The sequence below is a fragment of the Callithrix jacchus genome, chromosome 4, assembly GCF_049354715.1.
Source record: "Callithrix jacchus isolate 240 chromosome 4, calJac240_pri, whole genome shotgun sequence".
NCBI classification, from domain to species: domain Eukaryota; kingdom Metazoa; phylum Chordata; class Mammalia; order Primates; family Cebidae; genus Callithrix; species Callithrix jacchus.
The window spans coordinates 156,701,014-156,773,102 of record NC_133505.1 but is presented as its reverse complement, the minus strand read 5'-3'; the positions used below and the strand labels follow the sequence as shown (position 1 = coordinate 156,773,102).

Genomic DNA, 72,089 nt, shown 5'->3' with positions numbered 1-72,089 from the left:
TCCTTTCTCTCTCATCCTGCTGGAAGTTCAAGGGAATTTTTCTCCATTATTCACTGTGAGGACCTGGTAGAATTCTTAGAGGTAAATCTCATACAAAGTTATGCTGCTACCTCTGCCCATGACTGGATCCCCATGGAATTTTAATCTCTAAAACTTGTCCACTCTGAGACTCTAACAACTTGTCAATTCCAGTTCAGGTTTTTCTGCTTATCCTTTGATTCCCACAGTGATTGTTACTTGTGAGTTTCTCTTCCAGGAAGCTGTGATTTTCTGTATTCACCTGTCAGCCCTCTACTTCTAGGGCATTTGTTTGCTCAATGACCTCTCTTCCCTTGTGGATCTAAAAGTAGTTGTGGATTTTTGAGTTTGTTCAGCTTTTTACTTTTTTGTTAGGATGGGGTGGGAATTTCCAAACTTCTTATATACCTGACTGGAAACAGGAAGTCTCATTTAATCTTCACAAGAAAGCTAATAGATTGACACCATCGTGGTCAAGTAAGGAATTTGAGGCATAGAAGTTTTCTGTGATTTGCCTAAATTCACACAGTTAATGAGTGGAGAAGTCAGGGTATGTATTAAAACACATGACATAAAGCTTCACACATAGTAGGTCCTTAATATGCTAGTTGAATTGGATTCTGCATAAAGTAATGCTTCCCTATCACATGTTAAGTATGCAAAATGTTGAAATTTACCAATAAGGATATTCTTGGATTATTAAATTTAAAGAGTTGACTTTAAAGAATCTACTAATTTCGCAGAAGTTATATTGTTTTTGGTGTGTCACCTTCTGTCATGTGCTTTGGGTCTATGGCTTCGTTCTATATGGGCCATTGTTTTCCCCCCAAATCCATAGCTAACCTGATTAATTCATATTCAATCTGCTGACTCTTGTCATGTAAATCTTCTTGACCTGGACAGCAAATATGATTGCTGGGAAATGCAGCAATATAATTGCGGGCACCTCACTAATGTATGAGTGATTAATTAGTAAAAATAGTGATTTCATTTTTTCCTTGAGTAAATGCCATTTCTAATGTAGTGAATATTGAAATAGCTCTGACTTAAGGGTAGCAAAAGGATGTTTCCATATAATGCAAGAGGCAAAAGAGTAATTTTATTTTGGATATTACTTGTATTTGAATGATCAGTAATGTTAGCCTACTGGATATGGTAAAAATCAGAGGTGGGGCTTTGGAAGCCTGCTAGCCAGATTTGGAAGAAGCTTCTTCTTTTTCTCACTCTTTCTTTGCACAGTTTCCAATTTTGGGGTTACAAAATAAGAGAACCTCCATTTTACTGGGAGGATGAACAGAAAATGCATTTAATCTGGGCTTGAGGGTATCTGCCTTCCCGTCTGTTCAGGGAGTTGTCTAGTCAATGAGCTTTTTAAAAAAATCTCTTTTTATAATTGAAGCTACCTATGCCATTGCTCTTTGATAAACATCAGGTTTTTCTTTCCATGTACGTATTTCATTTTTTGAATTAGAAGTTTTGATAGAACTATCATTTTATCAAATGACACAATGATAGCAAAGCCTATACATTGACTGGCATCTGTTCATCTGGGATGACTAAGTCTAAGAGTAGGTGGCAAGAGGCATTTCCGGGTTTCAGTAATTTACCAGGTAATGGAAATGTCATGGTCATGCACTGGTGCCAGAAAGTGATGTGTGATCTGGTTTGTAAGTAGAAATTGAGCAGTATTTTCTGAAAGGCAGGCCTGCTCTGCTGTTCTTCTCAGATTAGCAGTAGGAAGGCAGAGTCTCTTTCTGCCTGCCTACTGCTTCGTAGTAACTGTGACTTTCTGACTAGCTTTGGTGATGGCCATCATCAACCATTAATTTAGCATTTCAACCTGTCTTTTAAAGTCATTGTTCAGTTTATGGATACATGGAAATACATTCCTTCTGCATTGAGCTGTTTACAGTGGAGAGAGACTATAAACAGTATTTACAACACAGAAAAACCATGTGGTGACTGAAAGAGACACAGCTTGGTGTTTTACAATCTTCTCTTTATTCATTTTCTCAACAAATGTTTATTGAATATCTGTGTGCCTGTAACTAATCTAGGAACTGAGACTTGGCAGGGAACGTCTACATCCATTTTTAAAACAACCTCTTGGAAAGCCACAGTGAACTATAGTGGGAATTTAAACGCTCAAAAAATATTTAAATAGGAATAAAAGGACAGAAGTGTCAGGCTGCCAGCTTATTCCATGGTTCTCTAAGTTAGGAACCAAATTGCTTGACAGAATGTGCTTTTTAGGGCATCTGCACTTGCTAGAGGAAGCAGTCATATTATTCATTTTAATGGGTCTGAGTGTGTATCCATAGATGGGGGAACTCCTTTCTTATGTCAGACCCTTTTCATCCGACCTCTCCTGGGGTTTCCTCAGAAAAGACTGTAATCTTGGGCAGGGACGAGGAACAGAACTTGAATGCTAGATTCATGAGTTGAAACACACCTTTAAAAAGTTGTCACATTTAGAACAATGTTTCTGAATAGAGAAAGAATTGAGAAAGACAGATCAGATTCAGATGAAAACTATGTTTTAGTTGTAGCCACTGGCCACAAAAGCCTTATAATGTTTTAGTGTCATTGGGTATGCAGGTATTAAAGGATTGGGGTTTATTAGTCAGAAATGTGTAGTTTTACTTAATAGCCCAAAGGATTTTGGTCCCAGTATTATAGTTGCTCATGTACTTTCAGTAGGACTCTATGCACCAGAACCTCATCTGCTCAAGGTAAAAGCACTGTACATGATGGAGCTGGAATGAGTCCCACATTTGAGTCCAAATCGTATGCTCTGACCTTTTCTGAATTTTTACTAATTGAGCACAAGCTCTACTTTAGAATATTCATAAAGCTGATTAAGATTATCTTCATTAAGTAAAATCAATCCAGAAATGTTAGGTAAGCTTGCTGAAGACATGCAGTCACGAAGTAAAACTCTGCATTTATTTCCTGGCCTTCATTCAGTACTCTTTGCAAAGTTAAGAAAGTGTCCAAAAGATTGCTGTCACTGTGACACCAATCACAGGTTCACATGTCCTCAAAACCAACTTCAGTTTTGATAATTTGCAAGAATAATTCAAATATTTTACACTCATGGCTCTGGTTTATTACAGGGAAAGGCTATAGTCCAGGGAAGAGACACATGGGACAGAGTCCAGGAAAGTGACAAATGTGAAGCTTCCACTTGTCTCCTCCCTGTGGAATGGACAGCATTCTCTTAGCAGTAACATGTAACAATACGCAGCATTTATGGGCATTGGAGAAGCTAACCTGAGCGTGGGTGTTCACAGTTTTTACTGGGGATTGGTCACATTGACATAGTTGACTACTCATGTGGCTGACTTTGTCTCCAGCTGATACCACATGACCCAAAGTATCTACTCTGAGTCACATCGTTAGACTATCTAACTTGGCACCATACCCCAAGTAAACAAAGACTCTTTTTTTTTTTCAGGCAGACATTCTAAGAGCTTAGAGATCACTTCTCAGGAGGCAAGGGCAGGATAAATTTTTTACTGTATACTCTTAGAAGCAGAATGACAATGAGATGGTGATGATAACAATAATAATAATAATAGTGAATAGATAACAATAACAATAATAATAATAATAGTGAATAGATAACAATAACAATAATAATAATAGTGAATTGATAACAATAACAATAATAATAATAGTGAATAGATAACAATAACAATAATAATAATAATAATAGTGAATAGATAACAATAACAATAACAATAATAATAATAGAGAAGAAACTAGATGGCATTATAGGAAAAGCCACATGGGACTTGTTTTGGGTGTCTTGTTTCTCTTGATAATTAATGCTTGTTATTTTTATGAGACAAAATAGAGGAGACACAACCTTTAAAGGGCAATGGATCTGGTTGGCGTTTCAAATGATTGATTGTGCCTTTACTTATTTATTAAATTCTGAATGTCCAATCCTATATTAAAAACAAGTCCAAATTCTCCTCCTGTACTTAGACTTACCTAGACAAAAGAAAGAATATAGAGACAATATGACACATGACTTTAATTTCTATGTCTATAACAAAGAGCGTTATAATCAAAAACAAGTCCCAAAAAGTCAGGAAATGGGTTTCTTTTATTTAGGCAAAATTTAGGTATTTATAGCAAATAATACTTTCCCTCATTGACAATGAGAATGTTGGTGAAGTTTTTTATACTTTATTTCCTCAGTGATTAGAGTGGGAGATTATAATTTTGCCGAATTTATTCTATTGATTGTTTACTGTGGCTGGATGATATATGTGAATTTTTTTACATTGCCCAAATTGAAAATGTAAAGATTCTGAGACACCAGTTAGTAAGTGAGGAGAGAATTAAATGCTGTCAGATTGAATCTAGGGGAGGGTTCATGAACTGTCTGCTGCATACAAATAGAGGTTGGAATTTGGGTAAAAAATAAATTAGTCCAAGAGCAATGGACTAAATCTCTAAAATAGATTAATGGGACTTACCTCACAGTGGAACAAATTACTATTTAAAGACAGACAGTCAAGAAAATAAATGGACAACATAGTGTCAGTGGTTTTAAGTTAAAGGAGGGGGGAAAAGCAGGTTGTAGTTAAGACCTTCAGGAATTTATGCTGGCAGAAGTCATTATAATGGCAGCAGCCACAAACCCCTACCCATAACAGATCCATAAGCCTCTTTTCAGATAATGAAAAGTAGGATCAGTTCTGGTGTGCCCTGCTAACAAATGCACCTCTTGAAAGATAAAAACACCCCCACACCCCCATAAATGAAGGGGGAAATTAAATGTGTCAGTGGGGAGTGATGATGGGTGACGGGGCTTGCTGTGGAGCTGATTCATGCCTGGGACTTCCAGGAGCAAATCCCAGTGTCACACTGAGCTGGGGAACACCCCAAAGCTGAGCTCATCAGTACTGATTCATCTGCCTGCCTGTCTGGCCTCATCCAGTTTTCAGTGTGATTTTTAAATGTTTACCTGGTTCTTTGGGTGAGGACATTTTGCCATTTGGAACAATTTGCAGGTGTTATCCTCACTTTTTCCAAGAGGCACACACCACCTGCCCATTTTCCTCACTCATCTAAACTTTGAAGATCTGGAAATTCTTCTCTTCCCACCAACCCCTTCACACCTTGCCTGATTTCCACCCATCTGCTAATGTCAGGCTTTTTAGAAGAAGTTTCTGGTAGCTGCTTCAAAGGAAACTTGCCATTGAGTTGACTCAATTTGCGGTAAGTTGGCAGCCAGACTCCAGGCAGGGTGCAGATGGCCCCTGTGAATATGCACCTTGAAGGAAGTAACTGGTCAGGGGCACAAAGAAGAGGCAACACATGGGGAGTTGCATGACCCACATGGATCCCAGCCTTTGGAATCCTCATCTGCTGTTTCTCTCCCGTCCCCCCATCCTCTGCATAAGGAGTGGATGGTTTTTGTTGTTGTTGTTGTTGTTGTTGTTATTGTTTAGGAAAATCAGGGTGAGCATCCAGAGTTCTTCTGGGCACCTTTTATTACAGCTTGCGTAATGTACACAAATCATGACCGGTGGTGAGACTGTCTCCTGAGCGGTAATTTTAAGCGTTTTGTTTTTGTTTTTGTTTTTTGAGACAGAGTCTTGCTCTGTCGCCAGGTGCCAGGCTGGAATATAGTGGTGCAATCTCAGCTCACTGCAACCTCTGCTTCCCGGGTCCAAGCAATTCTCCTGCCTCAGCCTCCCAAGTAGCTGGGACTACAGGCATGCACCACCACATGCCTAACTAGCACCACCAGCTAATTTTTGTATTTTAGTAGAGATGAGGTTTCACCATGTTGGTCATAATGGTCTTGATCTCTTGACCTCGTGATCCACCCATCTCTGTCTCCCAGAGTGCTGGGATTACAGGTGTAAGCGAATGCACCCGGCGCATTTCTTCTTTTTTCAGGAAATACTTCCAATTCAAGGGCTACTACATAATATTCATTTATCTCATTTAGCTTTTTAAATGACTCAAGATACTTAAAAGAATGACATAAGTACAGGTTATGCACAGAACAGGGATTTGCAGTGATACTGTGGTTTCCCTTTTTCCTACTTTCCAATGGGCCCATCTTTCTTAAGCAGCACATTATCATCAAAGAGAGGAACAGATGAATGACTAGGGAAGGTGACCAGATAGCTGGCTATGGTGACAATTACAAAACAGGTGTCCATCTGCCACCACTGGTGCCGGCTGGAGCAGGTGGGGTGCTGGGGATGGAATATGAAAGCCACAAGGCCCAGGATGGACTAGTGCAGCGGGCAGAGCTCAGAGTAGAGTGTGGCCACTGTGATGCCACACCCCTGTGACAGAATCATATGGCAGAAACTCCAGGGGGAGAAAGGACCTTCTGTTTTCATGGCAGCTGCCAGATTCCCTCAAAAACATGTTTTTACTTCTTTCTCTCTTAGAAGTCTCTCAGCAGCATGTTGTATAAAGTCAGTTTTCCAAGCTCCTTGGAAATATGGCTTGTCTTTCCATTGCTTCTTTGCTGTTTCCTCTGTATTAGTGTGTGTGAGTGTAAAGGAATATCCTAGACCCTCTCCTCCCCTAACACTCTGTGTCTTCCCTCACCACCACCACCCCCCCCCCCCACCGCCAAGTCTGGCTAGCTTCCAGTGCTCAAAGGAGCACCTCTAGAGCCTTAATAGTTGCTGGGTCAGTTGACACTTTGTCTAGTTTTTTTCCTCACTCAATTGACATTTCAAGATTTCAGTGTTCCCTCTCTCATTTTCTTCATGTTTATGCCAGAGTTACAGGAACTAATCAGTTCATTTGTATAATCTTTTACTCTGCAAACCTTTGAGCCCTTCTTTCTTCTCAAGCACTCACCATGCTAGAAAGACAAAGATGAGTAAGATTCTTGGAAACATGTGGGGGTGGCAAGTAGGCACATGGATTATTTTGTATGCATTGTAACTGTGTGAGGAATACTTTGCAACTTTTCTTTTTCAGCCTGTGTATTTTGCCCAACATATGATGTCTGATATTTATCCATGTTAATATAGAGGGCTTTCATTCATTCATTTTTATTACTGTACAGTATTTCTATTCATATACTGTAATGTGTTTATCCATTCTTCTGTTGGTACTCAGGCTGTATTCCGTTTTTCATTATTATGAATGATGGTGCAATAAAATAACTGTTACTGACCTGTTGCCTTCCTTGTGTACAAGACTTTCTCCAAGGAATATATGAGTAATGGAGATGCTCTTAAATGTTTGTAACAGCATGCATGCCCACCAGCGGAATATAAGAATTCCCTTTTGACCTCATAATTTCCACACCTGGTATTGCCAAGTGTTAAAAATTTTGCCAATCTGATGCTATTGCCTTGTTTTAACAAAATTTTTCCTGACTGCTAGTAAGGTTGAAACAGTTTTTTTCCCTTACCTGCTTATGGGTGTTCATGTTTCCTTCTCTGGGAATTTCCATTTTGAAATCTTTGCCCACTTTTCCTTCAAGTTGTTGGTGTTTTTCTTGTTGATTTTTAAGAGTTATTTATTATTCTAGATAACAATCTTTTGACGTTGATATAGATTGCGAAGTTATATTCTCAAACTGTGGAGCTTATTTTCACTTGTGTTATCTTTTGTGCACAGAAGATTTACACTTTAGTTGAAGCCAAATTTATTAATGACATCTTTGCATTGTGCTTTAAAAAAATAGGCTTGTTTAAGAAATCTTTCATTACTCTAATGTCTTAAATACAGTCTTCCTTATATTTTGCTTTGAAAGTTTTCACTTTCACTTTTTATACCTAGGTATTCACACCCTCTTAAATTTGTTCTTGTGTATGGTGTGAGGTAGAAATCTAATTTTATGTTTTGTCTTATTGTCCCAGCCCCATTTATTGAGCAGTCACTTCAGTGTATCCTCATTGCTCTGTAATCCACTCGGGCTGTATGTCATTTCCTTATAAGTAGGGATTACTTCTGGCTATTTGTGTACTCCTGCATTTTGTCTCAATTACTAGGGCTTTATAATAAGTTCTTAATAAGGGTCCAATAAGCCTACAATTTCTTATTCAAAGTGTCTTATTCTTAAATATTTGTATTTTGACTAGAATTGCATTAAATTTATAGGTTAATTTGTTGAGAGAAGAGGTCTTGATGATGATTTGTTCAGGATACACAAAAATGAACATTATAACTTCCTGAAGGGCAGGGACAGGTTGGAGGAAGGGATAGGTAACAGTGAGTTAGTCCACTCTTGGTCATCTGAGACTGACCTGCCCATGGGACATCTTGTGGAGATCTTTGGTAGCCACAGAAAATGTGGGTCTAGATCTCAGAGTGAAACCAGAGCTAGAGTTGAGATCTGAGTCATTAGTGTGGTTGATATGAGACAGTGCCCCAAGGCACTGGGAAACAGAGCTTTGGAGGCCAACATTTAATCAGCAGGTGGTGAGTGGGAGTGCAAAAAGAGGGTTGAGGAGGGGCAGTTAGAGACCTAGGTAGAGAATGCACAGCAAATCTTCACTTAGCATTGTCCGTAGGTTCCTGGAAACTGAGATTTTAAATGAAACTACATATAAACAAAACCAATTTGACCATAGGCTAATTGATATAAACAAGAGTTAAGTTCCTACACCGTTTTTCTGGTGTCAAAACATTTCCAAACTTCTAAATAAAGACCCACAAACACATCTACTATTAAACATTGAAATAAATGTAAGCTATATAGACATTTAAGAAAGACTAATAAAATCAAGTTTGATAATTATTCACCTAATTTTGTGGTGAATCTGTGAGTGATAGTGATCATACCAGCAGTGGGTTAAATCCAGGAACAAACGTGGGCAAAGTGAAAACTGTAAAAAGCATCTCCTCCCATCACGTGGTTCCAAAATAATTAGTAACCAGTATGGGAGGCTGGCCAGGCACCTGCATTATTTGTTGTCATGCCTTTGAGTGATCATCATATTTTTTATGATTTTTGTTTTACAACCATTCATATTTATTTATTTTCCAACCCTCTTTTTCCAGTTCCTTGTTGCTAGTGGCTGGAGCTCATGCTGGCAGCTCAGAGCATGCACCAGGCAATAACCAGCCCTTCACAGGAAGCCACCCCATTGCAGGACATGCTCTCACCCACATCCACATTCACTCATGCTGGGGCATTGTAGACATGGCAGTTCACATAACACATACAGCTATGGGATGTGGGAGGGAACAAGAGGACCAGGAAAAAAATCAGGCAGACACAGGGAGAATGTAAGAACTCTCACACAGACAGTGGCTCTGGGGGGAATCTATTTTTTCCCCAACCTTATAACAAAACAATGTTGAACAAACCAATGTTCTTGGAGGCCCTGCTGCACAGAGAAGTAGGCAAGCTCCTTGAAAAACTACCCCTAAAATCTTACTATTACACACCCACTAGAATGACTAATATGAAAAATATTGACAACACCAAGTGTTGGGGAAGATGTGGAAGAACTGGAATTCTCCTAACCTTATGGTGGGAGTGTAAAATGGTACAATCACTTTAGAAAACTGTGGGGGTGGGGGTGTCAGAAAATGTTAAGAATACACATAACACAACTCAGCCATTGCATTACTGAATATGTGCTCAAAAGAAACAAAAAAAAAACATAAAAATACTTGTACACATACATTCATAACAGCTTTATTTGCAATGGCCAGAACCCCAAACATTTATCAGCAAGATGAATGGATAAACAAATAGTGGTCTAGCCATACAATACAGTACTACTCAGCAATACAATGGATCAAACCGTCTGGGCCGGGTGGCTCACACTGTAATCCCAGCACTTTGAGAGGCCAAGGCAGGCAGATCACTTGAGGTCAGGAGTTTGAGACCAGCCTGGCCAACATGGTGAAACCACTAAAAATACAAAAATTAGCCGGCTGTGGTGGCACGAGCCTGTAGTCCCAGTTACTTAGGAGGCTGACACAAGAGAATCACTTGAACCTGAGAGGCAGAAGTTGCAGTGAGTTGAGACTGCGCCACTCCACTCCAACCTGGGCGACAGAGTGAGACTCTGTCTCAAAAAAAAGAATCAAACTACGATGCACACAATAGTATCTAGTATGGGTGAATCTCAGCAATACTGAGTGAAAAAAAGCCAAGTAAAAAAGAATACATAAGAGGAATGATTTCATTTACATAAAATGCAAACTAATTTATAGTGACAGAAAACTGGGTTTGAGATCAGATGAGCTCTAAAGGGAATGACCTCTTCAGTGGTGATGGAAATGTTTTTTCTTTGTTTTGTTTTGCTTTAATAGGCAAGATCTCATTTTGTTGTCCAGGCTGGAGTGCAGGGGCATGATCATAGCCCACTGCAGACTCGAAATTCTTGAGCTCAAATGATCCTCTCACTTCAGTCTCCTGAGTGGCTAGGAATGTATGTGAGCACCACCACACCTGGCCAATGTTTTAAGTTTTTTGTAGAGATGGGATCTCACTTTATTACCTGGGCTGATCTTGAATTCCTGGCCTCAGGTGATCCTCCTTCCTTAGCCTCCCAAAATGCTAGAATTATAGGTGTGAGGCAGCACACTCAGCTGATGGAAACGTGCTGCATCTTGACAGTGATGGTGGTTTCCTGGGTAAAACCCATTGTCACAACTCATCAGTGATACACTTTAAATAGATGCAGTTTATTGTTCATAAATTATTCCTCAATGAAGTTGATAACTTAAAGAGAAAAGGAAAGAAAGTGGTCCTTGGCATTGTCAAGGGACTCACTAGGGGCACTGGACGTGTCAATAAAGAGAGCCTTGATTCTGGGAGCTGCCTGGGCAGAACTCCATTGGGCACAAAAGTCAGCATTCCACTCCCTCTCTTCTTTCTTTCCTCCTTTCCCGTCTTCTTTCCTCTTTTTCCCCTGCTTTGCCTCCTTTTTTAATTCTTCTTTTCTAATTTATAAGGTAGCTAGAATAGGAGGGAGTTACTGAGGGCTCTTGAGATTTCTATTGTTCCTTGTGAAGACGCTGCAGGTATAACTGGAAGAAAAGTTTCATCATACCCAGAAGAGAATTTCCAATCTAGCTGTAGACAGTCTTTTGCACATCATCTGCCTTCAACGGCAAACCTTTCCCATGGTGAAAATGAGTGGGGCAGGGGGAGGAATAAGCTGCATTTTTTTCATTGTGTTCAGAGTAGCATATTCACGATTTGAATTTGTAGACTGGAAAGTTCAATGTAGTCTGATGATGATGATGATGATGATGACAGTATCAAGCACTTGTACAGCACTTACTACTGTCTAAGCACATTCCCAACATGTAGGCTACAGTAATTTGTAGGGCTGTTGGGCCCCACAGGGTCCTGGGGTGTCCCTTATGCTGTGCTGAGGTGCAGGATCTGAGAAGTAAAGCAACAGGACACTGAAAAACTGGTGAAGAGCAACTGGACTCGGGGCCCCATGCAACCCATGAGCAGAGATCAGCGAGGCCCCAAATGTGCAGAAGCACCTGTATTTATTAGATACAGGAAGGGGGAAGGGTTGTGAGGTCATCATCTATAGGCTTAGTGATAAGGCATACATAATCACATGAGTCACAAGCAAAGGGGCCACCCCATTATGTCACCTGGGCAGAGACGGCCATGCATGCTGTAGAGGGTCGTGTGCAGAAAAGGGGTCCACCCCCATTAGGTCACCAGGGCAAGGAGGTGGACTGTGTGCAACAGGTGTCATGAGCAACACTTCTAATCTGAGGGTTGGAGATGTCAAAGGATTTCTAATAGAAGGATACTGTAAGCCAATGCAATGGGAGCTGACAGACTTGTGCTCTTCTCTTACAATAGTTATGGGAGGAAGATTTGAGCCAACACAGAAGCGAGAAAAGAACGACAGGGTGTACAGGTACGGTGACTGGTCATATGAGGGCTTCTTCTCCCTCGGTCATTTCCAGGATCTCAGGCCTGAAGCCTACTTTCCACAGGAACTGGATGCAAGGTACTACAATTCCTTTATCAGGAGAGGCTCTTGCTCCAAGACTGTCATATAGCGTATGCCCTTTCAGGCAGGGACGCCACCGCCTGGGTCATTGGTTCTTGTCCTGGTCTGGCTGTTTTCCCATGTACTGCTTCTGCTCTGTGACTGCTCTAGGCATTCCTCCTACTATAAACTACTATATGGTTATATGGAAGGATTATACAAATCAGCATTAAATGTGTCAATACAGCTCCAACTACAATATCTATATAGTTATATAGAACTAAGTATGCTAGATATAAGTATTAAGTATGATTATATAAGCTAGATACATGTAAGCAGTAAGTTATACTTCAGGTACTAATTCTATAAACTAATATATGATTATATATAAAGGATTATATAAAGGAAATAGCTGAGTAATAACACTATAAACTAAGATATTCTTCAGGCACTATTTGTGCCTGGTGTCTGGACAGTTCTCCTTCCTCGGTGCCCCTGGGGGGTGTTACCCACAGTAAATCATCTCATCATTTAATCCTTAAAGCATCCTTGAGAGTAGGTCTTATTGTCATTGATCCTATTTATAGGTGAGGAAACTGTGGCATATAGAAAATGACTCATCTCTAAGTGGTGCAGAAGGATTTGATTCCAAGTCATCTGACTCCAGTCATCTCATAGGCATGTGGCTACACTGCTTCTTATTGTCTGTGTATTGGATGACTCATTCCTTACAGGAACAAACCCATTAAGTTTTTTAGTCATCTGTTTCAAAGGGTCCTCCTATATTTGTAATACAAACCTTTTTCTTCTGTTTCTCTGCTTCTTGCATCATTGTACAATCCATAGTCCTCAGGACACAGGGCCCCAGCCTCATCACAAGCAGTACATGCAACCATTTGTCCACCTGCAGTTCTGTCCCCACCCAGGGCTGGGCACAAAAGCCACAGAGAATGCTTCTGCTGGAGGTAGACTCTAAGGTGTGGACCTGGGATCTCTTAGGTAGGATTTTGAGATGCATCTGAACAAAAGCTACTGAGGCAGTGTAGAAAATAGACTGCTTGTCTTGAAAGCTGTGTCAAGGCAAATGTTTGTCTTTTAAGAATTATGATAGCTGAAATTGTATTTCAACTCCTAGGAAACTAGAAAGGTCACGTCTTAGAAACCGGTGAAAAGGCAGTCAGTTAATAAAAATTTCCCTGGAAGGAGTGATGGGGGAAGGAGAGGAGAGGGAGGGAGGAAGGAAGGAGAGGGAGCTGGCTCTTCCAGAGCAGTCATTCCAAATTCTGTAGCCTTTTAATGAACACAGAGGTCTTTAGAGGACTCTCGGAGCTTTGGCTGCCTTCAGCAGTCTTTGGCTGTCAGAGGCAGCGTGGGAGGAGTCTGAACTGGCCTGGCAGGGGCTGTCTTTTGCTGGCAGGGGCTGTCGTTTGCCCACACAGCACCCATGTACCCCCAGCTGCAGCTCATGCCTTACGTTGGCAGGGCCTGTGTTTCTGTGTCTTCTTTCCCAGCTGGCCTGGGAGCTCCTGGAAGGCAGGGCCTCTGCCACCTTCTGCTCTGCATCTTAGCACTTGGGTAGATTCTGGCATAGACTCTACTTAGATTAGAGCATGAGCTCAGTACATATTTATCAAATTCAGCTGGCATCAAGAGGCCTGGATTCAAATATTTGCTTTGTGACCTTAGGGAAAAGACTTGTAACGATCTAGAATATCAGTATTTTTGAAGTATAAAATCTCTACTACATTAGACTAAATATGGGAACATGTAAAGAAGCCACACAGAGGAGGCCTTCAATCAGGGTTTCCTTCTCTTTTTTGGCAGTTGAGCATAAGCAGTGTCAGATCCCCATACAGAAACCGCATCTTTCAGGGAGTTCCTCATTGATCCTCACCCATCCTTTTAGCCAGGGACTGAAAGTTCAAAAAAGAGTAGATTTCCTTTTTAGAATATTACAAAAGATCATGTCCTTTGTGGTTAGAGAATTGCTTTAAATAACTTATCATTGTCACTTAAATATCCTGCAACAGGGGAACCACTGGTATTCATCCTTTCTTTCAACATGTTCGATGCATGTATAAGTTACATGGGAGGAGGCTATATAAAAGTAGTGACGAAACATTGGCTTAGAGATAGCTGGTTTTTAACAAAATGCACATAGAACTTTGACAAAGACAGACACATTCTGGGTCAGAAAGCAAGTCTCAAATTTTAAAAGATTCAAGCCATACAAAGTGTGTTCTTTGACTACAGTGGAATTACATTAGAAATAAATAACAGAGCTGGAGTGGTCAAGATGGCCACATAGAAACAGCTCTGGAGTGCAGTTCCCAGCGAGAACGATGCAGAGGGTGAGTGATCTCTGCACTTCCAACTGAAGTACCAGGTGCATCTCAATGGGACTGGCTGGACAGTGGGTATAGCCCAAGGAGGGCGAGCCGAGGCAGGTTGGGGCACTGCCTCACTCGGGAAGTGCAACAAGCCAGAGGACCCCCATCCTACCCAACAGAGGCCATTGGGGGCTTTTCCAGCCACTCCAGCACTCCAGTTCAGATACTGCGCTTCTCCGGTGGTCTTTACAGCCCAAAGACCAGGAGAGTCCCAGGGCTGACAAGCACCACAGGTTCCAGCACAGCTGTTTCAGCCAGTGCCATGGGTTTCCAGCACAAAAACTCACACAAATATGACCAGCCATTTTAACCGGCACCTGGAACACCTGGGAGACAGAGCTGCCCATTCACCAGAAAAAGAGGTGGTTGAACACAGGGAGCAGGTGATCTGCTTCGGCAGGTCCCATCCCCACAAAGACCAGCAATCTGAAAAGCACTGGCATGAGAGTTTCACAGCCAGTGCAGCAGTTTGAGCTTAACCAAGGACGGTCAAGCCCCAATGTGGGGAAGGGCATCCACCATTACTGAGGCAGTCCACCATTACCAAGGCAGTCCGCCATTACCTAGGCAGTCTGCCATTACCAAGGCAGTCCACCATTACTGAGGCAATCTGCCATTACCGAGGCAATCTGCCATTTCCAAGGCAATTGCCATTACCAGGCAGTTCTAACTTTACCTGGCATGAGTATTTCATAGCCGGTGCAGCAGTTTGAGCTTGACCCAGGACCGTCAAGCTCAGTGAGGGGAAGGGCATCTGCCATTGCTAAGGCACTTCTAACCATACCTGTGTAAACAAAAGCTTACCTAGCAGCTGGACAGAGCCCATGGCAGCTCAACAGTGCCTCTACAGGCACTGTGACTAAACTCCCTCTTTGCTGGGCAGGGCATCTCTGAGAAAAGGCAGCAACATGTCAGGGGCTTATAAATAAAACCACACCTTCCTGGGACAGAGCACCTGGGAAAAGGGGCGGTTGTGAGTTCTGCTACAACAGACTGCCAAGAAACCCTAAAGGGAGCAATGGAGCTCCCAGCACAGTACTTGAGCTCTGATAAGGGACAGATTGCCTCCTTAAGGAGTTCCCTGACCCCCACATATCCAAAAAGACACCTCATACAGGAGAGCTCTGGCTGACATCTGACGGGTACCCTTCTGGGACGAAGCTACCAGAGGAAAGTTCAGACAGCAATCCTTGCTGTTCTGCAGCCCTGATGGGTGATTCCCATGCAAGCAGGGTTGGGGGTGGACCTCCAGCAGTCCTGTAGCAGAGGGTGCTGAAAAGGAAAACTAAAAAACAGAAAGAAATCGCATCAACATCAACAGAAAGAACGTCCACTCGGAGACCCCTTCTGAAAGTCACCAACTTCAAAGACCATAAGTAGATAAATCCACAAAGATGGGAAGAAACCAGCACAAAAAGGATGAAATCATCAAAAACCAGAACACCTCCCTCCTCCAAGGGATCACAACTCCTCACCAGCAAAGGCACAAAACTGGATGGATAATGAGTTTGACAAATTGACAGAAGCAGGCTTCAGAAAGTGGGTAATAACAAACTTCTCTGAGCTAAAGGAACACGTTCTAACCCAATGCAAACTCAGAACCTTGAAAAAATGTTAGACAAAATGCTAACTAGAATAACCAGTTTAGAGAAGAACAAAAAGGACTTGATGGAGTTGAAAAACACAGGGCAAAAACTTTGTGAAGCATACACAAGTTTCAATCACCAAATTGATCAAGCAGAAGAAAGGATATCAGAGATTGAAGACCCACTCAATGAAATAAAATGAGAAGGCAAGATTTGAGGAAAAAAAGTGAAAAGAAATGAACAAAGCCTTGAAGAAATACGGGATTATGTGAAAAGACCTAATCTACGTTTGATCAGTGTACCTCAATGTGACAGGGAGAATGAATCCAAGCTGGAAAACACTCTTCAGGATATTATCTAGGAGAACTTCCCCAACCTAGCAAGGCAGGCCAACATTCAAATACAGAGAACACCACAAAGATATTCCTCAAGAAGAGCAATCCCAAGGCACATAATCGTGAAATTCACCAGCGTTGAAATGAAGGAAAAAATGCTAAGGGCAGCCAGAGAGAATGGTCAGGTTACCCACAAAGGGAAGCCCCTCAGACTCACAATGGATCACTCAGCAGAAACCCTACAAGCCAGAAGAGAGTGAGGGCCAATATTCAACATCCTTAAAGAAAAAAACTTTGAACCCAGAATTTCATATCCAGCCAAACTTAGCTTCATATATGAAGTAGAAATAAAATCCTTTACAGACAAGCAATTGCTAAGAGATTTTGTCACCACCAGGCCTGCCTTGCAAGAGCTCCTGAAGGAAACACTAAACATGGAAAGGAACAAGGAGTACCAGCCACTGAAAAACATACCAAATGGTAAAGAGCATCAACACAATGAAGCAACTGCATCAATTAATGGGCAAAACAATGAGCTAATATCAAAATGGCAGGATCAAATTCACATGTAACAATATTAATCTTAAATGTAAATGGACTAAATGCCCCAATCAAAAGACACAGACTGGCAAATTGGATAAGAAGTCAGGACCCATCAGTGTGCTGTATTCAGGAGACCTATCTCACGTGCAAAGACACACATAGACTCAAAATAAAGGGATGGAGGAAGATTTACCAAGCAAATGGAGAGCAAAAAAAAATCAGGGGTTGCAATCCTAGTCTCTGATAAAATGGACTTTAAACGAACAAAGATCAAAAGAGACAAAGAAGGGCATTACATAATGGTAAAAGGATCAATGCAACAAGAAGAGCTAACTATCCTAAATATATACACATCCAATACAGGAGCACCCAGGTACATACAGCAAGTTCTTAATGACCTACAAAGAGACTTAGACTTCCACACAATAATAGTGGGAGACTTTAACTCCACTGTCAATACTAGACAGATCAATGAGACAGAAAATTAACAAGGATACCCAGGACTTGAAATCAGATCTGGACCAAGCAGACCTAATAGACATCTACAGAACTCTCCACCCCAAATCCACAGAATATACATTCTTCTCAGCACCACATCACATCTACTCTAAAATTGACCACATAATTGGAAGTAAATCACTCCTTAGCAAATGCAAAAGAACAGAAACCATAACAACCAGTCTCTCAGACCACAGGGCACTCAAATTAGAATTCAGAACTAAGAAACTCACTCAAAACCACACAACTATCTGGAAACTGAACAACCTGCTCCTGAATGATTGATTACTCAATAAACAAAGAAATGAAGACAGAAATAAGATGTTCTTCAAAACCAGTGAGAACAAAGACATAACGTACCAGATTTTCTGGGACACATTTAAAGCAATGTCCACAGGGAAATTTATGGCACTAAATGCCCATATGAAAAGCAAGGAAAGATCTAAAATCAACACCCTATTGTCAGAATTAAAAGAGCTGCAGGAGTAATATCAAATTCAAAAGCTAGCAGAAGACAAGAAATAACTAAGATCAGAGCAGAACTGGAGAAAAAGAGACACAAAAAGCCCTTCAAAAAAAATCAATAAATCCAGGAGCTGGTTTTTAGGCTGCTTCAACATATGCAAATCTATACGTGTAATCCATCACATAAACACAACCAAAAACAAAAACCACGATTATCTCCATAGATGCAGAGAAGGCCTTCCACACAATTCAACAGCCCTTTATGTTAAAAATTCTTTTTTTTTTTTTTTTTAATTTTTTATTGGATTATAGGTTTTGGGGTACATGAGCAGAGCATGCAAGACAGTTGCGTAGGTACACACATGGCAGTGTGCTTTGCTTTTCTTCTCCCCTTCACCCACATTTGGCATTTCTCCCCAGGCTATCCCTCCCCACCTCCCCCTCCCACTGGCCCTCCCCTTTTCCCCCCAATAGACCCCAGTGTTTAGTACTCCCCTCCCTGTGTCCATGTGTTCTCATTTTTCATCACCCACCTATGAGTGAGAATATGTGGTGTTTCATTTTCTGTTCTTGTGTCAGTTTGCTGAGGATGATGTTTTCCAGATTCATCCATGTCCCTACAAACGACACGAACTCATCATTTCTGATTGCTGCATAATATTCCATGGTGTATATGTGCCACATTTTTCCAATCCAGTCTATCATCAATGGGCATTTGGGTTGGTTCCAGGTCTTTGCTATTGTAAACAGTGCTGCAATGAACATTCGTGTACATGTGTCCTTATAGTAGAACGATTTATAGTCTTTTGGATATATACCCAGTAATGGGATTGCTGGGTCAAATGGAATTTCTATTTCTAAGGCCTTGAGGAATCGCCACACTGTCTTCCACAATGGTTGAACTAATTTACACTCCCACCAACAGTGTAAAAGTGTTCCTTTTTCTCCACATCCTCTCCAGCATCTGTTGTCTCCAGATTTTTTAATGATCGCCATTCTAACTGGCGTGAGATGGTATCTCAATGTGGTTTTGATTTGCATCTCTCTGATGACCAGTGACGATGAGCATTTTTTCATATGATTGTTGGCCTCATATATGTCTTCTTTCGTAAAGTATCTGTTCATATCCTTTGCCCACTTTTGAATGGGCTTGTTTGTCTTTTTCCTGTAAATCTGCTTGAGTTGTTTGTAAATTCTGGATATCAGCCCTTTGTCAGATGGGTAGACTGCGAAAATTTTTTCCCATTCTGTTGGTTGCCGATCCACTCTAGTGACTGTTTCTTTTGCCGTGCAGAAGCTGTGGAGTTTCATTAGGTCCCATTTGTCTATTTTTGCTTTTGTTGCCAATGCTCTTGGTGTTTTGTTCATGAAGTCCTTGCCTACTCCTATGTCCTGGATAGTTTTGCCTAGATTTCCTTCTAGGGTTTTTATGGTGCCAGGTCTTATGTTTAAGTCTTTAATCCATCTGGAGTTAATTTTAGTGTAAGGTGTCAGGAAGGGGTCCATTTTCTGCTTTCTGCACATGGCTAGCCAGTTTTCCCAGCACCATTTGTTAAACATGGAATCCTTGCCCCATTGCTTGTTCTTGTCAGGTTTATCAAAGATTGTATAGTTGTATGTATGTTGTGTTGCCTCCGGTGCCTCTGTTTTGTTCCATTGGTCTATATCTCTGTTTTGGTACCAGTACCATGCTGTTTTGATTACTGTAGCCTTGTAGTATAGTTTGAAATCCGGTAGTGTGATGCCCCCCGCTGTGTTCTTTTTGCTTAGAATTGACTTGGCTATGCGGGCTCTCTTTTGGTTCCATATGAAGTTCATGGTGGTTTTTTCCAGTTCTGTGAAGAAAGTCAATGGTAGCTTGATGGGGATAGCGTTGATTCTGTAAATTACTTTGGGCAGTATAGCCATTTTCACGATATTAATTCTTCCTAACCATGAACATGGAATGTTTCTCCATCTGTTTGTGTCCTCTCTGATTTCGTTGAGCAGTGGTTTGTAGTTCTCCTTGAAGAGGTCCCTTACGTTCCTTGTGAGTTGTATTCCAAGGTATTTTATTCTTTTTGTAGCAATTGCGAATGGCAGTTCGCTCTTGATTTGGCTCTCTTTAAGTCTGTTATTGGTGTAGACGAATGCTTGTGATTTTTGCACATTGATTTTATATCCTGAGACTTTGCTGAAGTTGCTTATCAGTTTCAGGAGTTTTTGGGCTGAGGCAATGGGGTCTTCTAGGTATTCTATCATGTCGTCTGCAAATAGAGACAATTTGGCTTCCACCTTTCCTATTTGAATACCCTTTATTTCTTTTTCTTGCCTGATTGCTCTGGCTAGAACTTCCAGTACTATATTGAATAGGAGTGGTGAGAGAGGGCATCCTTGTCTAGTACCAGATTTCAAAGGGAATGCTTCCAGTTTTTGCCCATTCAGTATGATATTGGCTGTTGGTTTGTCATAAATAGCTTTTATTACTTTGAGATATGTTCCATCGATACCGAGTTTATTGAGGGTTTTTAGCATAAAGGGCTGTTGAATTTTGTCAAATGCCTTCTCTGCGTCAATTGAGATAATCATGTGGTTTTTGTTTTTGGTTCTGTTTATGTGGTGAATTACGTTGATAGACTTGCGTATGTTGAACCAGCCTTGCATCCCTGGGATGAATCCTACTTGATCGTGATGAATAAGTTTTTTGATTTGCTGTTGCAATCGGCTTGCCAATATTTTATTGAAGATTTTTGCATCTATGTTCATCATGGATATTGGCCTGAAGTTTTCTTTTCTCGTTGGGTCTCTGCCGGGTTTTGGTATCAGGATGATGTTGGTCTCATAAAATGATTTGGGAAGGATTCCCTCTTTTTGGATTGTTTGAAATAGTTTTAGAAGGAATGGTACCAGCTCCTCCTTGTGTGTCTGGTAGAATTCGGCTGTGAACCCGTCTGGACCTGGGCTTTTTTTGTGAGGTAGGCTCTTAATTGCTGCCTCAACTTCAGACCTTGTTATTGGTCTATTCATAGTTTCAGCTTCCTCCTGGTTTAGGCTTGGGAGGACACAGGAGTCCAGGAATTTATCCATTTCTTCCAGGTTTACTAGTTTATGTGCATAGAGTTGTTTGTAATGTTCTCTGATGATGGTTTGAATTTCTGTGGAATCTGTGGTGATTTCCCCTTTATCATTTTTTATTGCATCTATTTGGTTGTTCTCTCTTTTCTTTTTAATCAATCTGGCTAGTGGTCTGTCTATTTTGTTGATCTTTTCAAAAAACCAGCTCTTGGATTTATTGATTTTTTGAAGGGTTTTTCGTGTCTCAATCTCCTTCAGCTCAGCTCTGATCTTAGTAATTTCTTGTCTTCTACTGGGTTTTGAATTTTTTTGATCTTGCTCCTCTAGCTCTTTCAATTTTGACGATAGGGTGTCAATTTTGGATCTCTCCATTCTCCTCATATGGGCACTTATTGCTATATACTTTCCTCTAGAGACTGCTTTAAATGTGTCCCAGAGGTTCTGGCACGTTGTGTCTTCGTTCTCATTGGTTTCGAAGAACTTCTTTATTTCTGCCTTCATTTCGTTGTTTACCCAGTCAACATTCAAGAGCCAGTTGTTCAGTTTCCATGAAGCTGTGCGGTTCTGGGTTGGTTTCTGTATTCTGAGTTCTAACTTGATTGCACTATGGTCTGAGAGGCTGTTTGTTATGATTTCAGTTGTTTTGCATTTGTTGAGCAGTGCTTTACTTCCAATTATGTGGTCAATTTTAGAGTAGGTGTGATGTGGTGCTGAGAAGAATGTGTATTCTGTGGATTTGGGGTGGAGAGTTCTGTAAATGTCCACCAGGTTTGCTTGCTCCAGGTCTGAGTTCAAGCCCTGGGTATCCTTGTTGATTTTCTGTCTGGTTGATCTGTCTAGTATTGACAGTGGAGTGTTAAAGTCTCCCACTATTATTGTGTGGGAGTCTAAGTCCTTCTGTAAGTCATTAAGAACTTGCCTTATGTATCTGGGTGCTCCTGTGTTGGGTCCATATATGTTTAGGATCGTTAGCTCTTCTTGTTGTATCGATCCTTTTACCATTATGTAATGGCCTTCTTTGTCTCTTTTGATCTTTGTTGCTTTAAAGTCTATTTTATCAGAGATGAGAATTGCAACTCCTGCTTTTTTTTGCTTTCCATTTGCTTGGTAAATCTTCCTCCATCCCTTTATCTTGAGCCTTTGTGTATCCTTGCATGTGAGATGGGTTTCCTGGATACAGCACACTGATGGGTTTTGGATTTTTATCCAATTTGCCAGTCTGTGTCTTTTGATTGGTGCATTTAGTCCATTTACATTTAGGGTTAATATTGTTATGTGTGAATTTGATACTGCCATTTTGATGCTAAGTGGCTGTTTTGCCTGTTAGTTGTTGTAGATTCTTCATTATGTTGAAGCTCTTTAGCATTCAGTGTGATTTTGGAATGGCTGGTACTGATTGATCCTTTCTATGTGTAGTGCCTCTTTTAGGAGCTCTTGTAAAGCAGGCCTGGTGGTGACAAAATCTCTGAGTACTTGCTTGTTCGCAAAGGATTTTATTCTTCCTTCACTTCTGAAGCTCAGTTTGGCTGGATATGAAATTCTGGGTTGAAAGTTCTTTTCTTTAAGAATGTTGAATATTGGCCCCCACTCTCTTCTGGCTTGTAGTGTTTCTGCCGAGAGATCTGCTGTGAGTCTGATGGGCTTCCCTTTGTGGGTGACCCGACCTTTCTCTCTGGCTGCCCTTAGTATTCTCTCCTTTATTTCAACCCTGTTGAATCTGACGATTATGTGCCTTGGGGTTGCTCTTCTTGCGGAATATCTTTGTGGTGTTCTCTGTATTTCCTGCAATTGAGTGTTGGCTTGTCTTGCTAGGTGGGGAAAATTTTCCTGGATGATGTCCTGAAGAGTATTTTCCAGCTGGGATTCATTCTCTTCGTCCCCTTCTGGTACACCTATCAAACGTAGGTTAGGTCTTTTCACATAGTCCCACATTTCATGGAGACTTTGTTCATTCCTTTTTGCGCTTTTTTCTCTGATCTTGGTTTCTCGTTTTATTTCATTGAGTTGGTCTTCGACTTCAGATATTCTTTCTTCTGCTTGGTCAATTCGGCTATTGAAACTTGCGTTTGCTTCGCGAAGTTCTCGTATTGTGTTTTTCAGCTCCTTTAATTCATTCATATTCCTCTCTAAGGTATCCATTCTTGTTATCATTTCCTCGAATCTTTTTTCAAATCTTTTTTCAAGGTTCTTAGTTTCTTTGCATTGATTTAATACATGATCTTTTAGCTCACAAAAGTTTCTCATTATCCATCTTCTGAAGTCTAATTCCGTCATTTCGTCACAGTCATTCTCCGTCCAGCTTTGTTCCCTTGCTGGTGAGGAGTTTTGGTCCTTTCTAGGAGGCGATGTGTTCTGGTTTCGGGTGTTTTCCTCCTTTTTGCGCTGGTTTCTTCCCATCTTTGTGGATTTGTCCGCTGGTCGTCTGCGTAGTTGCTGACTTTTCGTTTGGGTCTCTGAGTGGACACCCAGAATGTTGATGATGAAGTATTTCTGTTGCTTGGTTTTCCTTCTACCAGTCTAGCCCCTTCGCTGTACGACTGTTGAGGTCCGCTCCAGACCCTGCTTCTCTGGGGTGCACCTCTAGTAGCCGTGGCACAGCGAGGGATGCTACCAGTTTCTTTTTCTGCTCTCTTTGTCCCAGGATGATGCCTGCCTAATGACAGTCTTTTGGATATAGAGGGGTCAGGGAGCTGCTTGAGGAGACAGTTTGTACTTTATAGGGGTTTAATTGCTGAGCTGTGCACTCTGTTGTTCATTCAGGGCTGTTAGGCTGCTATGTTTGATTCTGCTGCAACACAGCTCATTAAACAACCCTTTTTTTTTTCTCAAATGCTCTGTGTTGAGGGGTTTGGGCTTTATTTTTGGATGTCCGATCAGGTGTCCTGCCCAGCTCAAAGGCAGACTAGCCACTGTTTGGCTGCCGAGGCTCCGCCCTGCTGTTGTGTGATTCGCGCTGTTCCTGCCGGCTCTGCTGTGGTCTCCGCCACGCCCTGCGGCGGAGTCTCTTCGTTGTAGCGTGTTGCCTCAGCGACGGCAGGCTGCGTCAGCAGTGGGCGTGTATCTCAGTAGGGACGGGTTGCCTCGGCAACGGCTGGCTGCGTCAGCAGTGGGCGTGTATCTCAGTTGGGGCGGGTTGCCTCGGCAACTGCTGGCTGCCTCAGCAGTGGGCGTGTATATCAGTTGGGGCAGGTTGCCTCCGTAGTGGTGGACGCCCCTCCCCCACAGAGCGTCTCGGACCGTCTGCCCGGGATAGTTTGAAATCGCGGTTTTGTTCGTCCCACTGGGTATCCCAAGCGATCTGTTCCTGCAATCCCCTGGGCTGGGCTACTGTGCAAGTCTCGTTCAGTCTCAAGTCCAGCCCTCTCAAGTCTCAGGTTGCCGGTTCAACAAGGCACCCGGACAAGCGCGCCCTGTGGGGATTGCTGGGTAGGGCCGGCCGCCGCCGCCCCGGCTGCCGGCTTCGCCAGGCAGACCTACTGCCTGGCGTCCCGTGTCTTTTTATACTTGGGAGTTTCCCCGTTCTGTGGGCAACAAAGATCAGTCTGGAAATGCAGCACTGACTCACCGTTTGCGAATTCAACGCGGGCTCCAATCCTGGGTTGTTCTCACAGCGCCATCTTGAGTCCCCCTCCTAAAAATTCTTAATAAACTAGGTATTGATAGAATGTATCTCAAAATAATAAAAACTATTTATGACAAACCCACAGCCAATATTGTACTGAATGGGCAAAAAACTGGAAGCATTCCCTTTGAAAACTGGCACTATACAAGGGTGCCCTCTCTCACCATTCCTAATCAACACATTATTGGAAGTTCAAGCCAGAGCAATCAGGCAAGAAAAAGAAATAAAGGGTAATCAATTAGGAAAAGAGGAAGTCAAAAGATGACATGGTTGTGTATTTAGAAGACCCCATCATCTCAGCCCAAAATTTCCTTAAGATGATAAGCAACTTTGGCAATGAATCAGGATACAAAATCAATGTGCAAAAATCACAAGCATTCCTATACACCAATAACAGACAAACAGCCAATTCATGAGTGAACTCCCATTCACAATTGCTACAAAAAGAATAAAATACCTAGGAATACAACTAACAAAGGATGTAAAGGACCTCTTCAAGGAGAACTACAAACCACTGCTCAAGGAAATAAGAGAGGACACGAACAGATGGAGAAACACTCTATGCTCATGATTAGGAAGAACCAATATTGTGAAAATGGCCATACTGCCAAAGTAATTTATAGATTCAACACTATCCCCATCAAACTACCATTGACCTTCTTCACAGAACTGGAAAAAACCACCTTAAACTTTATATGGAACCAAAAAAGAGCCCACATAGCCAAGAAAATACTAAGCAAAAAGAACAAAGCTGGAGGCATCACGTTATCTGACTTCAAACTATACTACAAAGCTACAATAATCAAAACAGCATGGTGCTGGTACCAAAACAGAAATATAGACCAATGGAACAGAACAGAGGCATCGGAAGTAACACCACACATCTACAACCATCTGATCTTTGACAAACCTGACCAAAACAAGCAATGGGGAAAGGATTCCCTGTTTAATAAATAGTGTTGGGTAAACTGGCTAGCCATTTGTGGAAAGCTAAAACTGGACCCCTCCCTTACACCTTATACAAAAATTAACTCCAGATGAATTAAAGATTTAAACGTAAGACCTAACACCATAAAAACCCTAGAAGAAAACCTAGGCAAAACCATTCAGGACATAGGCACAGGCAAGGACTTCATGACTAAAACAACAAAAGCAATGGCAACAAAAGCCAAAATAGACAAATGGGATCTAATTAAGCTTAAGAGCTTCTGCAAGCAAAAGAAACAATCATTAGAGTGAACCAGCAACCAAAAAAATTTTTTGCAAGCTATGCATCTGACAAAGGGCTAATATCCAGAATCTACAAAGAACTAAAACAAATATGCAAGAAAAAAACTACCCCATCAAAAAATGGATGAAATATATGAACAGACACTTTTCAAAAGAAGACATTTGTATGGCAACAAACATTTTAAAAATGCTCATCATCACTGGTGATTAGAGAAATGCAAATCAAAACCACATTGAGATACCATCTCAAACCAGTTAGAATGGCGATCATTAAAAAATCTGGAGACAACAGATGCTAAAGAGGATGTAGAGAAATGGGAATCCTTTTACAGTGTTAGTGGGAGTACAAATGAGTTCGATCATTGTGAAAGACAGTGTGGTGACTTCTCAAGGATCTAGAAATAGAAATACCATTTGACCCAGCAATCCCATTACTGGATATATACCCAAAGGATTATAAATCAATCTACTATAAAGACACATGCACATGTATGTTCATTGTGGCACTGTTTACAATAGCAAAGACTTGGAACCAACCCAAATGTCCATCAAAGACTGGATAAAGAAAATGTGGCATATATACACCATGGAATACTATGCAGCCATAAACAAGGATGAGTTCATGTCCTTTGCAGGGACATGGATGAATCTGGAAACCATCATTCTCAGCAAACTGACACAAGAACAGAAAACCAAACATCATATGTTCTCACTCATAAGTGGGTGCTGAGCAATAAGAACACATGGACACAGGGAGGGGAACATCACACACTAGGGTCTATTGGGGGCTGGGGGCTAGGGGAGAGATAGCAGGGATGGGGAGATTGGGGAGGGATAACATTAGGAGAAATACCTAATATAGGTCACAGGGGGATGGAGGCAGCAAACCACCATGGCATGTGTATACCTATGTAACAGTCCTGCAAGATCTGCACATGTACCCCAGAACTTAAAGTAAAATAAAATTTTAAAAAAGAAACAAGTAACAGAAAGATGAAAAATTTCCCAATACCTGGATACTAAATGACCAGGTATTTCCAAACAACCTACACTCCAAAGAAGAAATTAAAAGGGAAATTAGAAGCTGTTTTAAATTGAATGAAAATAAAAGCCCATCATATTCGAATTTGTGAGCTGCCACTAAAGCAATGCTTAGTGCTGCTGGGGTGGGGGAAATATGTAGCAGTAAATGTCTACATCAGGAAAAATCTCGAAGCAATGGCCTGAGCTTCCACCTTAGGAACCAGGAAAAGAAGAGTAAATTAAGCCCTAAGCAAGGTGGAGAAAGGAAATAATAAAGATAAAGCAGACATCAGTGAAACAGAAAATAGAAAAACAGGCTGGGTACAGTGTAATTACATGTCCATAATCCCAGCACTTTGGGAGGCCAAAGTGGGCAGATCACTTGGGGTCAGGAGTTTGAGACCAGCCTGGCCAACATGATGAAACCCTGTCTCTACCAAAAATACAAAAAAATTAGCTGGGCATGGTGGTGCATGCCTATAATCCCAGCTGCTCTGGAGGCTGAGGCAGGGTAATCTACTGAAACCAGGAGGTGAAGGTTGCAGTGAGCCAAGATCATGCCACTGCACTCTACTAGCCTGGGTGACAGAATGAGACTCCCTCTCAAAAATAAAGAAAGAAAAAGAAAAGAAAAACAATAAAGAAAATCAGTAAAACAAAAGCCAATTCTTTGAAAAGGTCAATACTATTGATAAAGTTCTAGCCATGATAAATGGAAATAAGGAGAGAAGACATATTACTAATATCAGGAATGAGAAAGGTGACATCACTAGATTCTATAGATAATATGAACAAGCTTGTGCCAGTAAATCCAACAACTTAATTGAAATAGGGATGATATTGTTACCAGGGGAGAGTGTCCAGGTTCTTGGCAATTTGAACAAAAAAGTGAACAAAACACACAAAGCAATGAAGGCACAGATTTATTAGTCTTCACTTTTTATTATGACATGCAGTCGCCCAAGCCCTCCAGTCATAGGTATGTTTATTGGGACACAGTCTCATTCTGTTGCCTAGGCTGGAATGCAGTGGCATTATCTCTACTCACTGCAACCTCCACCTCTGGGGTTCAAGCAGTTCTCCTGCCTCAGCCTCCCGAGTAGCAGGGATCACAGGCATGCACCACCAGGCCAGGCTAATTTTTGTGTTTATTTTTTATTTTTAGTAGAGATGGGGTTTTGACATGTTGGCCAGGCTGGTCTCTAACTCCTGGCTTCAAGTGATTCACCAACCTCAGCCTTCCAAAGTGCTGGGGTTACAGTTATGAGTCACCATGCCCAGCCTCTCACAGTAATCTAAACTTTAAAAAATGTCTCTATGGCTTATTATTTCCTTATTTGTTTTCCTTTTAAAATATTTCCTCTTAGGCCAGGTGAGGTGGCTTATGCCTGTAATCCCAACACTTTGGGAGGCTTAGGTGGGTGGATTCAAGGTCGGGAGTTTGAGACCAGCCTGGCCAATTTTGGTTTGAAACCCTGTCTCTACTAAAAATACAAATCTTAGCCGGGTGCAGTGGCATGCGCCTATAATCCCAGCTACTTGGGAGGCGAAGGCAGGAGAATCGCTTGAACCAGGAGGCGAGGTTGCAGTGAGCTGAGATCGCGTCACTGCACTCCAGCCAGAGTGAGACTCCGTAGCAAAAAAAAAAAAAAAAAAATTCCTCTAACTGTGTGTATAGGAAAGGTTCCTTTGGCAATGTCAGTTTCTTCCAGGCAAGCAATAAGAACAGAGACTTTTCTTTCTTTGCTACTGGAATATTTTGGTCTGTGTTTGGGCAAACAGGAAGGATGTGTGTGGAGCAGCAGTGATGGGCCTCAGCGATGCTGCCTACTTCCAACTGAAAGTGCTGCCTACTTCCACTTCAGAAGGAAAGCTCCGGGGGCCTTCCCGGTGTCTGCCTCAAGGCCAAGCAGTTGCAGGGTGACCTTTTGATATCTGCTCCCCTGACAAGGGTTCTGAGCCTCACCTAAAGTAGAGGTGGGGAGAGAGGCAAGATGTGACACAGATTTCCAGACCCTTTTAATGGATCCACAGGTTTTGGAGAATCCATACTTCCAAAGTGGCTGAGCTATGCCCCCATCTTGCTGATATCATTCGTGCTATTATAAATCAAACAGCAGCAGAGCATGATTGAACACACGGAGCATGACCACACGTGGGCACAATCAAGGTCTATTATTCCCTCCGTGACCCTCATGTCCAACTGCTACCATTTTTGTACCTCCTGTATGTGTCCTGATTCTGTCATTCAGAGCATCTACAAAAACAAACCTGTCGAATCAGCATCATTTTTAGCCCTTAAGAATATGCTTTAAAGTTCCCTATTATCAACAAAAATTGAGTCCCTTCCTTTCACTTTTTATAAATGGAAGCCGTTTTCCTTCCCATTTTTGTCTGATGAAAGCCACCACAGGCAGAGCCAAGAGAGCCACATTAAGAAACAGGGGCGGGTGCCATGAGAAGCTCCGCATTAATCTTGCAATTACTTAACACAAACCATGCCTTATACAACCCATGAGACTAAAATAAACTTTCTTCTCTGAACTCTTCTCTTTTAAATCAAATTTCCACGAATCCTCTCAGACCAGCCTTCCTCCTCAAGCCCAGAAAATTCCCCACAGCGCCGGCCCGCTTCTGCCAATCGACTGGGCTTCCAAGCCTAACACACAGAAACCCATGCCAGAAACTCCTCTGGGAGCCCGCGGCTAAAATAACTTGGCACGAGTGTGTTTCACTTCCAACTTGGCGAGGGGGCTGCGGGCCTCGGCCCGCCCCTCAGTCGCTCGCTTACCCTGCGGGGGCAAGGCGCGCGCGGTGGCCGGGGCGGCGCTGTCCCGGGCGCGGCTGTAGCCACGGTGCAGCGCGAACTTGCAGACGCTGCGGCCGTCTGCAGTTGAAGAGGTAGCAGCCGAGCGTGGCGACCCGGGGCGCGGGCCGCCGGGGCAGCTCCACCCCAGACACAGAGCAGCGCGGCTCGGAGCAGCAGGCCGCCACGCACTGTCGCCAGCCCCGCACGGCCTCCGGCGGCCGCAGGAAGCTGGCGCCCGCCGCCAGGGAGTCCTTAGTGCAGATGATGGCGTCCGGCAAGCCGCTGTAGCGGCCGCCGCCGCCCGGGCCCGGGCAGTCCTCCTGGGGGCCGCCGCCGGCGCGCAGCTCCAGCTCCTCCTGCGAAGGATCTCCTCCAGCAGCTGCTCCACGCCCGACAGCTGCGCGTGCAGCTCCGACAGCGGCGCCGCAGGCGGCCAGGTCGCGCGGCCGATCGGCAGCCACAGGCAGAGCAGCAGCAGCAGCCCGCGCAGCGCCCAGTGACGCGGCGGTCGCCGGCGCCCCGAGGCCGCGGTCTCCCTGGCGCCGGAGGCCTTGGCGGCCGGCAGCCTACCGCCGACCGCAGCTAGCCAAGGGGCGAGGCCGAGCGCGGGCCCTGGGCCACTCCTGCACAGCCGCTGCGGGCTCTAGGCCCTGTCGTCACAGGGCGGTTCCCATGGAACCCAGCTGTTCCCCTGAGGCCGCGGGCGCACGGGCACCGGCAGAAAACGCAACGGCGAATGGCACAGCGGGCCCGGCCAAGCACCGCTGTTCGCCCTTGCTGGAGGCTGCCCGGCGCCCTGCGCCTCTCCGCCCCGACCCACGGCGCGCTGGGTGGAAGCAAGTCAGCCTTGACGCGGACCAGCACCTGGCTTGCAAACAGGGGTTGCGGAGTGGAGCCTTGGTGAGCCGCGGCCCTAGCGCGGTGTCCTACCTGGCCGGGAAAACAAGTTCCTGCGAGTGCATCCTCTGTACCGCTCTGCTCCCCGCGACCCACCCACCCCCAGCTAGGGCAGGGTTCCCGTCTGAGCCCAGCAGGCTTTAGCAACCAACCAGACCTGCTCAGGGCGCCTGCCCACCGGGGCCAATAGCTCATGTTCCTAACAGCCAGAGTGGAGAAACCTTGTGATTTCTGAGTGTGAGTGTGAGTAGGAAGGGAAGGGATTACAAAGAAGCCCATGAAAACTTTTGCAGGTGATGGGTGTGTTCATTATCTTGATTGTGGTGATGGTTTCACTGATGAATACATAGATCAAAGCTCATAAAATTGTACATTTTAAGTGAGTATAGTTTGTTATATTCAATTATATGTTAATAAGGCTTTTACAAACCAAGTTTCATTGCATTGTGCATTATGATTTATCTTATTCTCGTTCTCCTTTCAGTTTTTTTCAGAAATAAACTATCTTGGTTTTTAAAGCCTAAATGTCAAAACCTTATCAATGGATAGAAGAATTTTATGTTAGGATGAAAATGTCAGGACTGCGGTCTGGAAAGATGAAGATGTGTTTCTGTTTTATAAGACATTTCATTAAGAGTAAGAGTGGATCAAATTGAGATTTAGACTTTGTAGGTCAGTTTATTGAATGTTGGAATGAGATGACACATATCTTGGCTGGGCTGCTGTAACAGAATACCACAGATTGCAAGGCTTATAAACAGCGGAAATTTATTCTGCACAATTCTAGAGGCTGGGAAGTTCACGATCCCGGTGCTGGCAGACACTGATGTCTGGAGAGGGCCACTTCCTAGTTCATAGACCACAGTCTTCTTACCGAGTCTTCACCTGGTGGGAGGGATTAGGGAGCCTCTGAGATCTTTTTTATAAAAACACTAATTGTGGGGATCGCCCCTGCGAGAGGCTAACAACTTGACCTCTGCCATTAGGTGAGCTTGATTCCTTACACGCTTTCCCTGGCTGGAGGCTGTGGAGCTATGGGCAAGAAAAATTGGGAGAAGCATGACTAAACAGAACACTATTTTCAGCCTTCTTGGTTGATGAGATAATGGCTGGGTGAATGCTAAAGTGATTCAACTGGGTATTGTGTTCCCCTTTCTGGCTTCTAATCTTAACCAGTTCTGTGACTTTGTTTACCAGGCATTGTTTCAGCCTGGTGACCTCCCCTGCGGCCCTTGTCTTTTGCAGATGCATGATTTACTGCTGAGCTTGTGACTTCTAGATAATTGAAGATTGTTATCTGAGTTACTGGTTGTTCTGATAATATTGATAATCAGCATCACCTACTTCCCCCTTGACCTTTTAAATCAGTATCTGTTCCTTTTACTAGTTCCCCAGAATTGTTTTCTGTTTCTTTTGTTATTTAAGAAATGCTTTGATCTGACTTAAACAACATTAAGTAGAAAAGTATATAATGGAACCTACTGCACAAATAAAATTGCTGCTTGGGCATAGCCTAATCAGTCCTCCAGGCCCCTCTCTCTGTCTCCTTTTTTTCCACACATGCCCTCTTCCAGGTTTGGGACCCTCTTGCTGGATGAGATTCCCGGGCTCGAGTTCAGTTCACAACAACTAATCCCATTCATGAGGGCCTCATCTTTATGTCTTAATCATCTGCCAACGTCTCCACCTCCAAATATCATCACATTAGGATTCAACATAGGAATTTTGGGGAATACAAACTTCCAATCTATAGTAACACCCTAGTGATCATCGTTTTTTGTTGCCTTCCCCTCTCCACTACTTCCCATCTTAAATATTTTTACAGGCATCAAATAAGTTAAATCAGTGCATGTGATGTACTTAGGAGGACATCTAACACATGGTAGAAGCTCAATAAATACTAGTTGTTTTTGTTATTACAACAGAAATGAAGGAGCTTTCCTAAGAGTAGAGGTCATGAAACCTCTTGAAGCCTGAATCTCCTTTACAGCATCCTAGCTGAGTGCTTGTTACACTAAGATGCTTCCTTCTCCATACCCCTTTCATGGAGTCTGCTCTGCCCACAGCCCTGGAAGGGGCAGCCCCAGTCCCCAGGTGACCACACTCCCTGTTCACTAGGGATGGAATCAAGAATGAATACCTGGCTCAAGCAGAGCCAATAGATACTCTCTCCAAGTAATATAAAAACAGAATTGAGAAACAAAGTGACTAGACTGACTCAACAAACTGACTCAACAAATTGAGTTAGAGAAGGAAGTGTAGCTGGGAACCCAGGTGAGCTCCAGGGGACATGGAATGGGATAGTAGCGTAGAGAAGCTGTTCAGCAGAGAGGGACAAATAGAACAGTGAAAGGAGGAAGTAGAGAACAGTGCATACATAGCCCTGATGGTGGTGGATGAAGACAGGAATTGCCTGACACTTTTCTGGTCTCAAATCTCTCCCCTGAGCACCTAGTTGGCCTTCTCTGAGGAACTGTTCTGAGTTCTGCACAGTCACTTATTTGTTTAAAACAACAATTACGCAGCACATGCTAGTACTACCCCCAATTCAGAGGTAGGGAATGCAGTACTTTGTTACAGAAATGCCAAGGGAACATCCTGTTGCTTGCAGTAAAGAAAGCCAATCACTGGCTTGAGGATTTTGTGGGAAGAAGGCTTTCTTTGGTGCTGCCAAATAAAAATAAGCTGAAGTAAGTCTCAAATATCTGACCAACTAAAATTGGGGGAGTACATAGTGGGGAAGGGGTGTAGCTACCTTCCCTACTATACACACCCCTAATTATAGTTGGTGAGAGAAGGGTTTTAGGAAGGACAATTGGTTGATGGGAAGCAGATGGTTGAGGAAAACAGAAATTATGAAGAGTAAGGAGAGGAGTCTGGTGTCTCCTTATTTGGATGTGGTGATGTGATTTCACTTCCTCCATACTATCTGAAAGTCAGAAAGTTTCTGAAAAAGAAATTCAGGAAAGACAAATTTAGGTTTTAAGCATTAAGAAAAGCAGGGTCCTGTTGTGTACTGAACGCGAGCCCGGGAATCTCATCCAGCGAGAGGGTCCCAAAACTGGAAGAGAGCGTGTGCTGGAAAAAAAGGAGATAGAAAAGAGCGATAGGAGGTAGAAAGGAGATAGAAAATTGCTGCTATGCTCATGCAGCAATTTTATTTTTGCAATATGTTTCATTATATACTTTTCTGAAGTTAAAGTTGTTTACGCCAGATCAACGTACTTAAGTTACAGTAAGCAAGTTATGCCCACTAAGTTACGCCCAGTAAGTTAAGCCCAGTAAATAGGTTACACCCAGCAAGCAAGTTACAGTTATGCCCTGTAAGCTATGGTAAGTGAGTTACAGTTACACCCTGTAAGATATGCTAAGTAAGTTACAGTTACACCCAGTAAGTTATGGTAAGTAAGTTACCAAGTGTAGATACTTAAGATAATATTTTACAATGAAGGTAACAAGGGTCCAAAATGAACACAATCAAGCAATAAACCATAGGAAGCCGAAAGTGGACACAATGCCTTCCAATTCCTCATATTCATAAAGTAATGTCTGTTAATTATTTTGAATAACATAGTCTTTCTCTCAGTTCCTGCTTTCCCTCAGCTCGACTCCCCCAACCAGGGATCTGTGTCCGGGCTCAAGATCACCTTATGGCGAGGCCCATTTCCTAGGGGCCTCACACGGGAGCGATTCCCACAGGTCTCCCTTAGGGTCCATTTCTATGTTTAATAGAAAAAGTGACAAACATCAGTTCTCTGGGGAAATTGAGCTAGTTTCACCTTCACACACCAGAACTTCTTCCATCTTTGGGCAACTCTTACTATTCAGTAAATATTTTCCTTATATTCAGGTACAATCTGTTTTGTAGCTTCCAAGTATTTGTCCTAGCTCCTTCTCTTGGGGCCTCTCAGAGCAATCTATACCTCCTCCCAAGTGATAGTCCTTTAAATATTTTTAAAATGCCATTGAACCTCAGGCACCTCAGTGCTTAGTATGGCACAGTGTTGAGTGTGGCCTATGACAGCAGTGTCCAACCCCTGCTGGTTATGTGACTTTGGGCAAGTCACCTACCCTCTTGAAGCACCAGATTACCCCTCCGTAATACAGGAATAATTGCCTGACCTTGCTTCCCACAAGTGTGGAGGATAAAGTGAAACACAGCATGTAAAGCATTTGGCACAATGGCGAGTGTACACTAGAGGCTCCTAAATGTTGGCTAGGATCATCCTCTCTCAGCTCATCGACATCACATGATGAGGCTTTCAGATCTTGAGTCTGTCATCTAACCTACTTTCTGTCCCACCTGGCTTTGTTATTGTTGCATTTTTCAGCTTTACAGAGGTATAACTGACAAAAATTATAGGACGGTGAGGTGGCTCACACCTGTAATCCCAGCACTTTGGGAGGCTGAGGTAGGCAAATCATGAGGTCAGGAGTTCAAGATCAGCCTGGCCAACATGAAGAAACCCCATCTCTATTAAAAATACCAAAAAAATTTAGCTGGGTGTAGTGCCAAGTGCTTGTAAACCCAGCTACTCGGGAGGCTGAGGCAGGAGAATCTCTTGAACCCAGCAGGCAGAGGTTGCAGTGAGCTAAGATCTTGCCTCTGCACTCCTTCCCCAGGAGACAGAGTGAGACTCCATTTCAAAAACAAAAATGTATATATTCAACGTATATGACATGATCATTTGACGTACATATACATTGTGAATGATTACCGCAATCACGTTAATGAACATATCCATCACCACACACAGTTACCATTGTGTGTGTTGTGTGTTTAGTGAGGGTACCTAAGGTCTACTCTTTCAGCAAATGTTAAGTAAACAATACAGTATTATTAACTATAGTCACCATGCTGTACATTAGAGCCAACTTATACAACTTGTGACTGAAAGTTTGACCAACATTAAAGTTTGACCCTTTGACCAACATCTCCCCCAGCCCCTGACAACCACCGTTCTACTCTCTGCTTCTTTAAGTTTGACTTTTTAGGTTCCACATGCAAGAAAAATCATGTAGTATTTGTATTTTGACATCTAGTTTACTTAAGTAGCATGTCCTAATGTTCTCCAGATTCACCCATGTTGTCACAAATGGCAGGATTTCCTCCTTTTTATGGTTGAATAATATTCCATTACAAATCTATGTATATTTATATCTATCTACTGTTGCATTGAACTGAGCACAGAAAGTCAACACCAGAACAAAAGTATGCCAAATTGCAGGGTTTATTGCCGGCGACCACAGAGGACTCATGTCTCTCCAACCCATGGCAGAGAAAGAAGAGTGACAAGACCTTTTTATACCCACAAAACCACCTTGGGAGTGGGGGTGAGGAGCGGAGATGGGAATGAAAGCTGTCAATCACCTCCTAGGCTGAGACGAGGGTGAGGGGGCTCCAGATATTCCAAGGGCCAGGGGACTTTTGTCATTCCGATTGCCACTTAAGTGGTTTACAGAGGTCAAGATAAACATTAGTTTATACATTATTTGGACAAGTGTGGGGTCCACATAATTTTAGGTTACTTGGCGCCAGGATGGAATTTATCTGGGGGTGCTTACTTTGGTAAACAAAGGTCAGCAATTCTGGCAGTTACAGATAAGAGAAAATATGCAGCTTGTCCTCTCTTTGCATTTTGCAAGGTAATCTTAGTAGTTTACAGAAGCCATGGTTAGCAGTCATTGTGAGGAGAATGGAAACAGTTTTCCCATTTTAAAATGGCATTGTACTGGTTCTAATTCTAGGCCAGCTATATCACACTACCTATGTATCTATATCACATTTTCTTAATTGGCCTGTCAATGAATGCTTAGGTTGTTTCCATTCTTGGCTACTGTGAACAGTGCTGCAATAAACATGGGGGTACAAATCTCTCTTGGAGATGCTGATTTCATTCCCTTTGGATACAGACCCAGAAGTGGGATTGCTGGGTCATGTTAGTTCTGTTTCTAACAGAACTGTTTTCTGTGCTGTTTTCCATAATGGCTATACCCATTACTGTTTCCACTAACAGTGTGCAAGGGTTCCCTTTTCTCCACACACTTACGAACACTTGTGTTTTTATTTTAATGATCACCACTGTAACAGATTCAAGGTGATATCTCATTGTGATTTTGATTTGCATTTCCTTGATGATTAGTAATGTGGAGCACCTTTTCATGTATTTGTCTCCCACTTGTATGCTTTCTTTGAAAAAATGTGTATTCATGTCCTTTGCCAACTTTTAAAACTCAGATTTTGTTTTTGTTTTTGCTATTGAGTTGTATGAGTTCTTTCTGTGTTAAAAACGAACATTGGATATTAATTCTTTATTAGATATACGGGTTGCAGGTATTTTCCCCCATTCTGCGGGTTGCCTTTTCACTCCATTGATTATTTTTTTTGTTGTGCAGAAGCTTTTTAGTTTGATATAGTCCCAGTTGTTTAGTTTTGCTTTTGTGTGCTTTTGGTGTCATATCAAGAAAATTATTACCAACATCAACGTTAAGAAGCTTTTCCCCTATGTTTTCTTCTAGTAGTTTCAGTTTTAGGTCTTACATTTAAATCTTGATACATTTAATTTTTGTATAGGTTGTAAGATAAAGGTTCAATTTCATTCTTTGGATGTGGTTACCAAGTATTCCCAATACCATTGATTGAAGAGACTATCCTTTCCCTATTGCATATTCTTTATACCCCTGTCAAAGATCAGTTGACCATTTATGTGTGAGCTGATTTCTGGGCTCTCTGTTCTGTTCCATTAGTGGTCTGTATGTCTGGCCAAGGACTGCCCCACAGACCTCTTCCCCTCATCTCCATTTGGCAATTCCCTCTTTGGTGATCTTCTTTGTCCTACAAATTCCAGCCACTTTAGCTGCCCGAAGCTCTGATCTCTGCCTTCTATGCCTCTTGAGACCCCTGTGCTGTGCTTGGACTTCAGCTTATAGCACCATGGGAACTGTCCCCAGGCAGACAGTCGTAGGGCTCACCATGGGAATTTCCCTTCTCTCAAGGATAACAGTCCTACACAGCCTGTTGTCCACTGCCTGATAATAGTTGCCTATTTTCTTTATTCCTGGGATGCAAGGAAGTTTAATATATGCATAGTAATAAATATGATTCACCACAGAAGCAGAATTAAAAACAATAACCAAATGATCATCTCAATAGAAGCAGAAGAAGCTTTCAAAAAAATCCAACATCGCTTCAAGGCAAAAACTCTCAACAAACTAGTCATTGAAGGAACCTGCCTGAAAATAATAACAACTGTCTATGATAAACCCACAGTTAACATCATACTGAATGGGCAAAAGCTGGAAATATTCCCCTTAAGAACAGGAACAAGACAAGGATGCCCACTCTGACCACTTCTATTCAAGGTAGTACTGGCAGTCCTAGCCAGAGCAATCAGGCAAGAGAAACAAAGTCAAGACATCCAAATAGGAAAAGAAGAAGTCAAGCTCTCTCTCTTCACTGTCGATATGATCATCACCAGAAAACCTTAAAGACTCTGCCAAAATGCTCCTGGAATTGAGAAATGATTTCAGCAGTTTTAGGAGACATAATGTATTAATAACTAAATACAAAAATTAGTTATTCTCTACACTAATAACATTCAAGCTGACAGCCAAATCAAGAATGCAATCCCATTTATAACAAACAAACAAACACACACACACACACACACACACACACACACCCCTAGGAATACATATAACCAAGGAGACGAGAGATCTCTACAGGGATAACCTCAAACTACTGCTTAAAGAAATCATAGATGACACAAGCAAATGGAAGAACATTCCACATACATAGGTTGGAATAATCAGTACCACTAAAATGGCCATACTGCCCAAAGCAATCTACAGATTCAATGCCATTCCTATTATACTTTCAGTGTTATTTTTCACACAATTAGAAAAAAACTAGTCTAATATTCATATGGAATGCAGAAACAGCACCATTAGCCAAAGCAATCCTTAAAAAAAAAAAAAAAAAGGCAGAGGCCTCACATCACCTGACTTCAAGCTATTCTGTAAGACTACAGTAACCAAAACAGCATGGTACTCGTACATAGTGAGGACATGCAGTATTTGGTTTTCTGTTCTTGAATTAATTGGCTTAGGAAAATGACTGGAGCAGAATAGAGAACCCAGAAATAAAGCTGCACATCTGCAGCCATCTGATCTTTGACAAAGTTGATACAAATATGCAATGGGAAAAAGTACTCTCTATTCAATAAATGGTGCTGGGATAGCTGGCTATCTATATGCAGGAAAATGAAACTGGACCCTCAACTTTTACCATACACAAAAATCACCTCAAGATGGATTGAAGATTTATTTGTTTGTTTGTTTGTTTGCTTGCTTGTTTATTGAAATGGAGTCTCACTCTTGTCACTCAGACTAAAGTGCAGTGGCCACAATCTCAGCTCATTGCAACCTCTGCCTCACAACTAGCTGGGACTATAGGTGCTTGCCACTACACGCAGCTAATTTTTGTATTTTTAGTAGAGACGATGTTTCACCATGTTGCCCAGGATGGTTTCGAACTCCTGACCTCAGGTGATCCACCTGCCTCGATCTCCCAAAGTGCTGGAATTATAGGCATGAGTCACCACACCTAGCCAGGTTGGAGATTTAAACATAAGACCTCAAACTATAAGAATCCTAGAAGAAATTTTCAGAAATACCATTCTGGACATTGGCCTTGGGAAAGAATTTTTAACAAGTCCTCTAAAGCAATTGTGACAAAATCAAAAATTGACAAGTGAGACCTAATTAAACTAAAGAGCTTCTGCAGGGTAAAAAGTAACTATCAACAGAGTAAACAGACACCTACAGAATGGGAGAACATAGTTGCAAACTCTGCAGCCAACAAAGGTCTAATATCTAGAATCTATAAGAAACTTAAACAATTCAACAAGCAAAAACCAAATAACCCCATTTAAAAGTGATCATAGAACATGAACAGACACTTCTTAAAAGAAGACATACAAGTGGCCAACAAACAAAAAAATTCTCAGCATCACTAATTATCAGAGAAATGCAAATCAAAACCACGATGAGATACCATCTCACGCCAGCCAGAATGTCGATTATTACAAAGTCAAAAAATGGGTGGATTGCTGGGCGGACCGGTCATGGAGAAGAGAGGAGAGTAGTGGGCCACTGAATTAGCTAAAATGATGCCCGCACCTGTTATCCTGTTGAAAGAGGGGACTGATAGCTCCCAAGGCTTCCCCCAGCTTTCGAATAACATCAGTGCCTGCCCGGTGATTGCAAAAGCTGTAAGAACCACCCTGGGTGCCCATGGCATAGACAAGCTTATTGTGGATGGCGGAGGGAGGGTGGGGAGGGATAACAAGGGGAGAAAGTAAAGAGCATCAACATAAAGAAGAATTTGCATCAACGAATGGATAAAACAGCCAGTTAACATCAAACGGCAGTAATCCTAAATTTAAATCAACTAAATCCCCCAACCAAAAGATACAACCCAAACCCAACGGTAGGCTACATCCAGACCCATTTCACATGCAAGGATACACAAAGACTCAAAACAAAGGGATGGAGAAAGATTTACCAACCAAAGGGAGAGCAAAAATAAATAAATAAATAAATAATAAAAAGCAGGAGTTGCAATTCTCGTATCTGATAAAATAGATTTTAAAGCAACAAAGATATAGCGGTAAAAGGATCAATACAAAAATAAGAGCTAACGATCCTAACACCCAGATACATAGAGACTTAGACTCAATGAGACAGAAAATTAATAAGGATATCAAGAACTTGAACTCAGATCCAAAACAAGTAAACTCAATAAATATTTATAGAGCTCTCCACTTTAAATACACAAAATATACATTCTTGTCATACCACATCACACCTAGTCATAGGTTTGAATGAAATATTGATTGGCCATTATTAATACCCATTTTTTTTTAGAATAAAGCAACATTTCCATTCTCTCTTCCTCTTTTTCTTCCTCTTTCTTCCTCTCCTTCACTCCTTTTTTTCTTTCCTTCTCTCAAAAAAAACCCCTGTCTCTACTGAAAATATGAAATATAGAAAATTAGCCAGGGGAAATGTCTCATGCCTGTAATCCCAGCACTTTGAGAGGAGGAAGTTCAGTGTGGGTGCCTCTAAACATTCTCTTATCTGTATCTGATAGATTTTGATATTTTGTATTTTCATTTTCATTCATTTCAAAATACTTTCTAGTTTTCTTTGTACTTTTTCTTTGATATATAGTTATTTAGATATCCAAACATTTGAGGATTTTTCCAAATCCAAAAATATTTGAGGATCTCTTCCTGATGTTGATTTCTAGTTTATTTCCATTGCAGTCAGACAAGATGCTTTGCATGATTTCAACCCTTTATATTTGTTGAAATAAATTATTTATTTGTTTATTTATTTATTTGAAAGGGAGTCTCACTCTGTCATTCAGACTGGAGTGCAATGGTTCAATCTCGGCTCACTGCAACCTCCACCTCCTGAGTAGCTGGGACTACAGGCACATGCCATTATACCTGGTTAATTTTTGTATTTTTAGTAGAGATGGGCTTTCATCATGTTGGCCAAGCTGGTCTTGAACTCCTGACCTCAAATGATCTGCCCATCTCGGCCTCCCACAGTGCTGGGATTACAGGCATGAGCTATTATTTTAGAGAGAGATTTATTTCATGATCCAAAAATGGCCCTTCTTGGTGAATGTCCTCTATATACCTGAAAAGACACTCCCTGTCAACCCCTTTGCTCTATCATTTAGCTTTGATCAGCTTTTTCTCTCTTCTGTCACATCAGCAGAAACAATGCCAAGAAATGCCAGAGACAACAAAACAGGAACGTGTCATGGGCACACAGAACTCTTTTTCCCTGGGTGCTGATCCTCCCTGTGACAGACAAATCTATGTGACACAATGGGGAGGCTCTCCCCAGAGGTTGGAAGATACATTTCTTTCCCTTGAATTCTAACATACCCTTCCCAGGGCCCGTCTTGCCCCTCACCTGCCTCCCATTTCCATTCAGCTTAGCTGTGGGCACCGACCTCCATCGGCACTTGAGCCCTGCCTGCTCCTGCCCAGACAGGAAGCCCTTCAGCAGCAGGCTTAGCCACCAGGATGAGGCTGGGAGTCAGAAACCCCCAGGTGTCCATGGAGGTCCCACCTCTTTTAAACCCCTACTGTTCAGACCCAGCTTCTAAAACTGTTCTTCTGCCTCCCTTCCTACTCACCAACTCCCTTTGCTACTGTCAATGGCACTGAAAAACTGCTTGGTTGGGGCAGTTAAATCCTTCTCAGTCACCTTCCACTAGGGGTTAATCCAGGACCCCTTTGCCTGCAGCTCTGTAGGTGGGATCCCTTCCCAACTGAGCATATTCACTCCCTGGGTTCCTGCTGCCATCACACCACCCCCCACATGAGCCCCTTCTGGACCAGTGGCCCTTGTCTGACTCAAACCATATCTTGCCAAGCCTGTTGTGACACTGTTCTTAGCAAACTCACTTTTCATGTCAGAGCCCCTGCGAAACAGACACAGATCTGAGTCATGGTATTCTTTTAAGCAACTAAAAGGGTAGAGTCTTTTCTTACATAAGAAACATGGATCCTCAGTGAGTTGTAGATGGAGTAGACGATTTTTCTCATGAGAAGGAATCTTAACTTTGAACTCCACAGAGCCCCAGGAACTGTGACTTGAACCCTAGAGATTACTTAAATTGCTATACTTGAAAATGTTGAGGTCTGCCTGGGTCAATCTGGAGAGGATACTATGGGGGCAAAGACAGCAGTGGAAGAAAGGAATGAATTCTTTTGTCAGAGCAGTGGCAGAGAAACAGGACCAACAAGCAGATGTCTGGCAATGTGTCTGGCACATAACAGTTCTTTCAGGCTGGGCGTGGTGGCTCATGCCTGTATTCCAACACTTTGGGAGGCAGAGGCAGGCAAATCACAAGGTCAAGAGATTCAGACCATCCTGGTCAACATGTGAAACCCCATCACTACTAAAAATACAAAAATTCGCTGGGCATGATGGTGGGCACCTGTAATCCCAGCTACTCAGGAGGCTGAGGCAGGAGAATCGCTTGAACCCAGGAGGCAGAGGTTGCAATTAGCTGAGATCTTGCCACTGCACTCCAGCCTGGGCAACAGAGCAAGACTCCATCTTAAAAAAAAACTGTGCCCTCTACATGCGTGTGTGTGTGTATCATATTCTCATCAGAAAAAAATATATAATATATTTATAATTTAATTCATTACTGAGTATGTTCCTGATGGGGAGTGCCACCAGTTGTCAAGAAAATAACAGAAATTGAAACCTCTGCTTAGCTTGTTGTTGTTATTGAAATGTAACAACCTTACTATAAAGTGCAAAATCTTAAATAGTCCATTCGATGTATTTTTAAAATGAAATCTATCTGCATGATCATCTGTCAGATCAAGTTATCTGGCTTCTATTATTAAAGATCCAGTTTGTCTGTTTTTGAAATTTATATAAAATGAATCATAGAGATTATATTCTTTGTGTCTGACATTTTCCTCTCAACATCCTGTCCATGACGGTCATGCATTTTTCATGTAGCAGTAAGCTTATTCTTCCTCTATTTCTATAGAGTGTTCTGTTTGTGATTATATTCACTTTCTCTTTTCTAGGACATGTTGATATGTGAATAGATGTGTTAATTCATCCAACCTGTGGGTCATCCAACCTGTGGCCCTGTACCTTTGTGTCATGACATGTCATGACTTAGGACAGCTGACATGTGGTTTCTGCATAGCAATAACTTAACTGTACAAAAAAGTGAGTGTGAGGACATAAATATATCTCCTAAACCCAAATCAATATATTCGTAACTCACCTTCCTCTTAAATGAATTTTTTTTATGAGATGGAGCCTCTGTCACCCAGGCTGGAGTGCAGTGGCATAATCTCAGCTCACTGCAACCTCCGCCTCCTGGGTTTAAGCGATTCTCCTGCCTCAGCCTCCCGAGTAGGTGGGATTACAGGCACCTGCTACCACCCTCAGCTAATTTGTAGTAGAAACAGGGTTTCACCATGTTGACAAGGCTGGTCTCAAACTTCTGACCTCATGATCCACCATCCTCAGCCTCCCAAAGTGCTGGGATTATAGGCATGAGTCACTGCACCTGGCCTCTTAGTTGAATTTTTTTAAAGCCAGCAGTCACTCCAATTCCAACTGACATGGAGGAAAGTGTGATGGAGAGAGTGTCAGAGTGAAATGGCAGTCCTAATTGATTATGAGCAAATATCTTACTTTTGCAAAATTTTCAAAATGACTAAATTGACACCATATAAAAAGGAAGGCACTCATGTAAGGGAGGCATGTGAACCTTGGAAAACAGGCCTCCATGCCGGAGATATTAGACTGGTAGCCAGAATGTCATCAAAGCTCAGGGTTCACCATCATGGGTTGGTGTGACATTGTCACCTTCTCACCATGCAGAGAAGAAACAGCAGATCAGAAACAGACACTATGACATTAATTCCCATTTAGAAAAAAAAAGGACAGCTCACCATCAGCATTCATTTTATTTTACATAAACATGCTCTTTGAGGATGAAGCAAATCTGACTGATTTTCAATGTGAAAATAAACTCTTAAAAACTTCTTGACCGAAAGGTGTGATGTCATCAGAGCACAGGCAACCTTGAAGACGTTGCTGCCCTGGTGGTGATGCTTTTCCAGCATTCTCTCAATCGATGTGAGTCTGGAATGTACATGGCTAATCATGTGCTTGAGATTGTCCTTCTTGTCCTTCTTTAACCCATTTTAAAATTTAGAGAGTGGTGAGAGGATTGCTTACACCACAGCTTGTGCATTCTCTGGGAGTAAATGCTGCAGCCACAAGCACCACCAGCGAGTCTTAGCACAAATGGGAAAAGGGGATGGAGCTTTGCTGAGCTGAATCAGGCTAAAGGCAGAGAGCAAACGATATTTCCATCAAAGGGCTGGGGAAACCCTGGGCAGGATGGTGAAGAGACAACACCCTAGGCAGGCATTCCAGATCTTAGACCTTGCCACTCCTCAGAAGGAGATGATTGCTTCATCCCTCCTCTCATTGCACTTTTGTGCTGCCAGCCCTGCTGTGTAGTGTGGGGGCTCAAGACTAAGACAGGGTGCCATTTCTATGGAGAGAGATCAGGGAGCGGGGTCTTGAGTGAGACCCATGGCTTACCTCTCCTGAGTCCTTACCAGACTAAGATGTCCTCAAAGGCCAGACACCACCTTCCACTCCTCTGTTTTGGCACTTAATGTAGATGCAAATTCCTGCGATGCCTAATGCCCCCAGGATGATCACTGGAGTTAGTTGGCTAGAGGAAGACCAGGGGATGTTTGTTGCGTTTACTGGTGACACTAAAAGAGCAAAAAAGCACAAGCCCTGTCAAACCTAAAAACACACCAGGAACACATGGTGCCCCACATAATTAATGGATCATGTGACAGCCACTCTACCAGGCCCTGGGCCATGAAGATGAATAGGGCTTGTGCTATGTCCTTACTGAGCTCAGATTTCTACCAAGAGAGGTAGCAAATGTCCATCTGATTACCACACAATTTCATGTGATTACTGTGGTTAGAACTGCTTGGAGGATGATTAAGCACAATGGGTGATACTTAATTCTATGTGAGGAAGGTGGGGAAGTCTTCCTAAGAAATGGCATTAGAGCTGGTAGAAGGGTAATTATAACAGAGGAAGAGAAGGCCTGCATGTTTGCAGTGACGCAGATAGACCTGGGACCATTTAGCATTGGGTCATTGGTGACTGGATCATTGGTTAGAGGAAAGGGGTTTCTACACTCAGGAAGAAACCGTGGGAGGTGGGATGGAAAAGGGAGGTTGGTGGGAAATCCTTACAGCCATCACTGCCTCTCCAGACAGGAAGCCCATGGAGAAGTCAATCAGATTTTGTTGACCCCACAGTGTCATGGAGTGTCCCTTATGCTGTGCTGAAGTACAGGATCCAAGAAGTAAAGAGACAGGACGCTGAAGAACTGGCGAAGAGCAACTGGACTCAGCAGGCCATGCAACCTATGATTGGAGATCAGGGAGGCCCTGAATGCCCAGAAGATTCTGTATTTATTAGGTACAGGCAGGGGGCAGGGTCATGAATGAGGTCATCATCTATAGGCTTAGTGATAGGGCATACATAATCACGTGAGTCACAAGCAAAGGGGACACCCCATTACGTCACCTGGGCAGAGAGGTGGGACATGTGCTGTAGGGGGCCATGCCGTGACAGTAGTACAGGGTTGTGTACAGATAAGGGTCCACCCCCATTAGGTCACCGAGGCAAGGAGGTAGGCTGTGTGCAACAGGTGTCGTACGCAACACTTCTTATCTGGGGGCTGATGACTTCAAAGGGTTTCTAATGGAAGGATACTGTAAGCCAATGCAGTGGGAGCTGACCGACTTGTGCTCCTCTCTTAACGATATTTATGGGAGGATGATTTGAGCTAGTACAGAAGCGAGAAAAGACTGACAGGGTATACAGCCACCGTGACTGGTCACACCAGAGGGGTTCTTCCCTTCCGTTATTTGTGGGCTGTCAGGCCTGAGGCCTACTTTCCACAGGAACTGGATGCAGGGTACTACAACTCCTTTATCAGGAGGAGAGGCTCTTGTTCCAAGCCTGCCGTACATTGTATGCTCTTTCAGGCAGGGACACACCACCTCGGTGGTTGGTTCTTGTCCTGGTCTGGCTGTTTTCCCCTGTACTGCTTCTGTTCTGTGACTACTCTAGGCATTCCTCCTACTACAAACTACTCTATGGTTATATGGAAGGATTCTATAAATCAGCACTAAATGTGTTGGTACAGCTCCAACTACATCCGTTATATGATTATTTAGAAAGATTATGTGGAATTAAGTATGATTTTATATATATATATATGCTAGATATAAGTAAGCAGTGAGGTATATACTTCAGGCACCAATTGTGCCTGGGGTCTGGGCAGTTCTCCTTCCTCAGTACCCATGGAGGGTGTTACCCACAACACACACGCTGATACTCACACACGGAAGACTTTTGACCTTTAAAGAGAGCTGCCGAATTCTTCCACCCAGCTCAGTTACCTGTCGGTTCTGGCATCACCTCCCAGTGCTCTGAGAATTCCCCGAGCCAGTGATTGCAGTCTCCCATTGAGAGCTTCCTGAAATACTTTTCCAGCCCTCTGTCTTTCTTCCATGTCTCCTTGATCTTGCTGGCTTCATGATTAATTACTGTCCAGGTCATGTTCATCGCATCAAAGAGGAGGGATTCCTCTCCACTAATGACAAACTGCCAGGACGCACCAGTGCATCGTTCTGCTTCACGCTGACAAAACATCTCGGCCTGCAGAGTGGAAGGACCTGCAATCCAGACACAAAACCATCATCCTCACTCTTAAGAGGTCCATCATCTACCAACAGGTCAAGAAATGCAGCACATTTAGGGGCCTGCATTTCTACCTGGACTTGTCCTTTCTTGCCCACTGGGTCCTATGTGCCTCTATGATTGGGCCAATGATCAATACACAAATACACCTAAAGCCCCTCCCCACCTGTGCTCTTCCCTCTCCCCTCTTGCTGCCTGCCTCCACTTCCACATTCCATTCCGCACTTACCACTGGTGTTTATCTGTGGTTTGATGTCAAGAAGGAGCATCCTGAGGTTTCGCCCCACTTCTCCCAGCTTTTGGGTCAATTCTCCCAATGTGCTGGTGGCATTTACCTTCTTCCCCAGGAGGCCCACAGGTTTAACCATGTTGCTTTCACTGTTGTACTGAAGGAAAAGATTTTTATTCATGAAGACCTGCGCTTTGCAACAGGGCTGCCCTGGTCTGGACCATGATTTTATAGCAAAGTCAAAGCGAAGAGAGTGAGCACCTGTGAAAGAAAAACGCAGGTGAGGTCCAGGACAGGGGAAGAGGCCCATTAGAACCTGCGCTTCTGTGACCCCAGACTTCCTGGACCGGGGCCAGGCTGGCAGAGGGGACGGCTCCATCCCAGACTCCTTCAACCTTCCAGATCTCTGCTCCCGTCTCCCCTTGACTCTCTGGGGGGAGATACTTGATGGTACCAGGGACCTCTGGGGTCCACTTAGTGTTAACAGCGTTAACAGGAGAATTCATGTCACAAATACTTTTAGCAACATTTACCAAGTTCCGAGGTACAAAGCAGACAAGCCAGTTTGTGACCTCCTGAGACTTCAAATCTAGCAGAACACATAGGACATTCAACAAAAAGGAAAAAGAGGCATTTATTATGGGACACATACCAAATTCCTCCTGGGTCCTGGGTGTTCAGGAAAGGGTCCTGGAGTAGAAGGTGGGAGGTAGCACTGTAGAGCTGTCACCTGTGAGCCAGTGCCTGGCCTGGGATCTCAGGCTGGGGTCTCCCACAAACTAGGAGTAACGTCCCAGGGATCCTCTTCCTCACCTCATCCTTAAGAGCAGGTACCCGCTTGCCTGAAGCCTGAATGAAGCCCCAGTCACCTACCCCCCACCTTTCTCCCTCCTCCTCCCTGTCCTCAGCCTGGTCTTGTGATCTCAGGACACTCACCAACCCCGATCTCCAAGGCTATTAGTAGCAACAGTAGATGGCAAAGAAGGTGCACAGGGTGAGGAGTCAGGGACATTCTTGGCACACTGTGGAGAGTAACAGGCAAGAAGCGGGGCGGGCATACATACACCCTCACTGGAATGGTGAAGAAATGTTGTCCAACAGTGTGGCCGTGGGCACTGCCCAACAGAGGCAAAACAAAGGACAGACCTGTAGAGACCCAATTAAAGAAGAACTTTGTGAAGGGAGTGTTTTTCAAATGTTCAAAATATAATTATTTATTGAAAAATAACAGGAGACATTTGAAAACAAAATTAACTTTGAATAAACTCTCTCTCCTCTCCTATCCCCAATGCCCCTGCAAAAAACCCCCTCTGGTGTGAGCAGGATGGTTGGAGGTTACATGAGCTCCTTCTCCCTTCCTCCAGTTTCCTCTTCCCTTCCCCTCCCTGCCTCTTTTGCTTTTCCGTTTCTTCCTGTGCCCCCTCCCCCCTCCTGTATTTTCTTCCATTTCCATTCTCCCCTCTCCCACTATTCATAACCCATTAAAACTCTGTACTCTTAAAGGGTTGAGATTTTCTCTCATCAACCACACCCCAACATTAATTCAACTAGCTGCTAACAGGCAGCAACTGGTCTACCATTACAGATGGATTTCATAATAGAGTTCAGCAGTCCTGCTGGGGCCAAGACCTCAAGGAGTTCTGCATATGAATCTGAAGGGAAGGCAAACATCTAATCTGTCACACCACCCATATCCTTTCCACTTATAGGTTCCCTCTGTGTGCTGGGTAGTATGCTAATTAATTCAAGTGCATGTCACACCCATATGATGACATCCTGTGACTCAGATGCTGGGACTCCCGTCATACCTGGTAAGTGGGTCTTTACCCCTGTCCTTTCTTAACTAGATGGAACAGATTTCAAAGATAGAAACTATGGACTATGGGCAGGGGTCTCTCCAGGGCTGGGGGGATAAGAGGTTGTTTGCTCAGAGGACAACTGGTCAAGGGTTTGAAGGGGCCCAGGAATGCACATTTTTTTACACATTTCCAGAAGTCAGAAAGAAGAAATTAGGACAAGAGAACAAGAAGGAATCCCCATCCACCCAAATTGAAGAAATTGGGACCCCAGGCTGGAGAGAGAGGTACAGATCTGTGAGTACTTGGTGTGCAGGCAGAGGACCCCCAGAGCTACCCCGACCTCCCTGCCTTAGCCAGTGTCCTCTCCCCCACACCCCCACAGCTCCCCCAACCCCACTTTTACTTCATTAACTGCCCTTGGCTTTCTCACCACCCGAGCCCCTGTTTTATTCCTTCACTCCCAAACATGCTCAAGTTCCCTCTGCACTGGTGTTTGGAACACGTGCTAACCCCCATCCCCTACCTTGTGCCAGCAGGAGACGTTTGTCCTTCTGCCCTCTCTAGGATGGAGAGGCTTGAGGTGACTGCTTTCTCAGAGTCTTATTGCACAAACTCTCAGAGGAGCAGAAATCGGCTCAGTTCCTCTGGGTGTGGTGAGGCCTACGTAACAGAACACCCATTCATCATGCACACCCAGTGGCACAGCCAACTGTCACATAGTTATTCTAGGACAGGGCTTCTTGTTAGGAAATGGATTTAGTTCGATACTGATTCATCAGTGAACAATTTTAGCAGTTGTTGGAGACCAGCATGTAATGGCATACATATGTTTTTCTTAATATGTAGATGGAGGGGAAAAAAGCCTAAACCTTTTTTCAGGGTTTAGGCTTCTGCGGTCCTGGCATAGCAGGGACAGCAGCCCTACTTTGTGTCTGGAGGGTGCTGGTGCCCTCTATCGCCTGGTTTCTTGGTGAACATTTTAGGATCATCCTGCTCTCTAGAGGCCTGGAGCTCCTGCCCCTGAACTGAGCTCGCATTCCCACTGTGTTTCACTGAACCTCACTGTTTTCTTCTTGTAACTCCATCCCCCTCCACAACTGGAAGACCAGCTCTCCTGCGTCTTCCTTGAAAGACCCCTGCCCACTTCCATACAAAGCCCCCACCAAAGTGACACCAGCTACTTGTGAATGGAGCCAACTTTACTGAAGATTTAGAGGTTATGTGGTAAGATTGTGAAGATTATTTTTAAAAATCACCTATTAGCTGGACCTCTTTCCTATCTCTTCTTTGAACTAGAAATAAAGCGTCTATTATTTGACTACACTGTCATCTAGTCCCCAACCCTTGTTCTTGGCCACCTGTCCTCCTGGCCAGGGTGATTGCTGTCCTGCCCTTCTTGGCCTCCATGCCTGTCCCTGCCTCCCAAATGGCTACTGACAACAGAGCAGCCAGAGTGATCCTTCCGAACCTCACCACGCACGTCCCTCCTGTGCTGCAAACCCTCCCAAAGCGCCCCTTTTCTCTCAGTAAAACCAAAGTCACCAGTGACGCCTAGGGAGCCCTGCGCAGCCTGGCCAGCTGTCCTCTACGCTGCCCCCTCGCCGCTTAGCTCCAGCCCCGACCCTCGGCCTCCTCGGCCTTCTCACTGGTCTTCAGAGCCCTGCAGTTGTCCCTGTGCCCCAGGACTTTGCATTGCCCTCCCCTCAGCGTGCACTGCTGCTCAGGCATCTGCTGGGCTCACTCCTGCACCCGCTCCAGGTGCACCTTTGCCTGCCCCTCCCATTGAAATCCTTTTATTCATTTCCTTCTTTCTTTCCTTTTTAAAATTGTGATATAATTCATGTAACATGAAAATCTTTTTAAGAGACAGAGTCTCACTGTGTTGCCCAGGGTGGTCTTAAACTCTTGGGCTAAATAAATGGTTAGACATCCTGTGTTCCAATAGATAGAAAACTTAATATTGTTAAAATGAAAATACTCCCGAAGCTTATTGAACTGACAGACTCATTGCAATCTGTATTAAAATTTCAGGGCCGTTTGTTGGAAGGGGGGAAGGGCCCTTAGAGGAGGTTGTGTTGGGTTAGGCCTAAGGTGACTAAAATCCAACGTAATTCACCACTCTGAAGATTAATTTCTTTCTAGGTACCAACTCTTCTGGTACTTAAGAAAAACATGCCGGACTCGGTGACTCATGCTGATAATCCTAGCACTTTGGGAGGCAGGTGGATCACGAGGTCAGGAGTTCAAGACCAGCCTGGCCAGCATGGTGAAACCCCCATCTCTACTAAAATTACAAAATATTAGCTGGGTGTGGTAGCAGGCACCTGTAATCCCAGTTACTCGGGAGGCTGAGCCAGGTGAATTGCTTAAATCCAGCAGGCGGAGTTTGCATTGAGTCAAGATCCTGCCGCTGCACTCCAGCCTGGGCAACAAAGTGAGACTCCATCTCAAAAAAAAAAACAAAAAAACATGTCCTCCTAATACCATGACTTTGATCTTATTCAATCTGTACAATAATAACCCTGACCACACTATACAAAAGGATATGAATTGAGGAAACCCACTTATCTTTCCAAACTTGGACTGCAAGTGAGAAATGGCAGTGTCACAGATGTGGACAGGAAGACAAAGGGTGATATAGCCAGTGGACTACCAACTGGATTTGTTATTTCATTCTCAAGAACCAGAGGGGAAAATATCTCAATCACACTTGATTTCAACACACCAAGTCACCAAGCCAAACAATTTATAAACGCCCACAAAGAACAAAACTGTTCTGAGCTCGTCATTCAGGAAATGCAGATTATAATATTATGACATGCATAAAATTGTATAGATAGTAACTGACCTTTCATTGAAAAGAGGAGGAGTCAAAGATCCTCAAAGGGTTGGGACCTCCTGCTGTCAGTCCCTAGGGAACATCCTGTTGTCACCACACCTCTGAATGAGTCGTCTGAGCTCGCTGTGAGCAAAACCCACAGGGGAAACTCTTAAGCCTCTTCGAAGTAAATTATTCTTGTGAATGTGACACACGATCTCTCCAGTTTCCATGTTGAGATTTTACGTATTTATCAGTTTTATGTGCTTGGCAAGAGCAGGTAGGTCATTTACTAATTGCTTTTCTTAACTGCTTAAAAAAAGTTGTGTTGTCATTTTGCATCTCATCATTCCACTTCCTTCAGTGAACGTTTTTAAGTTCCATAGAGTTGTTTTTAAGGAAAACGATGTGGAAAGCCAGTATTATTTCCTTTCCTTAAAAAAAAGAGATATAGGTTAAATAAACTTTCTAATCCTAAAAAAAAAAAAAAAAAAAAAAATTCTCAATAACAAAAGAAGCTATTACTTCTTTGAATTAATTTCTTTTTATGTACAACAATCGGATATGTTGAAAAATCTAGAAGTCTTATTTTTTTCTTGGCCTAATTATCTGTGCCTTTCTACCTCTGTGAAATGAGATGATTTATTATCTGGAAATATAAAAATTTATCTTAATGATATATTTAATATATTGAGGGTTGGTTTTTATATTTTCATGCATTGAGAGTTTATTTAAACTATTCTTAGAGAAAATATAATTTTATATAGATAAACTCCTTGGAATGGTTCCTAGCATACTTATAACTCAAGAATTATTAATCATAATGAAGAAATCAAAATTAAAACCTTAATGTACCTGATAATGTAACAAAAATAAAGTGAAATGCTTAAAAAAATAAAAGTCAACACTTTGCAACCTTTTTAGGAATTCAGTTTTGTTTCACATAGCTGTGATAATGAAGGCTGGTATAATTTTTTTGAAGGGCAAAGGGTAAATAGGTTACATATTAAGACCTGGAAAATTGTCCACGCGCTTTAAGCTAGTAAAACCACTGCTGGGAACTTAGAATAAATTAATAACTTTTAAAAGAAAAAAGCCTCCTATTCAGATAAGTCTAATTGTATTACTTGTAATAACTTGAAACTAGATATAACCGAAATGTTTCTACATACAGGAATGGATGAAAGATGGTATGTCAACCGTCGTAATTTTTTTTAAGTAGCCTTTAAATTAATTCTGACGCTATGAAGAAATAAGCTAACATTTTTAAAGTAACGCAAAGTAGAAAAAGCAGAACTTAAATTTGCTGGTAAACTATAATTACAACTATGTTAAAATCATGCGTTCTTAGATGAAGTTTAGAAGGGAAATAGAAAAACAGTATTAGGATTTCTGGCCTATAAATAAAGTTTTCTTTATATAAAAAGAAAAATTCAGCTGACGTTTCTGCAGAAATTGCCAAGCTGATCCCACTATTTCTACAAAAAGTGCAAAGAACACAGAATAGTCAAACCAATCTTTAAAAAGAAAAGCAGTTTTGGAAGACTTACACTTTCCAATTTCAAAACTTATTACAAATCTGTAATACTCAAGATACTGCAGTGGTATATAAAAATGGACCTATAGATGAAAAGAATGGAATGAGAGCCCAGAAAGTAATCATCAAATGTATGATCAGTTGATTTTCAACAAAGGTGCCAAGATGATTCTATGATGAAAAAATAGTCTCTTTAATGGTGTTGGGACAACTGTATATTTATGTGTAAGAGAATAAATTTAGACCCTTTCCTTTATACCACACACAAAAACTAACACAAAATGAATCATTAACCCAAACATATGAGCTAAAATGATAAACTCTTAGAAGAACACATCTAAGTAAGATTTTCTGACATTTTCTTAGGCAAAACTTCTTATAGATGACACTAAAGCACAAGCAGCAAGATAAAAAGATTAAATTGGATTTCATCAAAGTTTAAAGGTTTGTTCTACAAACAAGGAACGGTGGCATACACCTGCAGTTCCAGCTACTCAGAGGGCTGAGGTGAGAGAATCTCTTGAGGCCAGGAGTTCAAGGATACTGGAAGCTATACTGCATTTTAGCCTGGGTAACAAAGTGAGACCCTCTCTCACTTTAAAAAAAAAAAAAAAAAGGCCAATTGGGAGAGGGATAGGGGCAGGAGCACCCACACCTGGTCTCCTCCATGACCCACAGTGGGGTTGCACTGTCAGTGGGACCTGGTGAGCATGAAAGCCCCTGGGTCTCTGCAGCTCCGCAGAGGACCACAAGGAGCTGTTCAGCCACTTGCAGAGACAAGCAGAGAGTGCTTCTAGGAGTGCAGAGAGCCTTGGAGAAGTGGAAAGCTCAAGATTGCTATCTGTGTGACTTGGGTAATTTACACAGGATCACATCTACAGAGGAGGCTCACTTTGGCTTATCAATGCTTTTACCTCCCTAACCCTCCAGAACAGAGTTGGTGCTTACATCTTTTCACAGATTGCTATGTCAACTGAAACGAGAAGCCAGAATTGCTCTAAAAATTGGAAATTTCTTTAATATTTGACAAATACACAGTATTTCAATACAAGTTATGTTTTTATGTAGCTATGACTAGACAAAGCATTTTATTTTACAACGTTGCCCACATTTCTTATATAAAATTCTAGAAAAAAAATGACAAGCTGAATTTATAGAATTGAGGGACCCAATGACAAAATAATGCAATTTTTTACTTCTGATGTGCTGCATTGGAAATTCTGTGTGTCACTGATGATCAGAACCTTAAATATAATGAAATGTAATTTAAACTGATAAATCCATTTGTTAGTCCAGATCCTCTCTCTTCTGAGAGGCAGAGGCCAAGATGGGATTTGCCTGGGGAAATTTCATTAGGGGAAACACCTAGGAGAAGTATTCAGCCTGAAGAGTTCTGACCCCACATGCCAGAGAGAGGGACAGGAAGTTAGGCAGTAGCACCCTACACTTCCCTGTAGTCTAGGGAACATCTGAAGAGCCCTAGGGAGGCCTCTAGTAAAAGGGAGGCATCAGGGAACTCCCATGGCCCCCAGGAAGGGAACTGCCTTAGCACCCCCATCAGGCTTAGTCACCATAGGAAGCATGGTCTTGGCACAAACAGAGAAGAAAGACTTCGGAGCACAGCCCGAGACCCTTGGGTAAGTAGTGAGCGCCCTGCCTTTGGAGACCTGAGAGGCAGGAGGTGGTCATGGCCACCACAGTCCAAGGCAGATTCTGCTTGAGAAAAAATGTGGTTTTTTTCCTTGACAATATTAGGGACATAATTTTGGAGCATCAGTAGTGGCACACGGACAAAAAGAAACCATCTTTCAAATAAAATCTAAAGATGGAAAGAGATGCTCACAAGATTCAAAGATGTGAAAGGTGGAATCATCGATGGATGTGAAACCCAAGGCCTCTTCAGTTGCCATTCAGGCATCCAAATCTTGAAAACATCATAAAGTCAGAAGTGACCTTCTGGCCAAGATTCTCCACCTAAGCAAGGACAAGCCAAGGTTTCAGGGAAGGAAAGAAACAAGAGACTTTGAAATCAGCAGGAGAGAAGATAGTCTCCAAAAATAAAGGTGATAAGCAAAAATCAAATAAGGAAGATGGATCATAGGGTGCAACTATAGAAGAAGAAGAAAAGTTATTATTCACTTGAGGCCATCGGGACCAAGGAGGAATGGAGGGATGACAGAGACCAGCAGAGTATTTCAGCAAGATCTCAATATGAGACTACAATCACTGGCTCAGAGAATTCTTGGTGTACTGGGAGAAGGTGGCAGAGAGGACAGGCAACTGAGCAGGGCAGAAAGTAAGGCAGCTTTCTTCAGAAAGGATCTAACGCTTCACTAAAGTGCCTCTGTGTGTGTGTATTTGTGTGTGTAAGAGGGAGAGAGAGTGGTGAGTTGATTGGCTTCTAGGTCGGTGTCCTGTCTGGAGAGTCAGTGACAGACATGAGGATTTCCCACCATGCTCCCTTTTCCATCCATGCTCCCAGACACCTCCAAGTGTTTCTTCCTCACTGTAGGAGTCCCTCCCTTGGACCCAATGGTCTTGTCACCCTGGATTGCAAAATGGAGACCACACCTCTATGCACCATTGTCCCACCAGCCTTCTCTTCTCTTCATCTTCTTCCTGAGATTCTCCTTCAGTGCTCCTGTCTGGTAAAATTGCAGTTTTCCTTCAAGACCCAGCTCAATGTCACTTCCTATAGAGCCTTCCTCACCTTCTTGAAACAGAATTAACCACTCCCAATTCCAACCTATCAAAAGTTCTAACCATGGAAAACTTATCAAATTGTACAGAAAGCCATTAGTTGTACACTTGTCTTTGCCCTCGGTTGATACATGGGCTCTGTGAGGATACAGAGCAGCTCACATCCATCTTTTTCTCCTGGTGGAGCAGATTCTTCCTAATGAAGACTCAGCAAATGCAGTGGAAAGGGGAATGATGTGTGCTGTCTGACAGCAGCAGATGCTGAGCAAAGGCTGTGTTTAGGTTGCTGAGTTTCACCTGTTTCCACGCCAGCACCACCATCCATGACCCCAGTGGCCAATCAGTCATCTTCTGTCCTGTTAGCTGCATGGATGATCCCAAGATCATCATCTGCCCAGTCTTTGTGGTGTTCTCGTAGTTACCATTAGGAGCTGATCAGGTGCCATGAGAAGGAGGATGCAGAGTGACTAATATACAAGGAAGCAGCTCCCACGAAAAAGCAGCTTTCATCCAGGGACCTCAAGAGCTTTGCAAAATTTGGTTCATTAATCCACACCACACTCAAAAAGAAAATTGAGAAACCCTGTAATCCCACTTTGAGGTGCTGAAGAGTAGCAGAACATGCCACCCTTGTCAGAGGTAAACAAAGCTGGACATTAGTTTACATAATGAAAACAGACGTTATTCAGTAGCTACTGACAGCAGAGTAGAGGGCTGAGCTCTGATTTGTGCAGAGGTGATTTGGGTGTTTTAAAGAGAGAATGAGAGATAGCTGAGCATGGGGGCTCAGTAGAGTCAGCGAATTGAAATAATACAAAGGCGAGGTCAGTGCGAATGCATGAGGCCTGCTGTGCTGCCAGCGGGCGGTTCTTTACCTTAGTATTCCATCCCCCTCAGAGACTGGGCCCTATCCTTCCTGACAATTATGTTTCATAGGAATGGCTCTCGGACCCTTGAGAGAGATGCTTCAGAGTCACAGAAGATGCGTAGTTCCACTTGTAAGCCCTTTTGAGCAAATGCTCTAAGAAAGAGAGGTCAAGGCCTGTCATGAGGTGTGTGTGGCTAGAACAAATCTCCTGGAAGCACTGAGCTTTCTCAGGAAGGTCCGTTAGAGGGATAGGGTCTTCCTAGGGACGTGGCCTTTTGGAACTAGAAGCCAAGGTTCCAAAGGTTCCTTTTGGAACTAGAAGCCAAGGTTCCATTGAGCTGGAACTGAAAGCTAGAGGTTGGTCAATTCCCTTAGTGCAGGTGTTTGGACAGGGTTTCATGTGTCAAGAGTTCTGCAGTTCTCACCCCAAAATACCCCACTTTAGCAAAGGATTATTTGGAGCTGAAGGCAATTGAAAAGTTGAAAAGAAGCAGACATGAGAAAAACTCCCTCCCTATAAGCAGGACATACATTTATAAAAGTGTCCCTCCTCCCTTCTCTGCCAGAAAGGACCCAGGTTGATCACCAAAAACAATTTCAGACTCTTGTTGGCCCAGGGACAGCAGTGGGGGCACAACAAACTTCTCTGATGCCATAGGTTGGCCTTTCCATGACCTGCCACTTCTCTAGCTGTATAATGTTTTCTGTTGAAGATGATGGACTTCTAAGCCAGCACTTTAAGGATTTCTCATTTTCTCTAGGTGTTTCCTGTGTATATATAAAAGATGATGATAGATAGATAGATAGATAGATAGATAGATAGATAGATAGATAGATAATTGACAGATAGATGATAGATAGATAGATAGATAGATGATAGATAGATAGATAGATAGATAATTGATAGATAGATGATAGATAGATAGATAGATAGATAGATAGATAGATAGATAATTGATAGATAGATAGATGTTAATAAACTTCTGTTTGTTTTTCTCTTGCTAATTTGTCTTTTATTACAGGACCCTGGCTAAGAACTCGGAATAGTTGAGGAAAATCATTTTCCACCCCTGCAGTGCACAGACTTGTCAAGTCCACACTAATGAGCACTAATCTGGCTCCTCCAACCAATGAACGCTGTGCTTGGCTCTGTCTGGGAACACACTGAGAACTCTGGCCTCTTTGGCTGCCACAGGATGCATCCCCAGAAATGCCTGATAGGGTGACTCATGTCTCCCTACCTGAAGCCTTATTGGCTCCTGCAATTCTAGAGAAACTCCTGGGGAAAAGCTACACTGCCTGTTCTTGCTGGATTTAGCCCAGGAGCCTTCTGATGGGGGCAGCACAGTCAGGGAAATCAGGAGCCCTGGACAGTAAGAGGAGGAGATCAGGAAGGGATGGCAAGACCCCCAGCCTGACCCCAGTTCCCAGTGCCCTCTAGCAGCAGAAATAGGAAAAGGAGATTGAGGACAGGCAGTTACTGCAACCTCCCATGCTGAGCATACGACCAGATTCAGCCCAGTGGCCCAGCACCTGCAGATGCAGGACAGCCCTGCCGTGTACTAACCCTGCACCTCCCAGGCCCACTGCTCTCCCACTGTGACCCCACGTGGAGGCTGGTCTATCCAAAGACCGGGCCATTGGCCAGAAGCCCAGTCCTCCATGGCCTCTGTCAGTCAGGACAGAGCTGGAGCCCAGGCAGACATGAGGACAGGGGAGGATGGCCCTCCTCAGCCAGGGAAGTTCCTTCCAGCTGGACCTGGGGCCTCTCTCACAGAGAACCAACGTGATCTTGCTTCCCCCACTTTCCTATCTCACAGGCGCTACCTACCTGCCAGAAACTACCTGCATTCTTAAGGCTTTGCCAGGTCTGCTTTCATTGGATCAAAATGGCACAATCAGCACAACACCCATGGCATCGTAGGCAACAAACAATAAGAAAATGTTTTTTACCCTCTTCCTGGGCAGGGGTTTCCTGGAATAGTAAAGCTCTCCAAGGTGTCAGGGGCCAGCAGCCAGGGGAACTGTGTGGCAGACCCCCTGTGCCACAGAAATCCAGGAATTTCCAGAAAACGTAGGGTGATAGAAATCCAGGTGGGAGATCTGCTCCTTGCACCAAGATTTTCCTCAGAGGCTCCTTCTCTGGCAGCCTGAGCAGGGCAGAGCCTGTTGAATATTAGAATTTCTGCTAGGCTGAGAAAATAACAGCAAAAGAAGAAGCAGTCTTGGGTGTGAGTTGGAGATAAAAACCGGATGCGGCCAGAAAAGTGGATGGAGCCTGGAGACCAATTAGTGCCCCACCCTGGCAAGTCAGAGCAGCTCCAGCAAGGGACCCAGGCATAGAGGTGGGCCAGTTGTATCCCACACAAGCTGCAAATGAATTTACTTTTGTATTTCATGTACCCAGTGGATGAGGTGGCATGTATCTCCAGCTTCCTTGAGGTGAGCTCAGTTTAGGGAGTTTCTTTCCTACTGAACTGTGTCAGGAATAAATATCGCCAACGCCTGATGCTGCCCACCACATCTCTTTTGCTGCTGCTGAGGCTGGAAGCTACCTGGGAGGCACAGCTGTCGAGGCTGAAGACCCAAGGAGGCTGCCCTTACACCCCTCCCTCCTTGTTTTCTGAACCAGGGGGCCCGTTTGAGCCCCTTCACCCCAAAGTGTCTGTTTTCTGTGCCTTCTATGAGCTTTGTGTCTTCATGGAAATTGCATTCTAGTAAGAGATAAAAATTTCAAATGGGTAGATACGTAAATTACATGGTATGTGTGTTGGGCAGAATAATTCTGTCTCCAACCCCCAGGATGCCAGATGCAGTCCCTGGAACCTGTGTTGGGTGGGCATTGAAGGTTGCTGATGGAGTTGAGGTTGCCAGTCAGCTGCCTGGGGAGAACCGGCCAGGGAGGGATAGCAGAGAAGGCACTATGAGGACTCAGCCTGGTGAAGCTGCCTTAGAAAATGAGAAAATGGGGCTCTGAGCCATGGATGTGGGTAGCTGGAGCAGCTGGAAAAGACAAGGAAGAGACAGGTTTTCCCCGAGAGCCTCCCAAAGGAACACAACCCTGTCATCACAGTGATGTTAACCCCATGAGACTATTTGGACTTCTGAGTTCCAGAGTGATAAAAAGAATCAATGTGGGTTTTGCTTTGTTTTGTTCTGTTTTTGAGACAGAGTCTTGCTCTGTAGCTTAGGCTGGAGTACAGCGGTAGGAGGCCATAAGAGAGTAAGAGATCATATTTGAGGGTTTTTTGTTTTTTTTTTCAGATGGAATCTCACCCAGCGGCCCAGCTGGAGTGCAGCATCATGATCTCAGCTCACAGCAACCTCCCGCTCCCAGGTTCAAGCGATTTTCCTACAGCCTCCCGAGTAGCTGGGACTACAGGCACGTGCCACCACACCCAGTTAACTTTTTGTGTTTTAGTAGAGGTTTCAGTGTTAGCCAGGATGGTCTCGATCCCCTGACCTCATGATCTGCCTGCCTCTGCCTCCCAAAGTGCTAGGATTACAGACATGAACCATTGTACCCAGTCTGTGTTATTTTAAGCCACTAAATTTGTGGTAATTTCTTACAATAGCAATTAAAAGCTAACGCTATCTGTTTTAAAGTGGTCATTGCTTTAGGAAGAAAAAGTTCAGGTTAAGAAGGTTCAGGATTGCCTTTTCCCAGGCCATAATAAATCTGATTCTCGATGTGGAGGCCAACAGCCAGGCCATCATGATGTTCCAGGATAGTGCTGTGGCCAGGGCTGACTTCCAGGAGCTTGTTGCTAAATTTCAGGCCAAGGTCCAGTAAAATGCTCAGAGAGAGGGAGCTGTGAAAGGAGCTGGAGGACTGACTGCCTAACGCTGTGCCCTGTACCACCCCCTCTCTGAGGTCCAGACCAGTGTAGACACCAAAGTGAAGAGGCCAAGCAAGCCCCAGGAGGCCCCAGGGACCAATGGCAGCCTCATGGTGGCAGCGGCGGGGGCTGGAGCAAGGCCTGAACTGGAGAGTCTGCAGACAAGACTGGGTCAACTGCAGAGAAACCTCTGGGTGCTGCATGTGGCCTCAGCCTGCAGGGAGGAGGAATTGCAAAACACTCCTCAGAGATATGAGGACTACCCTGACCTGGCACGTGGATGAGATGAAGGAGCTGTACTTCACATTGGACGAGACCTTCTATCAGATCAGCAAAGTGGAGCCGGAGATGGAAGTGAACCACAGGGTGCTCCATGAGCTGTGCATGGTCCTGATGAAGTCTGTGATCATGGAGGCAAACAAGGTGACAGTGAAGCAGCAGCTCCTGGAGCTCAGCCTCACCCTGCAGCACCTGCAGGTGACCACACTGACCTCATCGAGTATGTCAAGGAGTGCAACTGCCAGAAGCTCTACTTTGACTTGGAGGTCTTCCCAGAATGTCACAGGGACACCACGCACCCTGGAGGAGACCCAGGGGAGCCTGGAACCTGGTGCCAGCTGTGCAGCTCCTTGGCTGCCCTGCTGGAGGCCTGCTGGCCTCCCTCTCTGGGGAGGAGGTGATGAAGGAGAGGTTGGAGGAGGCGCAAGACCAGCTGCTCCTGCCTGCGAGCAGATCTGCCTGGCCCTGCGGGAGCAGGTGCTCTACTATGATATGCTGGCCACCCGGGTGGCAGCCTTGGAGCAGGCCATAGGCGTTTGATGACATGGAGCCCCCATGGCAGGCAGAGCACCTGGAGCCAGTAACCACTCAAGCCCAGAAGAGGCCATGTGAAGCTCTGGCCAAGCTGGCTCAGGAGCTCCAGTTCCTGAGATCTGCCTTGGGCACTGCTGCAAGGCTGCCCAGCCACCCACTTCAAGCCCTCCCTCGCCTTCCTTGGGGCCTCCACAGTCCACCACCAAGTGCAGCTTGACAGCACCAGCTTGGAACTTCCAAGGGCTGGTGGCAGCAACACCAACCTAAATCTGGGAAAGCTGCTAGCCATGCCCAGCGAGAAAGGGAAGCAGCAGCAGAAAGGCCCAGAAGTTCCCTGGAAGAGAGACTGGAAGGAAGCCGAGCCTTTGGCAGACACACACATAAAAGGGTCGGTGCCAGGTGCCTTGAACACTGAGCTCTGGCAGACTCCCCTGTGTCCTTCTATGCCAGCTTTTCAGAAGGGACAGGTGCCCTGCAGACATTGCAGTTGAACACTACCTACATCAACACTGGCAGCAGCTACTTCCCTGAACATGGCTACTACAAAGCCAGAGTTCGGTGTCTCATTTGCTGTGAGCATTGACTTTGGCCCAGGGCCAAGCACCGGGTACCTGGTGTTTGGAGTGCACCACCGGAGACCCTAGTCGGTTCCACTGGGCAGGGGGCTGGAAGCACAGCAACCACCTTTGCTGTGGCTGAGCTGTGGAAGGGTGAGAGAGCATGGTTGGTGCCAACCCAAGGATTGGTAACAAACAGAAACCAGCCAGATCTGCATTCGGGGACGTCCTGATGTTCAAGACCTGAACCCTGGGCCCCGCTCTGATCAGACATCATGGACTCACCCACTTTCCTTGGTCTAGGGCTCTGGCCAAGGATGGTCTGCAGATCATCCAGTTGGTCTCTCTCTCCGCTGGAAAGCTTCTGTGAGACAGTGTGGTGTATGTGGTCTCCCTCTAGCCACACTGAATTTGGCCATTTCTCAATGATGTAGAGGACTGGAATGCTTCTCTGGGTGAGATCTTTTTCTGAGCTTGGTAAGCCTGGACTCCAGCCGTTTGCCATCCATGTATTCTATAGTTGCTTTGGTGGTGTGTGCCTCCTGTGAATGGAAGCTTCTGTACCACACTTTAACCCTTTCTCCTGCTTCCTCTTCTCCTTAATTGTTAGCTTCAAAGTCATTCTTTCCCAGAAGGAGTGTTTAAGATGCAGGTTATTTGGCCAGTATTGGAAAGCAGTCTCCAAGCATTAGAGAACGGTGGAATAAAGCCAACCTGTTTGGTCTCTGTCAGTCAGAAATGGAGAAGACAGCCTGGTTGAGTCAACCAAGGGAAAGAAAATTAGTATCTTTCATTTCAGTTATTCCTTGTATTTATCTGCAATTTTAATTTCACATCTCTCTCTCCTTGCCACACACAGAGTAAAGGCCTAAACATGCCAAATGTGAGCTAAAATGTGTATGGCCTTCACCATTTGTACTTCCTCCAGTATCTCTGGGCCATCTGAATTCTTAGCATCTCTAACCAGGAGGCAGCCAGGGAAGGAGTGAAGGAGGACTATAAAAATACTCCTGAGTAATGATCAATCTTGGGGTAAAGTGATCCCTATAGATAGAGAGATAGATATAGATATATATATGGTTAAGATGGAACAGTTTATGTTACATCAATTATATCAGAATTTAAAATTAAACAAAGAAAATAATAAACAGATTCTAAAGTGAGAGGATGGTGGTAGCAGGTGTGGAAGGGTGTGTCACTTAGGAACGGGGCGGGAATGAACTGGGTAGACCTCTGAGGGAAGAACAGTCCAGGCTCACGGGAGGGTAATGCAAAGCCCTGAGGCAGAAGAACAACTCCAGTCCCTGAGAACCAACAAAGAGGCCAGGGGTAGGAAATGAACGAGCAAGGACAGAGTCAAAGACAGCTGTGCAGGGCTCCCTAGGCCTCAGTGGTGGCTTTGGTTTTACTAAGAGAAAAGGGGAGTCTTTGGAAGGTGACATGGTTTGGCTGTGTCCCCACTCAAATCTCATCTTGAATTGTAGCTCCCATGATTCTCACATGTTGTGAGAGGAAGCCAGTTGGAGATAATTGAATCATGTGGGCAGTTTTCCTCATACTGTTTTCCTGGTAGTGAATAAGTCTCATGAGATCTGATGGCTGTATAAGGGGAAACCCCCGTCACTTGATTTTCATTCTGTCTTGCCTGCTGCCATGTAGGATGTGTCTTTCATCTTCCATGATGATTGTGAGGCCTCCCCAGTCATGTAGAACTGTGAGTCCATACAACCTCGTTTTCTTTATCAAGTATCCAGTCTCGAGTATGTCTTGATCAGCAGTGAGAAAACTAATACAGTAAATTGGTACTGGGACTGGGGTGCTGCTGTAAAGATACCCGAAAATGTGGAATTAACTTTGGAACTGGGTAAGAGGCAGAGGCTGGAACAGTTTGGAGGGCTTAGAAGAAGACAGAAAAAGTGGGAAAGTTTGGAACTCCCTGGACACTTGTAGATTTGCTGGTGGAGAGTGCATGTGATTGCATGTGAGTGTTTAAATGAGTCTGAATGTGATGCCCTTGTGGGGGGCTCCTCCTGGGGGCACCTGTGCTCTCCCATCCTCCTCTCCCTTCTCCCTCCTGACTCCTCTTCCTCACTGCACTTGCTTCTGCTCCCCCCACTGTGGATTTCTTACCAGCCTCAAATCTGTGGCCATCACTGCTTCCACCTTTCTCCTTAGCGTTCCCTCCTGCTAGGAGCACTTTTCATTTTCTTTCCTCTTTCTTGGTGTATATCTGGAAATCAATCAAAACCAACTCCAATGCCAGCCCTGACACCCTTCCCTCCCCCGCCCTGGGGCATCACCTCCTCTTCCAACACAGCAGGAGAGTAGGCTGTGCTGTCACCTTGCTTCCCTCAGCAGATATGTGAACTCCCTGAGAACAGGGATGCCCTCTCTCCCTTCCTAAGCCAGGACCTGTCATAGTGCCTGCCCAACAGCAGAGGGGGACACAATCTCTGCCTGGCAGGATGACCTGAGGAGGGGTGTCCTAAGATTTGGGGCCTGGACAAGGGCTGGCAAAACAGCCTTTGGAAGACCTGGGAGGACTCCGCAATAGAGGCAAGGGACAGGCAGTTCCCATGTCAGGAGGATTCAGAAACTACAGGGCCTGGTGGGGTGAAGAGCACAAGGTTCCTACTTCATCCTCACGGGAGGAACCTTTTCACCCGTTCAGTGTGGAGACATCACCATCCCGCTCAGATCCTTGGGGTTCTGACTGTGGTCCACGGGTAGGACCCCCCTCTCCATCCTCCTACTCCTGTGGCTGCTGCAGGAGGACGCTGGGATGCACTAGCTCCTGAGTGTCCAGGGTCTGACAGGGGCTTCCCGGTGTCGCCTCCCCGACCCCACCGCTTGCAGTCCAGGGCTGTTTCTCCTCTGGACTGGGGGCACTGAATATGGACGCCATGAGGCGGAGAACACCTTGAAATTGGTGGAAAAGAAGGAGCAGACAGGGCAGGAGAAAGGGATCGGAAGGAAGCAGGTAGGGCCTGAGAACAGGGAGAACCTTCCCCATGAAAATGGGGAGAGGGTGACCCACACACAGCCCCCACATGCCACCGACTCTCTGTCTCCAGCTCTCTGCCCTGTAAGTAACGCAGGCCACAGCCCCTCCACCCTCACTGTTTGGGGTCGGCCATCCCAGGGGCGTGAGGTATCCCCTGAGGGTGCTACTGGCACTTCCCTGAGGGCTGTGGACACTGAGCACCTTCTCCTGGGCTCACTGCTGTTTGCATTCTTCTTCTGATGCCAGTGGGCAAGGGGAGGTCCCCAAACGCTGGTGGGACTGCGACCCCAGCTGGTGTTGGGCTCTTGACACTGCCTGGGGAAATGAATTCAAGGACTAGCAGGAAAATTGAGAAAGGATGGAGATTTGCTGTAAAAGGAAAAGTGCACACTCAAGTAAAGGGAGTGCAGGGGAGCTCCAGAGGGAGGCTGGTGCAAGGGCGTTTGGGGCTGCCACCTTTCTGGGTTTCTCCAACCAAGAGGTGAAATAGTCATGAAAATTTCTGGAAGAAGGTAGAGATTTCTCAAAACTGTGGTGCCCCCTATTTATACACCAAATATGGGTGTTCCCAGAATTTGCAAGGACTCTGGTGGGTGTGTATTTAGTATGTTAATGGGCCTATAATGAGGTCCTGGGGAAACCAAGGTCAAATCCAGGACCTTGTTGGGTCCTCTCATTCTTAGCCAGCTTGGTCCACACCCTGTCTTGTAGGGTCTTATCAGCCCGGAGGCTCTGCAGATATTTCAACAGATTCCTTTTGCTGCTCACCTGAAACAGCTGCCTAAAATTTTCTCTTCTTTTACTACCACCCTTTATTATACATGTCACACTTTGGAGAAATATCTATTCAAATTCTTTGCATATATTTGAATTGGGTTATTTTGCTGTCTAATGTTGAGTTGCAAGCATTCTTTATATATTCAGGATGCCAGTCTCTTTCCAGATATATGATTTGCAAATATTTTCTCCATTTTAAAAGTATTTTTACCTTCTAAATGGAGTCCTTTTTGAAATACAGATATTTTACATTTGCATGAAATGAAATTAAACTATTTATTGTTTGGACATTTGGCTATTTACATACAGTACTTAAGAAGCCTTTGCCAAATCCAGGTCACAAAAATTTTCTGCTCTATTATCTTCTGAGACTTTCACAGTCTCATGTGTTAGGTGGACATCTGCCATTCATCTAGAGCTAGTTTCTGTGTGTGCTGGAAGGAAGGGTCCACCTCATTCTTCTGCATGCGGCATCCAGCAGTCCCAGCACCATTCACTGTAGTGTAGGACGCACCTGCCCCACCTCCTGTCTCCCTCCTGCACTTGGCGTCAGAACTGCGTCCCACTGAATGGTTCTCCCGGGTTTTCCACCAATGAAATCCCTCATGTGAATCCCATGGAGGCACCTGCTCCTCAGAGGACCTGGACTAAGGAGTGGATTCACCAGAGGAAATTAGATTTCATGAGATGGAAGCTTCTGAGAATACTAACACTCAGCAAGCCCTCTAATTCATCAAAACTGAAAAATAGAATTATTTGGTCATTTGGGTCCCACAACTCTTCTGTAAATTTAGCTTATTGGGGTTTTTTGTTGTTGTTGTTTTCTGCTGTTGTTGCTGTTGCTGTTGTTTGTTGTTGTTTTCTTTGAGACAGGCTCTCACTCTGTCGCCCAGGCTGGAGTGCAGTGGCACCACACGGTTCATTGCAAACTTAAACTCCCAGGCTCAAGTGATCCTCCCACCTCAGCCTCCTGAGGAGCTGGGACTACAGGCACATGCTACTACACTTGGTCTATTTTAAAATTTTCTGTAGAGACAGGGTGTCATCTTGTTGCCAGGGCTCATCTCCAACTCCCAGCCTCAAGTGATTCTCCGGCATTGGCCCAAAAAGTTATTGCTTTTTAGTTTTTACCTTTCACGTGGTTGTATGAGATTATCCAGATATTAAAAATTCTGTATCAGTAATTTGGACAATGCCATACAATAAAATGTTTTCTTCAGACACAGTTTCCTAAAAATAGAAGTAGCTTTAAAATGTTGTGCATCTGTCAAATCTTGAAGAAGTTCCAAATATTTAGGGTGATTCTGACCTCTCATTTTGGTTGACACAATAATCCATAAAAACAAGTAAAGCGCCCCCTTTGATCCGGAGGGGTAAGGAGGTGAAAGCATTGCTAACCCAAAGTGACAGCCTCTTCTGTAGAGATGATCCTGCCAAAATATCTCATGCTCCACAAAAGAAGGTCCTGAACTCCCCGCTTCTCCAGAGCCCCATGCAGCCCGTGAAGCACTCTCTGACTGTCTCTGCAAGTGGCTGAACAGCTCCTCCTGGTCTCTGTGGGGTTGCGGAGGCTCCAGGTCTCCTAGGCTCAGGGGTTGGCATGCTCACCAGGTCCCACCAAGGATGCACCCCACCGTGGGTGGTGGAGGAGACCAGGTGTAGCTGCTCCTGCCGCTACCCCTATCCTGACCGGCCAATCTTAATGGAGGAAGGAGTAGAGATGGGTGAAGCCATGGAGGTGAATGCTGAAAAGAAGAAAAATGGAAGCCATTTGTCCAATCCCCCAAATGATGGGATCCCTTTCTGAGTTCTAGCAGCCCTGGAGTAGTCTGATGATTGGATTCCTCCCATGTGACTTAAACCCTGTCATATGGCAGCGACTGTGATATGTGCTAAGTTTACAGGTGGGTAACAGATGTGGTCCTCAAGGCTCTCAGAATCCAGGGGCAGAAAGAAACACCCATGTGGCTGCTCCTGCTGATGTGATGCCCTCGAGGTGGTTGGGGCTATCAGAGGGCAGAAGAAGTGGTGACCCATTCTGTCTGGGAAGTTGCATGGAGGCTTCTCGGGAGGTGGCATTTCAGACTGTTCTTCTAGGAATAGGAAGAATACAGCGTGGCCAGGTGGGAGGAGAAGACAGGGCACCAGGCAGAGGGACAAGAATGAGGAGGAGGCCTGGGGGTGCAAATATCAGAACTTTTGGAAGCTGTGAGAAGTCTGCAGTAATGAACCCTCATGTACTGGAGTAGACTATTTCCACAGGGAGGAGGGAATGTCAGGAGGGAAGATAGTGAAGGAGGGGTGGGCAGGAACCCCCCTGGAGTACCTGTCTCCATCCACAGCAAATCAACCATGAAATCAATTCACCATTCATATGTATACATACAGTATACACTACTACATACACAGACACTCACACACACACAGACATCCACACAGTTCACACACATATTTACACTACACAGGCAAACACACACATGCACACACAGACACAAACACACATATACACAAGTGCATGCACAAATACAGACACCGACACATACACAAGCACGTGTACACACAGACCTGCATAAACACATGGGAGAAACTGCATGTCATCTCGAGAGTTATCATGTCTCTCCCATTCTGCTCACTCACCTGTCACCTCAGGGACTGTCTCCCAGCTCATGAAGGATTTCTGAAGCCATCAAGCAGGATGTCCTGTGTGATCTGAAACTCTCAGACAGCTCCTCACTCTGACCTTCCTTCCTGGTCCCCTGGGTTCTGGGATGAAGCAGTGTCCTGTTGGTTTCTGCTACAGCACAAGAGAAACCTCTCCCTTGGTGTAGAACTGCTGGGCCACCAGAGCACACCCCTCTGCTCTTTGCCCTCAGGGCATCTTGATCTACAGGGTGGGAGGAACTGCCCCAACCCCCCAAATAAACTCTTTATAGATCCCTTATCCACCATGATGTCACAAGCTGTGTGCCAAGGAGCTCAGGGCACAAATTCACTGTGAGCAAACCCTTTGGGCTGATTGAAATATTTGGAAGTTTAGCGGTGCCATCTGCTGGACACCACAGGAAGTACTCTGAAGTATTTGATAGTTTAAATTAGGCTATGCACCATTGCCTTAGATGGCATGGTATTTTTACCATCTGTACTTTCAATAATTGCTATGATAAAAAAAAAAAAAGTGAGAACCCCTGAAAGCATAGGGCTGAGATAGGAAATGAGAGGGCGTGGCTGTATCCAATCTGCTTCCAAGGTTTGAGAAATTGTTCAGTGCCCAGTAGGTACACATGTCTATTAGTAAACACTTGTGCTTATTTAAGAATGACATGAACATACTACTTTTTCAATTACTGTGAAATATTTTCTTAAATGGTGATTAAATTGCTAGGTTATAAATATTTATTGTTTGGTTCTAGCTGCTTAATAAATACATTCTTGGGTGTTTCTTTTGTTTAACTGTTGTCTTCAAAATGTTACAAAGGCACCTTCTGGATTTTCCCTGGACCACTCCAGACCATTTTGCAGGCTCTGCCTCCTGTGGGAAAGCTCAACTCGGTGAAGCAGGACTGATGACATATTGTCACTTTTTTTTTTTTTTTTTGGAGACAGAGCTTGCTTTGTCAGCAGACTGAAATGCAGTGGTGCAATCTTGGCTCACTGCAACCTCCGCCTCACGGGTTCAGGCAATTCTCCTGCCTCAGCCTCCTAAGTAGTTGAGACTACAGGTGGGTGCTGCCACACCTAGCTAATTTTGTATTTTTAGTTGAGATGGGGTTTCACTATGTTGGCCAAGATGATGTTGATCTCTTTACCTCATTATCAACCTGCCTCAGCCTCCTAAAGTGCTGGGGCAGGTTGATAAAATCATGAACCACGGTGCCTGGCCTTACATGTCACCTTCTTGGGAGACCTTCCTGTTCAGGCTACTGAGGACCTAGGGACTCCCCTCCCACTCTTCCCGCCCCCCTCCCCACGACCTTGCTCCCTGCTCCCTGAATCATCTTTTACTTCGATGCAATGCACCTGCTCATTACATTCACCTGCTGTCCCCACTGGAGCAGGGATTTTGTCTGTTTTCCTCAGAGAAGCATCCACAGCACAGCTCACTGTTGGTGCTGAGGCTGTACGAGTGAATAAATGAGAGGCAGTGATGGGGGGGGTCCTCTTTCTTGTCCATTTGTTCACTACACTTTAGATGGTAACTTAGGTCATGGTAAGACCAATGTTTCCTGGGCACAGTAAATCAGGATATATTGTGAAGACAAGAAGTAGAAAGAAATGTTAGGTGGAAGAAAATGAATTTGCAAATAGGAGTTGGGAAGAGTGAGAAATAAACCAGTCAGAAAAGGGATAAGTTTGCCTTGACTGTGACTAACCTGGTGCAGAAATGCAGCTGTCCGCGATAGAGATCGGGCAGTACAAGGTTCTCCTGCAATGCCCAGACCACCCCCACCACCTGCCCTGCATCCTCCTCTCTTCCGAGGCTGAATGCAGCTCTTGTGCCTTCAGTGCCAAGGAAGCCACAGTCCCAGGCCAGAGCAAGGGCTGAGGTGGACAGTGGAAAAGGAGGGAGTGGTGCAGAAGGGATGCCTGGAAGCAATGACTTCCGGAGGATAAACAAAAAAATGTTACTTGAAAATGGGACAAAAAAGAAGGATATGAAAAACAAGGTGGAAATAATCTGAAATCCCATTATGCATGGTTTAATGTTAGGGTTTTACTGCAATCATATGTAATTTTTATAAAATTATCATAATATAACTTACAATTATTTTAAATGACTAGAGTTTACTATTTTAGGGCTAATGTAAACAGGATTAGAGTTCACAGTGCAGAGTTCTCTCTTGACTCTGTCAGCTAAACCAGCTTTTTATTTGGCCTCACGTCATTTTATTTATTTATTTTTACTTTAAGTTCTGGGATACATGCACAGAATGTGCAGGTTTGTTACCTAGGTGTACATGTGACATGGTGGTTTGCTGCAGGTTTTAAGCCCCACATGCATTAGGTATTTATCCTAATGCTCTCCCCATCTTGTCCCCCAATCCCCAACAGGCCCCAGTGTGTGATATTCCCCTCACTATGTCAATGTTTTCTCACTGTTCAATTCCCACTTAAGAGTGAGAACATTCAGTGTTTGGTTTTCTGTTCCTGTGTTAGTTTGCTGAGAATGATGGTTTTTCAGCTTCATCCATGTTCCTGCAAAGGACATGAACTCATTTTTTATGGCTGCATAGTAGTCCATGTGTATATATGCCACATTTTTTTAATCCAGTCTATCATTGATGGGTGTTCGGGTTGGTTCCAAGTCTTTGCTATTGTGAACAGTGCTGTAATGAACATACTGGTGCATGTGCTTTTATAGTAGAATGACTTAAAATTCTTTGGGTTTATACCCAGTAACGCGATTGCTGGGTCAAATGGTATTTCTGGTTCTAGATCCTTGGGGAATTGCCGCACTGTCTTCCACAATGGTTGAACTAATGTACACTCTCAACAGTGTAAAAGTGTTCCTATTTCTCCACATCATCGCCAGCATATTTATTCATTTTCAATTTCAACTTTTATTATAAATTAAAGAATATACATGTGGGTTTGTTACATGAGTCAAATTTGGGGTGTTGAAGCCTGGGGTCCCAATGATCCCAGACACTAAACATGGTACCCAGTGGGTGGTTCTTGAGCCCACATGCCCCTCCCCATGGCCCTGCCTAGTAATCTCCACTGTCTGTGGTTTCCATTTTTACATTCATGTGTATTTTTTTTCCTTTTTTAAAAAATATGTTTTATTGTGTCTTAGATTCTGGGGTACATGTGAAGAACATGCAGTATTCTTACATAGCTACATACATGGCAATGTGGTTTGCTGCCTTAATCTCCATCACCTCTATCTAGCATTTCTCCCCATATTATCCCTCCCCAACTCCCCACACCCTGCTGTCCCTCCCCTAGTTCCCCCCAACAGACCCCAGTGTGTGATGCTCCCCTCCCTGTGTCCATGTGTTCTCATTGTTCAACACCCACCTATGAGTAAGAACATGCGGTGTTTGATTTTCTGTTCTTGTGTCTGTTTGCTGAAAATGATGGTTTCCAGATTCATCCACATCCCTACAAAGGATATGAACTCATTGTTTTTTTATGGCTGCATAGTATTCCATGGTGTATATGTGCCACATTTTCCCTACGAAGTCTATCATCGCTGGACGTTTGGGTTGGTTCCAAGTCTTTGCTATTGTAAACAGTGCTGCAATGAACATTCGTGTGCATGTGTCCTTATAATAGAATGATTTATAATTCTTTGGATATATACCCAGTAATGGGATTGCTGGGTCACATGGAATTTCTATTTCTAGGTCCTTGAGGAATCTCCACACTGT

General features: G+C 43.9%; 1 protein-coding gene, 1 long non-coding RNA gene and 1 pseudogene across 3 annotated transcripts; 1 reads left to right on the top strand and 2 right to left on the bottom strand.

Annotated features, from left to right (window-relative positions):
* Positions 1-27,616: 27,616 nt before the first annotated feature.
* LOC100410566 (low-density lipoprotein receptor-related protein 11 pseudogene) lies at positions 27,617-39,696 on the bottom strand (annotated as a pseudogene).
* Positions 39,697-43,913: 4,217 nt separating this feature from the next.
* On the bottom strand, positions 43,914-49,420 carry RAET1E (retinoic acid early transcript 1E). Of its 2 annotated transcripts, XM_035296951.3 has the most exons (5): positions 49,329-49,420; positions 47,943-48,152; positions 47,007-47,267; positions 46,477-46,752; positions 43,914-44,757 (listed from the first exon to the last, which is right to left on the bottom strand). In XM_035296951.3, exons 2-5 carry the CDS (start codon positions 48,016-48,018, stop codon positions 44,600-44,602), a joined length of 771 nt encoding a protein of 256 aa, XP_035152842.3. In that variant the 5' UTR covers positions 48,019-48,152; positions 49,329-49,420; the 3' UTR covers positions 43,914-44,599. The 2 variants fall into 2 exon arrangements, with proteins under 2 accessions (XP_035152842.3, XP_054110491.2); XM_054254516.2 differs by having other exon boundaries at positions 47,007-48,152.
* Positions 49,421-57,705: 8,285 nt separating this feature from the next.
* On the top strand, positions 57,706-66,957 carry LOC144582221 (uncharacterized). The gene is made up of 2 exons (XR_013534628.1): positions 57,706-59,170; positions 59,993-66,957. It is a non-coding gene; the product is annotated as an uncharacterized LOC144582221 (long non-coding RNA).
* Positions 66,958-72,089: the final 5,132 nt, after the last annotated feature.

Coding starts and splice junctions, on each gene's coding strand:
- RAET1E (XM_054254516.2), bottom strand. CDS start 47,385: ATGGAGCCGTCCCCTCTGCCAGCCTGGCCCCGGTCCAGGAAGTCTGGG. Junction 46,753..47,006: donor ACCACAGATAAACACCAGTG/GTAAGTGCGGAA, acceptor TCTGGATTGCAG/GTCCTTCCACTCTGCAGGCC. Junction 44,758..46,476: donor GGTGATGCCAGAACCGACAG/GTAACTGAGCTG, acceptor TTGCTCTTTTAG/TGTCACCAGTAAACGCAACA.